Source organism: Schistocerca gregaria, chromosome 1, assembly GCF_023897955.1.
Source record: "Schistocerca gregaria isolate iqSchGreg1 chromosome 1, iqSchGreg1.2, whole genome shotgun sequence".
Lineage (NCBI taxonomy): Eukaryota > Metazoa > Arthropoda > Insecta > Orthoptera > Acrididae > Schistocerca > Schistocerca gregaria.
The window spans coordinates 349,376,537-349,448,625 of record NC_064920.1 but is presented as its reverse complement, the minus strand read 5'-3'; the positions used below and the strand labels follow the sequence as shown (position 1 = coordinate 349,448,625).

Below are 72,089 nucleotides of genomic sequence, written 5' to 3'. Positions count from 1 at the left end.
GGGGCAAGACGATTATAAGAATGGCTTAGCTGTAAGATATGGTGCAAACATGATGTTATTTATTTATTTATTTAATCTGATCTAATCTCTAGCATTGGACCAGGGTTTCACGCTTACAGTACCTTTTTTTTAATCATTGATACCTAAGAAATTACAGTTTGAATAGCACTAAAATACGATGTAAGCTCCGCCAGTTATGCAAAACACCGTTTTTTCCAAGTTCCCCCTGTTTCAACACCTCTGTGCCATCATCAGTGGGGTTCTGTTTCATTTAATCTGTAATGTGAACATTTTTACTAAGTGATTACAAAACTGCGAAAATATTTAGTTCAAGCAACAATTTCTTTCTTTTAGTTAATACCTTTACATTTGGTTTGCATGGTTTTGTAGGACCATTTGCCTAATACTTCTTACAGGTAGCTTGTCATCTGCGACGAAACGATGTGGATGAGAAATTTTGTTGGGAGTTAACCTATCGTTTTATGCTTTAAATGTAACTTAGTTTTTCAAATATTTCGCGCCTATATTCGTTTTCACTTACGTTTTTGTGTGGGAAGCCGTTTTGTCTTAGCGTCCTGATGAGGTGTTGTGGAGCAGACGTAAATATAACACGTATTTTTAAAAATATGGTCATAAAATCAAACTGACTATTGAGGAAAACTTCCACATACAGAAGGCATCAGCAGAAGGGAAACAGGTCAAAAGTGAATACACACACTCTGCAAAGGCTCACCATTTTACACACTAAAGGAACACCCAGTAAAAGGCAACACAAACAGCTCAGAAGCGTACACAACACACGCACAAGCGCGCTCGCAAAGGTAAAATGTAGACAAAATTCAAATTTGGTGCCAAAAGAATCACTGGTGAACAAATGAACATTTACTGTGCTGGGACACAAAACAACCATGACTACAGTGTGTTTTGGTGAAGTGCAAAGTGCTTTTGCGACGATATTTCTAAAAATATGTGTTATATTTACGAGTGCTTCACAACACCTCATCCAGACGCTGAGAGAAAAAGGGCTTTCCACACAAAAACGTAAGTAAAAACGAATATAGGTAAAAATACCGCGACAAACTATATTACGTTTAAAACATAAAATGACAGTTAATTCCCAACAAAATTTCTCATCCACATCGTTTGGTCGCAGATGACAAGCTATCTGTAAGAAAAAATACGGAAATGGTCCTTCAAACCCATGCAAACTAAATGTAAAGGTATTAAGTAAAAGAAATAAATGATTGTTTAAACTAAATATTTCCGTAATTTTGTAATCACTTAGTAAAAATGTTCACATTACAGACTAAATGAAACGGAAACCCACTGATGACGGCACAGAGGAGCTGTAACGTGTTTGGGAACTTGGAAAAAACGGTGTTTGCATAACTGGCGGACATTACATCCCACAATTTTAACTGCAAACACGAGGAACACCACGCGCCGCAAATCCAAATGATGAATAGCACTAAAATAATTTAAGTGTTTTTAATCACAAGGTGAGTAAACAGTACTGACTATGAATTGAGAAAGTTAACAGTGGCAGTACTAGTACTATCGCAACCATTGGCACTGATAGTCAAAACAGTATTAGTAACAATAAAAGTAATTACAATAGTGACTATTGCTGATATAAAATGATACGTGGGACTTATTGGAAGTAAGGAAACGTGGAAGAGAGAACTCACCAATAAAACTTTCTTTTCACACAACCTGTTTATTTAACGATATATAAACTGTGTTTTACAGATAATCGAAGCATTTAACGATAAAAATTTCCTTAACAAAATGAACAAATTTGCAAAATCCTTTTTTGCTTCAACCTAAAGTTGAATAAACATTTAATCTTTTTAATACAAATCTGAAGAGCTGTATTGCAAAACAGAAAACAATATGACAATGATTACAGGACGGCCGAACCTGCAGCCCGCTCATTATCGGGTGAAACAGCGGTCTTTACTACCGCGCTGCACGCAGTCTGTCTCATTAACTACCCTTCTGCAACTCGTGAAAACTATATAAGCACCATTGATGACAAGACTGATTCAATTACTCAAAATAAATTACTTAACTTTTAATTTGAAAGCTGTATGTCCAAAGGTTCGGGGTTAAGATGCGCACTTGTGCTTAAAAGTTAAACAGATTAACAAACAATATGACAATGATAAGGCATACTTCAAACCAATCAACCTCTTAATTTCAATCGGCAGCCAGGATCCGATTGGACCTGAATCCGTCCCTTCTGACAATTGAGTGAAGCCCTGGTAACAGTTATTAATACCGCTCTGAAGGGACGTCTTAAAGCATCACTTGTGAACACTTATTACAAGAGAACTCACTCGACGGAACCACAAGATCCACCTAAAACACACCAATAATGAGTCGCTCTTTTAAACACAGAAACGAACAGCTTAATACAACGGGTTGCTCAGATTATAACTAACGACTGAGAAATGCAATTACAATCAAAGAATTGAAACGGTTAACAGATAAATCTAAACACAAGGTCCCTCTTTTGGTTAACGGCAAGCTGTGCCTTAGTACAGTTGTTAGGGCTATATTTATGACCAAGAGCTGATTAATTAGAACATTAATGACCGGGTACAAAACAGAAAGGAAAGGCAATGTAATAGCGCGACAAATTTTCGAACGACAACTAGTGTCTTAGTAGAATACTACTGTCTATATTTACGACCAAAGAGCGAACCGAATAAAACTCTGAGGGTCGGGTACAAACCAGAAAATAATAAGGAGGGCAGGTAGACAATGTAACAAATCACCACTAGGATTACAGAATGTTACTCCCCTTTATCAGCAAGCAATTCCATGGATCCACGGCGCGTCGCAGCGGTTACTGAGTGGTGCCGATGAAAGCCAGGTAGCAGGCGGCAGCCAGGGGGCGAGCTGTTGTCCGACACGAATGCTGCCAACCAACCGACGGGATATCGGCCCGCTGCTTGTAGTCGGCGCTGACCATGGTGAGTTACTCCGGTATCTCCGCAGTGCGCAGGCCCTCCTTGACCAGCTCGTTGCTTCGGCCGCTCGGAACTCGTGACCACCTCTTGTCGCAAGGCTACCGCCAATCCGCAAACTTCGTGCCTCCCTCACGGGCCATCGAAGTCCGTACATGTATCGACAAGTAAACACCTTCTACGGACACAGCCCACAGATACCAGCTCTTCGTCATAGATACTGGCAATGGGGTCGCAAGAGGGATAGTAGATACTACATCTGAGACAGTGGCGTCAGACAGAACAGTCTACTAATTCAATTGCATCACGGCTCATAAAAAATTTATAGCTGTACAAAACATTTTTTTCTGATTTCGTGACTTCTGGGGAAAGGAAGTTCAAGGAGGTTACACCAGCTAAGAATACTGGGAAACAAGGAAGATCTCCTTGAAAAGAAGGATGTTCAGGGTAACGAGGGCATACTGGGAAACAAAGAAGATCTTGAAAAGAAGGATGTACAGGGTAACGAGTGCATACAGCGTCTATAGTGATCACTAATTTTGCTTTAGTATCTATGTCATTAACTTTCTACTGAAGCTGGTTGTTAGTCATTTCTCTAAGATGACGTGGGAGGTTTTTCCAGAGTCGGGCTCCTGTTACCTAGAAGGATTTCGAGGAAGTGGTTGAACGATGGAGTGTGGCAGAAAGTATTTTGCTCTACTGGGAACAGGTATTTCTGCCACATTTTAGACAAGACCGTTAATGTCGAGGAGAGATATGAGGAACACTGTACGTCTGTAAGATAGTAGAGAAGACAGTGTGTATGGAAATTTCAGTCCTTGCCTGCACGCAGCCGGGACTGCTGAGCATATTGTGGTGGAGAATGATCAAAGAGTCCAATATCACACATATAACAAACACAGACATTCATATCCATTTCGTGGCACCATCAGGTTTCTCGAGAAAACACTTTGCAGGATAACTCACTGTACTCAATAATTGGAAATATAAGTGTTTGCACAAGTTTCTTTTTCAAGTCAAGAGGGAGGATTTATTTTATTTTATTAGGGCATGGAGAAACACAGATGCATTCTTGCACACAGCAGTTATTTGCTCGGTCCAATTTAGATTGCCATCTATTATTACACCTATACTCTTTGCTGAAGGAGAGAAGTTGATATTTGTCCCATTTAGAGTTAAAGATGGTAATGATTCCCGATATTTCGGCTGTTGAGCCAAGAATGAACACTACCGCTTGGGTTTGTGGATGAGCTGAACTTTAACACTGTTCTCTGCGCCCACTTCAATAGTGCACAGAAGTCGGTACTGAGATTCTCAATAGATGTGTTCAGGTTTATTGGTTTTGCACTTAGACACAACTGGAAATCATCAGCTTACATGTTCTATTTTCACTAGGACAAAACTGATGACACATCAATGACACACAGTGAAGAGAGTATAGGACCTAATAACAGAACACTGAGAGCACAACTGATACTACCTGCCCCCACTGCGACTTCATGGTGTCAGGCATGACTCACTGCTGGCGAGACGCCAGTTACGAACGGAGCCACTGTACTGAACTTTGCAAGAAATTTAGGCTGGTAAGTTTGACAAGCAAAACTTCGAAATCGACAGTTTCAAAATCTTTGCTGAAGTTTAAGAAACACACGTCTATCCATGGCAAGCTTCAGGTTACCTGTTACTTTATTAAGGGAGATGTTGTGCTGCGATGTTAACGGAAACCTGAATGATATTCGTGTTTATTGTTAGGTAGTTTGTTAGCTGGTCGTGGACCATATATTCTAAGGCCTTGGAGAGTGTAGGAAGAATACAGGTATGTTGCTAATCAGAGGGTGTTGTGGCAGCGCTATTTTTAGGTAGTGGCTTAACTAGTCTCTGTTTCCAAATCCTAGGGAAATCACTTGTGGTCAAGGAGTGGTTGAAGGTATTTTTGTAGTAAGCAGTAGTGGGTTAATAATAAGCTTCAACATTTGGACTGTGATGCCATTGTGTCCAGGAGACGCTAACTTAATATGCACAATGGCTTTTCTTAAAGTATTGTAAGTAATATGCTTCAGACAGAATTTTTCATGGCTCCAGTATTTTACCCCGACGAAGTAATCAATGAGTCTCTGTTTCGTTTGTGGTTCAAGTGTGGTTGTAGGTAATGTAAAGTACCGGTTAAATTCTTCGGCTGGGACAGTGGGATCAGCTACAGCTTTTACTTTACACCAGACCACACAGGTTTTTTTTCTGTAGGACAACTGTGGTGTTTCTATTGTCAGTTAATGTTTGGACATGTTCGAGTTCAGCATTTCCCACGGCTTGAATGATTCTGTTCCGCTTCTGCTTGTAAGCAATATGACTTTCTGGAAAAGGGCGCAGTTCGTATGCCCAATCTGCAGCCATTCTGAGCTTCATGAGCTGTTTTAGTTCTTCACTTGGCTGAGGTGCTGTTTTCCTTCTTCATTTTTTGTCTTTAGGGGAGCAGATTTGTCATGTAGTTGAGTAAGTTTGTGAGTAGGTCCATGAAGTTCTTCGTTTATGTCGGAGAATGGAGTAAAAGACGTACCCCAACCTATTTCTTGCACCTCGGTTGCAAGTTCGGATAAATAAATGCACTTGAGGTCTCGGTACATAATCAGTTGTGGTTTCTTTAAGAGATATTCTAATGAGTACGCCATGAAAATTATGCCATAGGCAACCATGTCTGATGCAGATATTTGAGAGGTACAAATTACTCTGTTTGGGATTTTCGTTGCAAATTTGTCTATGGAAGTGTGGCCACTGTTCGTATGACGGGTAGGGGCAAGCTGAAGTAGTGACACATTTGAAGAAGAAGCTTGCACTTAAATTTTACGAGGGACTATCGCTAGCAAATGTATTTTAGCGGCACCAGCTTTACTTATTACCTTATGATATCGATTCGAGACTTGAAAGACAAGTTTCTAAGCAGGCAAACACTCCTACTTTAGGTCTGTAGAGGATATATATCCAGCCATTTACTATTAAGTGATGTCATCTCTCTCAGTGTATATTTCACTTACTTATCATCGTTATTGTTGGATGTGTGTAGCTCAGTAGGTGATAGATCAGTGTGCATGTAATGCCCGCACTGCACACCCTGTCGCATCTGTCATATCTTAGAAATATGTAGCCGTCTTGATTTATCCAAATTGTGTAAATACTTGGCTTGAGCCAGGTCTCCGACAGAAGTATTACATAGAATTCTGTGTCTTGAGATGTATGACGGAACTCGTCGAGATGAGCTGGTAGAGACTGGACATATGCATGTGCAGCATGGAGATTACTGTGTGCAGGTGGAGAACATGTAGGATCAGGAACTGTAGGAACTGTGAGTTAAATGGGATTAACTGAGAAGGCGTCTGTAGACTCTAAGGAGGATAAAAATGTAAAAAGGGAATTTACTTTGAAGAGGAACGAACACCCTATTGGTTTTATATGAAAAGTTTGTTCAAGGAATTAAAGTCAGAAATTAAAGCTGATATTCAATTCTTAAGGGTAGAGATGTATTATAATATTAATGAAATTTAAACTGAATTTGTTAAGTTAGAAAAATGAAATCGGATTTTAGTATATTAGGGAATAAGCTGGATATGAATCACAAAGAGCTAAAAGATGAATTAGACTATCAAAACCACATGATTAAGGCAGTAAATAAAATGAGTATAAAATTCATTAAGACGGGATCTTAAAACGGATCTTAGTCAAGTGCAACATGAAGTCAAGGTGATTAAGTAAGTAAGCAAGCCAGAAGAAAGAAATAAGTATCACGAATATCATCTGGAATTTAAGGAAGGAATCCCTGGGGAGATGTACAATCTAAGCCCTGATACCAAAGCACAGATCATTAGATTAGGAGACTATTGGTACTGCAGAGACGGAAGTCTATGAAACAACAAATCCTTTGAAGTAGTATTTAAGCAAACATTTATGGGTCTTTGGGAGTTCACTTAAGTGTAAATGTTACTTTCAAAGGTATTTAATCAGTAACAAGTATGCGAAGAAGATATACGACTTAATAATGGTCTGTATCACAGGAGGCTGAACATGAGTGGACATAGCAAGCCACATTGTGAGAGGTACCTGACAGAAATACGTGTTGGAATGCAGAATTATTCTGTCAAAGTGTTTTAAACAAACTATTATCTGGTGAACTATCTGTGGAAAGAGTAAAGTTTTATTAGAAACGTATGCTATAAGCCATGCTGTTTCATTTAGATGCCCTCTGCCGAGTAGTAAGAAGTGTAGTGCTTAGGGAGAGGGTTAGGAATCATAGATTTAAGATGTGCTATTGCCGAAATGTCGCAGGTGGTTGGGTTAGTTCTAGTCGAGGAGGGCCTCACACAGCATTACAAATGCGATGTCCATAACGTAATCAACTTCGGCGCTGGAATGACTTCAGATTATTTCCAAGTACATCACAGAGTTTATGCCATTACGCCTGTGCTAACTGCATACCTGAGGCGAAGGAGCTTCATTTTAGTTATCAGTGTATTTATTTAGTCATGGTTGTATTAAATTGTTTACGTGCAAAAAATTTTAATTACTAGCGTCAAGCAAGTATTAATGTTAAGCAGTCAACAGTTTTTGGTCAGCTGGTGTTAGAAAGAGTTAAGCGTTAAACAGAACCGTTGATTCAGTAACTGATTATAAGATTAATTTTCAGCATCTTCTGTGCGGACGCTAAGCAGTTACTGCGTACCAAATCTTTTATTTACGTCATTGGAATACGATACTAAATGAGCATCAGATGTTGAAGAAGTATTCTTGTAGTGTGTAAAGCACGTTATGAAACATGAACTTCGGCAGTAACGGTTATGTGCGCTTCAGTTTCAGATTGTTAGTAATGAATGATATTGATGATGAAATTACTCAGTTACATGGGCGAAAGTAGTCGAATTAAGTTGGGTGATGCTGAGGGAATTAGATTAGCAAATAAGTCACTTACAGTAGTAAAGGAGTTTCGCTATTTGGGGAGCAAAATAACTAATGATGGTCGAAGTAGAGAGGATATAAAATGTAGACTGGCAATGACAAGGAAAGCGTTTCTGAAGAAGAGATATTTGTTAACATCGATTATAGATAGAAGTGTCAGGAAGTTGTTTCTGAAAGTATTTGTATGGAGTGTAGCCATGTATGGAAGTGAAACGTGGACGATAAATAGTTTGGACAAGAAGAGAATAGAAGGTTTCGAAATGTGGTGTTACAGAAGAATGCTGAAGATTAGGTGGGTGGATCACATAACTAATGAAGAAGTATTGAATAGGATTGGGGAGCAGAGAAGTTTGTGGCACAACTTCACTAGAAGAAGGGACCGGTTGGTAAGACATCTTCTGAGGCATCAAGGGATCACTAATTTAGTATTCGAGGGCAGCGTGGAGGGTAAAAATCATAGAGGGAGACCAAGAGATGAATACACTAAGCAGATTCAGATGGATGTAGGTTGCAGTAGGAACTGGGAGACGAAGAATCTTGTACAGGATAGAGTAGCATGGAGAGCTGCATCAAACCAGTCTCAGGACTGAAGACCACAACAACAACAACATGGGCGAAAGTAACCTTATTTCTTGTTTGTTGTTAAATGAAATCAATGCTGCTATGGAAATTAAATAGGTAGAATTAAGAGATTTTGTTGATGTTCAGTTGTTCTGTCAGCTGCTAAAGTCTAGCGGTAATAATTTAGTCTGTGGTCTGACATAGGCAAGCGTTAATCAATAATTTCCTAGGCTTCCCAATATAACCCATAGCCGATTCAACAGAGGTAGATGTTAATTGAAGGAATCTTGGTGACGTTCCGGGAAACTAATTTGATAAATAAACGATGGAGATAGTTTTAAAAGATTGGCCAGAAAATAAGTAAATATTGTTTGTAAGAAGGACAAAAAAAGGTTCAAATGGCTCTGAGCACTATGGGACTTATTATCTGAGCTCATCAGTCCCCTAGAACTTAGAATCAATTAAACCTAACTAACCTAAGGACATCACACACATCCATGACCGAGGGAGGATTCGAACCTGCGACTGTAGCGGTCGCGCGATTCAGGACTGAAGCGCCTAGAACCACTCGGCTACAACGGCCGGCTGTAAGAAGGACAAATACCGTAATGAAGGGGAGGGGTATGTTTGCAATGTTCAAGAAAATTAAACCTTAATTGACATAGTACTGTTGCCAGAAACGCGTAGGAAGTGGAAGGCCTAAACCTATTACTGATGTTTAAAATAAAGTTAATTATGGAAATAGAAATAATATTCTATATACATAAAGTAATCGTTGCATGATGAGACATGACGGTCGTATTTTTATCCCAGTAACTGAAGTTTAACACCATAATGTAAAGAGCAATCACTATCTGAGTAAATCAATATGGACACTACTAAATGGAGGTTGATTAAACTGATGATTTAGAATACGGGGATTTTTAATAGAATGAATTGTACTGTAATTTGTATGGAGTGTATTTGTAAGAGCTAAATATGGAGTGGGTTACTGTCAGGGGCACAGGGTATACCTTACGTGGTAAGAGTTAGAAGCCCGCCCGGCTAGCCGCGCGCTCTAACGCTCTGTTTTCCGAGCGGGAAGGCGTGCGGGTCCCCAGTACGAATTCGCCTGGTGGATTAGTGTCGAGGTCCGGTGTGTCTTCCAGACTGTGGATAATTTTTAAGGCGGTTTTACATGAGCCTCGGCGAATGCGGGCTGGTTCCTCTCATTCCGCCTCAATTACATTATCTCGGCAACTGCTGTGCAAATGCTGTCTTCACATATGCATACACCATAATTAGTCTACCACGCAGACATTTGGGTCTACACTCGTTTGGTATGAGACGTTGCCGGGGGTCCACTGGGGGACAAACTGCACAATAACCCTGGGTTCAGTGTGGGGAGGCGATGGGGTGGGTGAACTGCTGTGGCCCGTTGCGGGGTTGTGAACCACTGAGGGCTATCATGGGATGAATCCTTTCCATCCTTTCTTGGTTCCCAGTTTAATACACAATACACAAGAGTTAGAATATTACATTAAGAGTGGTAAGGAAAAGGAGTGATTAATGCTATTAGTATTTATGTTTGTGTAAGAGGGAAGGTTTTATGCCATAAAATTTGTTATAAGTATAAGGGAGGGTGTATGCGGAGTAAAGATGAAGTAAGAATACTGATTTATATGGGACGTGATGATGAGTAAAGCATTTATGTACTGTTATGAGAATTAAAATGGATATGAAAAATGGTGTATCTACTTATTTCTCATAAAAGGAAGGAATGTGAAGCGAGAATTATATTTTACTATTATGGCAAAACACAAAGTAAGAGAACAAAATAGTTACGACATCAAACTGGATCCATTTATTAAGGAACCGTTGTACCCATAAAAGGTCGGAGGGACTGTTGGAGTTTTGTAGTCAACAACAATAAGTGGACAATATCCCGTATTATCACGCGTTGTATCTCAGTACTTCGACATGAATAATCCAATGCTAAAAATGAACTGCGTATTTTATGGCAGTTAAAGACCCAGCCTATAGTGGGGTTAATCAGACTCACCAGCTTGACCACTTGCATTTGCATCGTCATAATGGGGAGGTATATGACTGTTTACCTAGGGTAACCATCTGTGCAAATTTTTTTAATCCTCAGAAAATTGTAACGATCACTGCTGAGCGGAAGAATTTGCTACCGGCGAGGGGAATTTTATATGTACTAGTGGCTGGATGATAATGATGCATAAGCTCTTTATTTGTATGAGTCAGTGTGTGTCCAATGGGAGAGGCCCAAATGCTTTAGGTGAAGAATAAGAATACACTTTTGTAAAATATGTATGTTCACTTTCTTGTTTGTATTATTTACGAACAGAAGTATGCGCCAGGCCACGGCTGAAATGTATTTATTGATTTGAACTGAAGATTTAACTCTAGTTAGGGAACATTGTAGCGCACTGATTGTGTACTGTTTTGGGGGAGTGTGGTTGAATTTTTCTTACAGCAGAGATTCTTGACTTCTGACATGTAGCGTGGTGACGCGTTGCAGTGAAAGAATACATCTGACTTACTGTTTTTGGATTTAACAGGCTGAACTATTATCTCGAAGTGGGAAGATTTACAGAAGTGAAATATAATTATTCTTAGGAAAAACTAGAAATTCTGGTAGTGTTAAAATTTATTCGATAGTGAGCAGGAACGAACTTTAACTGAAAATGCTGGGCAAGTAGAGTGAGGATAATTATTTCAGTGCCATACCAATTACTGACTCTCGTGTATATCACGGGATTGAGATTGGGTCCCTTTTGTTGGCACTGCACCTGGATTGGCTCTTAGAATCTCTGCATATTTTTCCGTTCAGGATGGTGGAAGGTGAACAGACTTAATAACACAGATTACAGCATCCTCGTCCCGGCAGGAAGACTGCAACATACGGTTGACAGGATCCGACCTTATCAAGGAAATTGTCAATTTGATTGTGGTTGGGAAGTGTGGTGTTAACAGTTATAACGGGAGACCAAAACTCGATTACAGTATGCAGATTCAAATAGAGGTAGTTTGTAATATTTATGCAAAGACGTAGAGTCTTGCACGAAATGTAGGGGCTTGGAGTCCCGCATCGAATCAGTCTTTGAACTGAGGGCCATAACAGCAACAAGTGTGGCAACGGAGAAAGTAGAAGAGACACAGTTACAGGAGATGCTAAAAGAATGAATATATAGCATGGATTAAAACGATGGTGATGACATCGGACCTCAGTACATAAACAGATTTGCGCATGTTCGCATCTAGACACAGAGTGGAGGATTCTCCATAGCAATATTAACAACTCCATGTGCTATTGCACACGCGTGTGGAACGAGAAAAATAACTGTCTCCGTTCACGCCCTGGTCTTTCCTAACGTATTCCCATGGCAATTATGCACAATTTGCGACGGAGGCGTCCTATGTTTTGAAGCCTACCTAACATTCTGATTCTCCAAGCTCACCCAAGACGGTTTTGTGAAAACGATGTTGCCTTTTTTGCATTGAATAATTGAATACTGTTTAAATAGCCTAACAGCCCGTTTGATTTTCTTAACGGACACAGCGATCCCTTATGATTTCAGTAGAGAGTGCTTCTCCATTTATGAAAACTCTTCTGCTGGTCTGACTTTGTATATATTCCGAAAGCATTCAAAGCTCTCTGGACTGTACAACATTAGAAACCGGTATACAGTTTCCTTAATAGATGCAATGCACTACCCCAGACTGCTGAGACAATTCTAACTATTTGTGCTGTTGATTGCACGTGTGAGCTAATTTAACATCACTTGCCGTTTCATACGACTCGCGTTTCCTAATAGCTGGTTCTAAGAGGCAACATCTTAGAATAAAGTAAGATATGTAGCCGACTGAGTTGAGAAAGTGATGAGTAATGAAAATTACGAACCTGATTTGATCAGAACCTTACCTAGAAGGATAAACCTTCTAGCAAAAACACACACCCCCAAATAATTGTCTAGCTACTGTGGATGATTGTGAGAAACCAGTAGAGTCTTTCCCGATGTATCATTCAGTATCAAATTCAGTACTGTGAGAGAGCGACTACTGGAGTGTCTGTCCGGATACAGCAGTGTGTGCCGCAATCAGACGGCAGGAAGGATGCACCCGAGAGGCGGATACCGCAGGCTCGGTGCTGGGAAGCTGCGGGCACACGCGCTACTCCGCGTGTCCTGCCCCCGTTCTTGTGTCGTTACATCACCCAGGATGTGTGTTCGCTGACTACAGAATACACCAAGCGCCACTTCGAGGAACGTCCATTTATAAAAATATATGCGTCATTAGGTCATCTCTCAGCCAACTTTGATTTGTTGATGGCCTTCTACTGCATTTCTCTAGAGCATCAAACTTCAACTACGAATTGATGAACTAAATAGAGCAAGTTTGGAAGTAGTCTGAAGATTACTTGTAGTGGGACTGAAATAACGCACAATCGACACAACGAAATAACTAGTACAAGTTACATGCCTAGTGATAGAATCAGTACAGGAGTTTTTCTGCTTAGAGCAGTTGACAACGATGACTGGATGGAGAATAGCAAACATATAGACATCATGAAAAATGGCCTGGAGTGCTTTTGCCAAACTGAACAGATATTTCAGAATGAAGATTCCAGTATGTCTGAAAAGCTAAGTCAACCTTCAATATGTGGGTTTCACACCATTAGGATTAAATAGCTACCATTAACATGTATTCGTTTGCCTTTTTCCCCAGTTTACAGATTTAGACGTGTTCTCTATGGCTGGTGGGTTTTTGTGATGTGGATCTACTTGTGCAGCTCCTCTGTCAATTGTTAGTTTTCCACTATCCTGGTAAAGAGTAATGGAAACTGTGGAATTGACATACGTTTTCTACATACTAATATTGGCTGACTCAGTGCCTCTTTTCCCAGGGGCTGTTGTGCAAGTTCCGTTGAAACTGAGTCAAGACCTCTCTCAAATTGTGTGACTACTAGAAAAAGTGCAAAATGGCTAAGCAGGGATGGCTAGAGGACAAATGTAAGGATGTAGAGGCTTATCTCACTAGGGGTAAGATAGATACTGCCTACAGGAAAATTAAAGAGACCTTTGGAGAAAAGAGGACCACTTGTATGAATATTAAGAGCTCAGATAGAAACCCAGTTCTAACCAAAGAAGGGAAAGCAGAAAGGTGGAAGGAGTGTATAGAGGGTCTATACAAGGGCGATGTACTTGAGGACAATATTATGGAAATGGAAGAGGATGTAGATGAAGACGAAATGGGAGATACGATACTGCGTGAAGGGTTTGACAGAGCACTGAAAGACCTGAGTCGAAACGAGGCCCCCGGAGTAGACAACATTCCATTGGAACTACTGACGGCCTTGGGAGAGCCAGTCCTGACAAAACACTACCATCTGGTGAGCAAGATGTATGAGACAGGCGAAATACCCTCAGACTTCAAGAAGAATATAATAATTCCAATCCCAAAGAAAGCAGGTGTTGACAGACGTGAAAATTACCGAACTATCAGTTAAATAAGTCACGGCTGCAAATTACAAACGCGAGTTCTTTACAGACGAATGGAAAAACTAGTAGAAGCCGACCTCGGGGAAGATCAGTTTGGATTCCGTAGAAATGTTGGAACACGTGAGGCAATACTGACCCTACGATTTATCTTAGAAGCTAGATTAAGGAAGGGCAAACCTATGTTTCTAGCATTTGTAGACTTAGAGAAAGCTTTTGACAATGTTGACTGGAAAACTCTCTTTCAAATTCTGAAGGTGGCAGGGGTAAAATACAGGGAGCGAAAGGCTATTTACAATTTGCACAGAAACCAGATGGCAGTTATAAGCGTCGAGGGACATGAAAGGGAAGAAGTGGTTGGGAAGGGAGTGAGACAGGGCTGTAGTCTATCCCAGATGTTATTGAATCTGTATATTGAGCAAGCAGTGAAGGAAACAAAAGAAAAATTCGGAGTAGGTATTAAAGTCCATCGAGAAGAAATAAAAACTTTGAGGTTCGCCGATGACATCATAATTCTGTCAGAGACAGCAAAGGTCTTGGAAGAGCAGTTGAACGGAATGGATAGTGTCTTGAAAGGAGGATATAAGATGACCATCAACAAAAGCACAACGAGGATAATGGAATGTAGTCGAATTAAGTCGGGTGATGCTGAGGGAATTAGATTAGGAAGTGAGACACTTAAAGTAGTAAAGGAGTTTTGCTATTTGGGGAGCAAAATAACTGATGATGGTCGAAGTAGAGAGGATATAAAATGTAGACTGGCAATGGCAAGGAGAGCGTTTCTGAGGAAGAGAAGTTTGTTAACATCGAGTATAGATTTAAGTGTCAGGAAGTCATTTCTGAAAGTATTTGTAATGAGTGTAGCCATGTATGGAAGTAAATCATGGACGATAAATAGTTTGGACAAGAAGAGAATAGAAGCTTTCGAAATGTGGTGCTACAGAAGAATGCTGAAGATTAGATGGGTAGATCACATAACTAATGAGGAAGTATTGAATCGGATTGGGGAGAAGAGAAGTTTGTGGCACACCTTGACCAGAAGAAGGGATCGGTTGGCAGGACATGTTCTGAGGCATCAAGGGATCACAAATTTAGTATTGGAGGGCAGCGTGGAGGGTAAAAATCGTAGAGGGAGACCAAGAGATGACTACACTAAGCAGATTCAGAAGGATGTAGGTTGCAGTAGGTACTGGGAGATGAAGAAGCTTGCACAGGATAGAGTAGCATGGAGAGCTGCATCAAACCAGTTTCCGGACTGAAGACCACAACAACAACAACAACCAGAAAAATCTATGACTCATATGCATTTGTTATTCTATTGATTTCATTCACAACTTTCAGGTGGTCGATAGCGCTAGGACCAGCTTGTTACTTTGCTTGATTAAAATCCATTGCTGTCTCTATGCGATAAGAAATCATTTTCATAAAACTGTTATTGGGAGAAACTGTTAGATCTATAGTTCTTGTCTGTCTCATTTGGTGGCAGTAGAACAATTTTTACTGCATTGGTTCAGTTTTAGGTATCTGTCTTCCTTCAAAAGCAATCTGTAAGCAAGTTTCCAAGTTCCTCTTATGACTTTCCCTTCAACTCAAATAATTTCCATTGAAACAGTGTCATAGTAACTCATTTTCACTTTTTTGTGCACATCTGCCACTACGTTTGAAAACTCATAATTTTCATTATCAACTATCTGTATGTTTTACCTACCTCCTGATCAACATACACTCTTACAGATTTCATCCAATGTTTGTGTAATGTTATCTGCTTATGGTTACTGAGTCGTATGACATCTGCATAGATGTAATGTGGTGACTGCCAAACGTAAGTTTACGTTTTCTGTTCTTCACACTCTTATTAATTTCGGTCGTTTTCTTGTTAAATGTCCATGTTATATACCGATATCCTCTCAGAAATATTATCAAACAGCTTTGTTTAAGATAGTTTACTCTGTCATGTTGCTATTACAGTTAGTTCAAAAATTTCATCTTCTGTTTAAGAGCTGCTTTCTTCCATTTGAGAGTTTCCTTTAGTATGATATCTTTGTACTGACAACATCTTCTGCAGTATGCATAAGGTAATGTAAATCCCCATGTTAGATAGTACTGGATAACACTATCCCCATGAATAAGTAACCAATAACAGATTTTTTTAATACTTACATTAATCTGATAACAAACGACATTTCATTTTACCACATTGAGATATAATTACATGTTTTCTCTATGACTTATATTTATTTTGTGCTGATATAATTTTTATAATATTTTAAGTTTTGCTTGTAGTTGCTCCTAGGTAAGAGACACGTATCACTTCAACAGCTTTCCAATAAACTCCCAAGAGTAATACAAAAGATATGTAAAAATCATATAGAGCTGTAAATAATGACATAAAATGCTACTGAAAACATTAATATTAATTTGGGAATGAATTTTTATCTAAAATTAACAATTAAAAATTATTTCATAAACTTTTATTTATTTAAATTTTTATTTTGCGATATTTATAATAAGCTATACGTACAGGTATTTTCTAAATTGACAGCTTTAGCTGTTTTTGAACTTGTTAACAATGAAACGTGTCTTTGTATTCGTAAAAATTTTATAAATATTATAATAACTCAAACATATCTAACTGTTGGACAGTGTTTGAATAACGTAATCTTATATGTTCAGTGCTGCATTAATATGGTACAGCTTGCTGTTTGCACAAGTTGACATGTGAATTGGGTTTGCTGACTTCAAATATGTTTGTAACTATGTTTTGAGTCTGGAAAAAATGAAAGACCCATACTATGTACAATTTGTCACATTAGTATAAGTGATAATAAACTTGTACTAGTTTATCGTGCAACAGAATTAAGTTAAACATATTTTTATTGTTGCTCTACTAATATCCATTTCATTGCTGGTTTGTGGTTATATGATTTGGATGATCTTGCCAAGAAAATCGTTTGCCAGATTAGTTCTATGTTGTTGTTGTTGTGGTCTTCAGTCATGAGACTGGTTTGATGCAGCTCTCCATGCTACTCTATCCTGTGCAAGCTTCTTCATCTCCCAATACATACTGCAGCCTACATCCTTCTGAATCGGTTTAGTGTATTCATCTCTTGGTCTCCTTCTACGATTTTTAGCCTCCTCGCTGCCCTCCAATACTAAATTGGTGATCTGTCGATGTCTCAGAACACGTCCTAAAAACCGATCCCTTCGTCTAGTCGAGCTGTGCCACAAGCTCCACTTCTCCCCGATTATATTCAATACCTCCTCATTACTTATGTGATCTACCCATCTTCAGCATTCTTCAGCATTCTTCTGAAGCACCACATTTCGATAGCTTCTATTCTCTTCTTGTTTAAACTATTTATCGTCCACATTTCACTTCCATACATGGCTACACTCCACATAAATACTTTCAGAAACGACTTCCTGACACTTAAATCTATACTCGATGTTAACAAATTATGTTCTTCAGAAACGCTTTCCTTACCATTGCCAGTCTACATTTTATATCCTCTCTACTTCGACCATCGTCAGTTATTTTGCTCCCCAAATAGCAAAACTCCTTTACTACTTTAAGTGTCTCATTTCCTAATCTAATTCCCTCAGCATCACCCGACTTAATTCGACTACAATCCATTATCCTCGATTTGCTTTTGTTGATGTTCATCTTATACCCTCCATTCAAGACACTGTCCATTCCGTTCAAGTGCTCTTCCAAGTCGTTTGCTGTCTCTGACAGAATTACAATGTCATCGGCGAACCTCAAAGTTTTTATTTCTTCTCCATGGATTTTAATACCTACTCCGAACTTTTCTTTTGTTTTGCTTTGTTTTTATGCTACAACCCTGTCTCCCTCCCTTACCAACCACTGCTTCCCTTTCATACCCCTCGACTCTTATAACTGCCATCTGATTTCTGCACAAATTGTAATATTTCTTCTAAGGTAAGTCGTACGGTTAGTATTGCCTCACGTGTTGCAACATTTCTACGGAATCCAAACTGATCTTCCCCGAGGTCGGCTTCTATCAGTTTTTCCATTCGTCTGTAAAGAATTCGCGTTAGTATTTTGCAGCCGTGACTTATTTAACTGATAGTTCGGTAATTTTCACATCTGTCAACACCTGCTTTCTTTGGGATTGGAATTATTATATTCTTCTTGAAGTCTGAGGGAATTTCACCTGTCTCATACATCTTGCTCACCAGATGGTAGAGTTTTGTCAGAACTGGCTCTCCCAAGGCTGTCAGTAGTTCTAATGGAATGTTGTCGACTCTGGGGGCCTTGTTTCGGCTTAGGTCTTTCAGTGCTCTGTCAAACTCGTAACACAGTATCATATCTCCCATTTCATCTTCATCTACGTCCTCTTCCATTTCCATAATATTGTCCTCAAGTACATCGCCCTTGTATAGATCCTCTATATACTCCTTCCACCTTTCTGCTTTCCCTTCTTTGCTTAGAACTGGGTTTCCATCAAAGCTCTTGATATTCATGCAAGTGGTTCTCTTTTCTCCAAAGACCTCTATAATTTCCCTGTAGGCAGTATCTATCTTACCCCTAGTGAGATAAGCCTCTACATTTTTAAATTTGTCCTCTAGCCATCCCTGCTTAGCCACTTTGCACTTCCTGTCGGTATCATTTTTGAGACGTTTGTATTCATTTTTGCCTGCTTCATTTACTGCATTTTTATATTTTCTCCTTTCATCAATTAAATTCAATATTTCGTCTGTTACCCAAGGGTTTCTACTATCCCTCGTCTTTGTACCTATTTGATCCTCTGCTGCCTTCACTATTTCGTCCCTCAAATTTACCCATTCTTTTTCTACTGTATTTCTTTTCCCCATTCCAGTCAATTGTTCCCTTATGCTCTCCCTGAAACTCTGTACAACCTCTGGTTCTTTCAGTTTATCCAGGTCCCATCTCCTTAAATTCCCACCTTTTTGCAGTTTCTTCAGTTTTAATCTACTGGTCATAACCAATAGATTGTGGTCAGAGTCCACATCTGCCCCTGGAAAAGTCTTACAATTTAAAACCTGGTTCCTATATCTCTGTCTTACCATTATATAATCTATCTGGTACCTTTAGTATCTCCAGGGTTCTTCCATGTATACAACCTTCTTTCATGATTCTTGAATCAAGTGTTAGCTATGATTAAGTTATGCTCTGCGCAAAATTCTACCAGGCGCCTTCCTCTTTCACTTCTTAGCCCCAGTCCACATTCACCTACTATGTTTCCTTCTCTCCGTTTTCCTACTCTCGAATTACAGTCACTCATGACTATTACATTTTCGTCTCCCTTCACTACCTGAATAATTTCTTTTATCTCATCATACATTTCATCAATGTCTTCACCATCTGCAGAGCTAGTTCGCATATAAACTTGTACTACTGCAGTAGACGTGGACTGCATGTCTATCTTGTCCACAATAATGCGTTCACTCCTATTTTTTATTTATTATTAAACCTACTCCTGCATTACCCCTATTTGATTTTGTATTTATAACCCTGTAATCACCTGACCAGAAGTCTTGTTCCTCCTGCCACCGAACATCACTAATTCCCACTATATCTAACTTTAACCTATCCATTTCCCTTTCTAAATTTTCTAACCTACCTGCCCGATTAAGGGATCTGACATTCCACTCTCCGATCCGTAGAACGCCAGTTTTCTTTCTTCTGATAACGACGTCCTCTTGAGTAGTCCCCGCGTGGAGATCCGAATGGGGGATTATTTTGCCTCCGGAATATTTTATCCAAGAGGACGCCATCATCATTTAATCATACAGTAAAGCTGCTTGCCCTCGGGAAAATTACGGCTGTAGTTTCCCCTTGCTTTCAGCCGTTCCCAGTACCCGAACAGCAAGGCCATTTTGGTTAGTGTTACAGGGCCAGATCTGTCAATCATCCCTACAATTTCTGAAAAGGCTGCTGCCCCCTTTCAGGAACCACACGTTTGTCTGGCCTCACTACAGATACCCCTCCGTTGAGGTTGCACTTACGGTACGGCTATCTGTATCGTTGAGGCACACAAGCCTTCCCACCAACGGCAAGGTCCATGGATCAGGGGAGGTTAGTTCTATAACACATTTAAATTTTGAAATGCAATGCCGAAACTAGATCATGTTGGAATAGTTACCTTTGTTAAATAACTTTCTCCTTTCATAAGTGTTCATATAACTTTCATTTTCTATAAGGTGTTGTTTAATTTAAAATGGTATAATTCCATGCACGGAAAAGTCTCGTAATCTAAATTTCTGTTAGATGAATCTTTGTATGAACTTTTCATGTGCATTTTATGATTGTATGATTTATTATTCAGGAGTGGTTTACAAGCGTTATGCTCTGTCCAATATTTTTATTGCATCAAAAAGTCCATTTAATTTTTAGTTTAGTCCTTGCCAAGTTCATTTTTTGTTTGTTTTCCCCTGTAAGAAATTATTAAGAATGAAAATGTTATTCTAGCAGACAAATTCCACTAACGTATGACGCTACCATTTATCGTAAAAAACTTAAAATTTAAATTACTTTTTTATAATATGGGCCCACAGCTTTCAGCTCTTAGAATTAAAATTTAACGGCTGCCATTTTGGCATTAAGCCATTGTCAAGCATTTACAAAATATAATATAACGCAATGAGAACAAATTACACGGATGTTAATAATAGACACAATCAATTTTGTACTCCTTACATGATTTTGACTCATCGTTTTACGTTAGGCAGAAATAACAACATAATATGCACATCAAAGAACAGCTTGTCATCTTAATGCCTAAAATGAAAATGTAAAATAAAATTCTAGCAGCTAAAAGCAAGATGACAAGTTAAATAACACTCAAAGTTTCTCACTGAAGAGTGGTTTTTGGTTTTTGTCTTATTTTCACAATAAAATCTGTAATGGAAGTTTCTGACTTTTAACAGCTATGTAACTCATTTTGGAGGTCCTTTGCTCCCACATCCACAGATTTAGTTTTTTGTCTTCACTATAGAGATGCCATCAAAGCCTGCAACATTTTTCTTAAATTTCTTGTTTACCATAAAGGTCGACATGAGTTCTCTGCCTCCTCTCTTCAGATGTAATAAAATGTATGTCCTGATTTTAATTCCATTTGGTCTTCAATTTTTCGTCGCACTTTTGATGACTTCTTATCTTCTGATCTTATTGACCTCCTGTTGCAAGTCGATGAACTTGGTAATGGGATTCACATTTCGTAAAATATATTGCTGCTAAATAAAAATTGATTTGAGTTCCTTTAATGTCCATTTAGTCAAACTGCCTGTAGAAAGAAGCGGGTGAAGAAATCGGTTGTTCTGCCTCATGGCCCAAACACACAAGTTTTCTCAGTCTATCATTTCCAATATTCTTTCATCCAGTTCGTAATACTAACATTCCCGGAACTTCCAAATATCACAAAATATCCGATAAAATTGCCAATCGAACACCAGCCAGCCTGGATCTGGAGATTTTGTCGTGACACGTGATAAATGAAAGTGGATCGTCCTTCTAAAGAATGAGCTGCTTATTCCCGTAGTACAAGCACGTCACACATGTTTATCTTTTTGGTTACAGACGCTCGCCGAATCAGACGAGCAGCCATCTTTGATTGCAACCTCATCGAATATCAAATTAGGACTTAGGTTGCACCCCGGAGTATCGGTTGTACCGCCAAGACCCGTTTGTTGAAAGCTGTGCTAGAAACAAGGGAGTCATTTAGCTTGCGGACTCACATCCCATCGCCGTGCATGCCACTTCTGAGAAGTAAGCCTAAAGGGATGAAGAGAGAATAGTCGTATTTAGTGGTAGAGCTAACGGTACTTGACATTAGCGAAGACCGTTCGTAGTTTCCTCTCTCGCTAGGGTATTTCGATTTCTAAGTTCTTGAAACTGTGTTCGTCGATGTTCTAATTCTTCTGTTTTGTCTTTGCGTTGAATGGAAATATTTTTAAAGCGTCTCTATGGTACAGATCAATTCGTTGACTTTAAAAACTAAAGTTTTCCTGCGTGAAAATTAAGTAACTTTAGCAGATATCACAAGATATACTGTTACAGTTAGTGTTTCAATGTTCTTGCTGCCACTAATAACAATGTCGGAGAAGAGGGTTATCCTATACAGTAAACGTAAACTGAAATAAAACATCAGTCCTGGGATACACTCTGATGAAGGAATGTCGCTGTGCAGCGTAACTGTTTAAAGTTTATGTATCATCTTGCTTAAGCCATTATGTTTGCATGATTGAAGTGAATCATACTTCTTTTGTAACATTCCAACACTATAAAGAGCAATAGTGAACGTTTAAACTATGCTTCCTCTACCTAACCTAAGACTTAAAAGCCAATGAGGATAACTCATTGTGCATGAAACATTAACAGCAAAATTATAAAAGTAACTAGACAACCCAACTATGACATTATTGAAGAGCATCAAAAATTCAAATGGCTCTAAGCACTATGAGACTTAACATGAGTGCTCTAGACTTAGAAATACTTAAACCTAACCTAAGGACATCACACACAGACATGCTCGAGGTAGGATTCGAATCTGCGACCGTAGCAGCAGCGCGGTTCCGGACTGAAGCACCTAGAACTGCTAGGCCACAGTGGCCGGCTGAAGAGCAACAATAATGTATCTTTATCCTCTGGAGGACGGTAGCTTGCTGCAGAACCCGTGGGTCCAAAAATCTTTCTGTCTGAACCTCGAAAAGCACTAGGTTGCTCCACCCGGTTGTGCCTTACATTTATTTAATAATCATACTTCACTTAGTAAAACTAAGCAACCATTTTACAACCTAATTCTCAAGACATGCCATAATCGTACATCTCATCTGTTGTGATCTAATTCCACATATTAACAAAAGCATCATATTGGTTAGTATTTCCAACAGAGAAGCAGACCTTCTGTTGCTTTTGTATTAGAACAATGTTTTGTGGTACGGAGAAAGCTCGACGTCATCCCAACTGGAAGACGCATATTCACGTTATCTAAAGACAGCTAAGAGCAATGACCTTGCCCTGTGCTGCTCAGTGGTCGTTAGAACCAACTTTTATGTGTCTCAGTTGCACTCTCCCCATCCCGTCACATAATTATGTGGGATGTCTCAGCGCGTGACACTTACCAGTACATTATCCTTTTCCACGAGGAAAAAAGCTATCTTTTACGATTGATTTGACATAGCACTTATGTAACATTACCTTAAAAGGTTTAGAACACGCAATGAACACGCAATAGTGTGTGCTCTTACTTGATCGTAATGTTGTCTGTATTTGAAACGCGATGACGCATGCCAAATCCCCGACTCTCTCTACAGAATACGCAGTTAGCTGTTCTGCATAAGAATTTTCGTTATTTTGCCGCCGGCGGTTTCTGCGTGAGAAATATGTGCTTCTAGGTAATTACTTATGTCCCTACAGAGGTGATTAATTACACCCGAGTCGTGTCGTACACGCCACGCCAGAGGTGCGAGTCTCACGAAAGACGATTTTCGTGTTCCGTTTATCCGGATATCCTTGACCGGGCATGTTTTACGCGCAATATAACGATCGCCGCATTTAAAATCCTTACCGCTGCAAAACCACTGCAAAAGCGTTGTAAAATGCAGTTTCAGAACTCATAGATCTCCGATGATAAGCGGTGACCCATGTTAGACGATGGAAGGTAAGAGTCAACAACATCATATACGCGTATATGGACTGCATGTATGACATTAGATTGCCAGTGCCTTCTTCGATCTCCCGTGAACTTCCTCGTGCACTCACTCTCCCATTAAAATATTCAATACCATTCGAAAACACTCGCTGCATGGTTATACTCTTCGTCTCCGCATTCCAGGAGCCAATGAAGGTTATTTATTAAAATTCTTCATGGTGTGCAGCAGCGTCTTTATATATAATACTTAGAACAGTGAACTAATCTGTTTTGAATGTCAACCAGCACACTTTCTTAGGTGGTTGAGGTGTCTTCACATGCGGGATTTTTTTGACGTATTATGTGTAAATATAATGGGTCTTCTGATAACATACTTTAACAACTAGCCAAAATTTGGTTTTCGAATAATTTACCGTGGCAGTTGTTGCTGTATACTATGAATATTCAGCATCACGTAACAGTCGCCGTCCTCCAATATGATCACTGTTAGACAAAATAGCAACAGATGTCTAGTGGACTTAAGTCCGCTGATGGCGTAGACAGTGCTATTGCATCTCTCTGACATATGTACCTTGGGAGCAGATATTGTTTAGACCCTGCAAAACCTAGCACAGAAGTGAGTTCATTTTACCCGTGTCCCATTCCCTCAGTTTCTTACCATTTTAGAATTCTTCAGTTTCCTTCTACAGTTTAAAGCCGACAAATTATGCACTGAATCAACATCTACCGTTGGAAATGTCTTACACTTTGAAAGCTGATTTAGAAATACCAGTCTTACCATTAAAGAATCGCTCTGAAATTCTTCCTTCATTTTATACGGAACATATTCCCTTAATTTCATACCTCTTTACAAATTCTTCAGTTTTAATCTACTGTTCATAACCAATACTTTATGGTCAGAATACACATCTAGCCTTGAAGACATCTTACAGTTTAAAAGCTGGTTCCGAAATACGTGTCTTGCCATTAAGTATCCGGTCTGAAATTTTTCCAGTACCTCCAGGTTTGTTCCACGTACATAACCTTCTTACATGTAACTTAAACCATATGTTAGGAATCATTATATTATGCTCTGTGAAAAAATCCATCAGGTTGGTTCCTCTATCATTGCTTTCTACCAGTCTATATTTGCCATTCTTTTTCCACCGTTCCTTTAGCTGCTATAGAATTCCAGTCCACCATCACAAATAAACTTTCTTCTCCCTTAATTATATCAATAATTTCTTTCATCTCCTTATACATTCGTTTTACTTTGATTTGTAAAGCTAGTTGGAATATCAGATCGTACTATTGTGGTTGATGTTGGCTTCGTGTCTATGGCGGGTATGATATCGCTTTCACCAACCTATTTTCGTAGCTTACCTGAATACAAATTTTCTTATTCATTATTAGATCTACTGCTGCATTAACTCTACTTGATTTTGCATCTATAACCCAGCAACCACCATACCAGAAGTACAATTCTTCACACTACTGCATTTCACTATTGTTATACATAACTTCATCCTGACCATTTCCCATTTTAAATTCTCTGACCTCCCAATCCGATTAAGGGATCTAACATTCCACGCTTCGACCCACAGAACACCATTCTTGTTTTTCCTGGGAACGACATACTCAGTCACAGGTTCGAGGTCTGAATGCAGGACAATTTTACTTCTGGAGTGCTTTATTCAAGAGGATGCCGAAATCGTGTAGCCATAGAGTGGAACTACATGTTATCGGGAAAATTAATAGCTGCCGTTTCGCACTGTTTTCAGCTGGTAGCAGCATTAGCACAGCAAGGCCACGTTGGCTAGTGCTAGCAGACAAGATCAGTCAATCGTGGAACTACTGAAAAGACTGCAACGCATCCCCTCTCAGAACATCAGCACTTAGTCTTGTGTACACGGTTGCCGAATACTCTGCTCCAGTCTGGTTAAACAGCCAGAACTTGAAGAAGACTGACACCACACTAAATGAGGCCACAAGAATTAATTACCAGCTCTATAAAAGCACTCCCGTTTCTTGGCTACCTGTTTTGAGCCATATCGCTCCTCCTCAAATTCGTAGATAGGAATGATTAGTTATGGAATGCAACATAATTGTTGGCAGCCAGTACCTTCAACTGTACAGCTCTGCAAGGCCAGCTTCTAGGTCACACCCGCCACGATAAGTAGAACTACTATTGAGGAGCAGTTTCAGAATTAAGAACGTGGTTCAAATGGCTCTGAGCACTATGGGACTTAACATCTATGGTCATCAGTCCCCTAGAACTTAGAACTACTTAAACCTAACAAACCTAAGGACATCACACAACACCCAGTCATCAAGAGGCAGAGAAAATCCTTGATCCCGCCGGGAATGGAACCCGGGAACCCGGGATTAAGAACGTGTGGAGAAAACATTTGGAAGCCCTGAAACTGACTCAAGCTCGACCCACTAACGACCCTAGTTCACCACAACCAAGAATGGAACTGCCTCGCCACGTACAGAAAACACTCAACAGAATAAGAACGTCACATGACATTTGTAGTGAACCACGTTACAAATCGGGAATAACCGAATCACCGATTTGCAACTGCGTAGAATCTCGTCGGACTGTTGACCACCTGTGCATTGAATGCCACCTTACAGCATATCGAGGAGAAAAATGTGATTTCTTTGAACCTTCTGTAAAGCGTCGTGCAGATTAGATTGACACATCGTGTCGCAGCGGACAAATTAGAAAAAAATCCACCTTTTCAATCCTGGTATACCCAGTCCAACTGACAATGAACAATGGATGGTAGACCGCTCTGCATATGATGGAACTTGTCGGAAGATCAGTTACGATTTGTTAGACGAGCCAATTTTTATAATATCCTGGTCAAAAGTGAACTGTGGTTATTTCGTTTACAAAGAAGATTTCACCAATGACGTAACTAATGGCTGATCACCGAAGGAAGATCGCCGCTGACAAACACAATACCAATCTGAACCTTGACACAACATTACTATCAGGCTAGATAGCAGATGCTAGATCTCATAGTCGAAAAAGTTTTAGGATATTACATCTGACTTTAATTAACAAGAAGAATTCCAGAGTTCCTACGATATCCAACTATGAGACTAGTTTGCAGGCATTAAATAAATAGAACAACGGTCAAACCTGAGCATGCTCTCAACGCTAGCATTCAACTTTTCGTAGTCCAGAAAATGACAATCACATCGACACGTAGACAACACGTATCAGTGTCACTCTCCTATGACTATGATGGAACACACGCTATAAGTGATCGACTGATATGAAATTAACCAACATCTCTATTCACTTCAAAAAACCATTCGTCAACGCTGCCACAACGACGTAGCGTATAATGAATATTAGCAACAGCATTAATTAATATTCTGTTATCTAGCACTGCTGAGATTATGTATGCACAACTACCACTAACAAACTTTTACTTCTGGTGATAACAAAATCTAAACTTCACTCTGGCTGATTCCACCACAACGCTGTCGTTTGCTTAAACTTAGGTGTGGGATATGCTCTCTCACATATACACACATTAAAAAAGATGTTGCATCACTTCGGTTCATAGAGTTACGGAACCTATAGATAAAATTGGAATAGAGATCAACATAAACATCATTTCCGCCCTTTTTATTGCTCATGAAAACCACGCATTGCGTGTTGTACCACCATTCAGCGAGACCTTCAGATGTGGTGGTCCAGATTCTTGTACACACCGATATCTATAATACCCAGTAGCACGTCCTCTTGCATCGATGCATGCCTGTATTCGTCGTGGCGTACTATCCAAAAGTTCATCAAGCCACTGTTGGTCCAGATTCGGCATAAATCTTCAGAGTGGTTGGTCGGTCACGTCGTCCATAAACAGCCCTTTTCAATCTATCTCAGGCATGTTCGATAGGCTTCATGTCTGGAGGACGTGCTGGCCACTCTAGCCGAGCAATGTCGTTAACCTGAAGAAAGTCATTCACAAGATGTGTAAGGTGGGGCCGCGAATTGTCGTCCATGAAGACGATGGCCTCGCCAATATGCTGCCGATATGGTTGCACTATCGGTCGGAGGATGGCATTCACCTATCGTACAGCCGTTATGGCACCTTCCATGACCACCAGCGGCGTACGTCGGCCCACATAACGCCACCCCAAAACAGCAAGGAACCTCCACATTGCTCCACTCGCTGGACAGTGTGTATAAGGCGTTCAGCCCAACTAGGTTGCCTCCAAACACGTCTCCAACGATTGTCTGGTTGAAGGCATATGCCACGCTCATCGGTGAAGAGAACGTGATTCCAATCCTGAGCGGTCCATTCGGCATGTTGTTGGACCCATCTGTGCCGCGCTGCATGATGTCGTGGTTGCAAAGATGGACCTCGCCATGGGCATCATGCATCATGCAGCCTACTGCGCTCGGTTTGAGTCGTAACACGAAGTCCTGCGGCTGCACGAAAATCATTATTCAACATGGTGGTGTTGCTGTCAGGGCTCCTCCGAGCCATAATCGGTAGGTAGTTGTCACACACTGCAGGAGTAGCCCTTGGGCGGCCTGAGCAAGGCATGTCATCGACAGTTCCTGTCTCACTGTATCTCCTCCATGTCCGAACAACATCGCTTTGGTCCATTCCGAGTCGCCTGTACACTTTCCTTATTGAGAGCCCTTCTTGGCACAAAGTAACAGTGCGGGCGCTATCGAACCGCTGTATTGACCGTCCAGGCATGGTTGAACTACAGATAACATGAGCCATGTGCCTTATTCCTGGTGGAATGACTGAAACTGTTGGGCTGTTAGACCCCCTCCGTGTAATAGGCCATGCTCATGCACGGTTGTTTACATCTTCGTGTGGGTTTAGTGACACCTCTCAACAGTCAAAGGGACTGTGTCTGTGATACAATATCCACAGCCAACGTCTATCTTCAGGAGTTCTGGGAACCGGGGTGATACAAACCTTTTTTTAATGTGTGTAAAACAATGACGTCCTTCTAGTACGAAACCAAATTCACGAACACCAATACAGTACTATTCCGTCCAATGTGAGCATACAAAACCTTATTCAGTAATCCTAAAGGCATATTATACTTTCATGAAATATTACGTATTTGTATGCCGTTAGTTTCTGATGACGCAACGACATTATTATTACGTCTTATTTACATTCCGATGCGAACCAGCGACTGTATTATTCTCAACCTGAGAATTCATCATTTTATTCCAATATTCCAATTCTATTGCGAACCTGTTCTTTGTTCAAATGTGTGTGAAATCTTATGGGACTTAACTGCTAAGGTCATCAGTCCCTAAGCTTACACACTACTTAACCTAAATTATCCTAAGGACAAACACACACACCCATGCCCGAGGGAGGACTGAAACCTCCGCATGGATCAGCCTCATAGTCCATGACTGCACCACCTCAGACCGCTCGGATAATCCCGCGCGGCGCCTGTTCTTACTTAATGTTGCTTCTCTTTAAGTATTTGTGCTAGATTTTGCTTTCCAAATATTTCTACTTTAGTCCAACTCCGACTCAATACAGTTATTACTATACATTTCTCAAATAACGTTTTCTGAGTTCACGTAATATTATATTCTTGGCGCTTTCCAAGTACAATAAATGATATTAACCTTATTTTAATTAACTTTCCCTAAAGCACCTCTGAAAAAAATCACTTTTTCTCTCTCCTTCGTCTTTAACTGAGTTTCTTAATCTCCTCCTTTCTCTTTACTAAAAGAATGAAAACATTCTGTAGTGCTCTCTCTGTACTACAGATGACGTACGCAGAACACAGTTTTAAACTTTCACATAATTAAACAACTTTATTTTTATCCATAAAATCTCAATGGTCACATATTATAATAGTTAGTTCAAGTACTGTTTATTAACTATTGCCCTTGGAAGTGGAAAAAAACTCAATAAAAAAATACAAACAAAAGAAACCTAAGTGTCACCGCCACTTTATATTCTATTTTAAGATTTTACCAAAATTCAGACTTCTTCAAGCGTTGACATTCGCTTACCCACTACACCTTGAAGTTACTAAATCAATTACAGCACTTGAATCGTAATATATAATCACCGCTCGTCCCTCCTTTCAATGGTTCGTAATTGGATCGTTTTCTGCCTTGACTCTATCAAAATATTGGAAGATAGTCTGTTTCCAAAGACACTCGCGATATATGGTACAGTGTATTAACTGCAATGACATAAAGTTGCGCCATGCGGACCTCAAAACTACAAGTCTCACCTCAGTAGGTGGTCGTGGGGTTCTCAAGCGTTGTTCAAATACCTTAGAACACGCAACAATAATAATCCTAATTGGCCGATACTAAGTCCATATTCCTTTACACCCACTATTGCATCAGCTGCGTTAGCTTCTACGGTGCGTGCGATCAATACTCCAAACTATCCAAAACATTGGATTATTAACGGATGAGTTCTTCAACATTCGCATAAATCCCTAACCAAAGAAAAGAAACCTCCACATCTAATAGCCGGTACGACCAACTATTCTTCAAAATTCATCAACAGATCTACCATATAATCGCGTATGATATTTCCGTACTTACAATTTACAGTGCGTAGCGTTACACGGACGCCCGCCTAGCTATCTTCCGAATGTAAATTATCATGCGGCCGTATATCAATCACGTTGGGCTGCCACACTTCTCAGTAATAATCCAATCGATTAAACTCCCGACCTCAAAACTGGCTGCCCAATCTTGAACAAATTAATTTCAATTAACTTGTACGAGTATATTATTATTGATGACGAAAGGGAATTCAGAATCAAAGTATGACACATCAGTGTCCTGTTATACACTACTACGACCGACCGTTACCCGTCTGCGTCATAACATCGACTACTCACGCTTCCTTCCTCGATGACCGAACTAAGAACCATTTTAGGAACAATCTTAGAACGGTGATTATCTCTTGTACTTGTTAGGTACATTCTTAGTGGCTTACGTTAGCGTTTCTGATGTCCAACTGCATTAGTTAAGACGTCACTTATTCGTGCTGCTAGCCACCCGCTCGGTGATGGAGAATCTCTGACTCCGACTGCGGCCTGGTTTTCGTCAGCTTCTTCTCTCGGTCTTTAGATACTATAACATGTCCAAGGAATACTCATTAAAACATATCTTTTACGAAGTTTAAACATTCATTTTCTTGTCCAGACTAAGTTGAGTGAGCTCTATTACGTAATACGAAACCAAAAAATCGTAACAAAATTTTTTTAGCTCATTACACTTCAAATCCTATACCGCGCTGGATGGTTTCAACGTCTGAATTTAACTTTATGTATACACTGTTAGTATGTTTTGCTTTATTCTTCTGACTACTTTGTGAAATTTTAACATTTTGTTTTATACATATTACGTTTATGTATTACGCCAAACTCGCGTTAGTCATACACTAAATAAAAAAATAAAATTTCAGGAGCTTGGTTTATTTTGCTGAGAGTGCCAGATCTCGATATCTCCCCAGAAGGAAGTGGGCTCGCAGAACTAGGCAGTCCCGTAAGGTGAGTTGTTGCTCTTTCATGGTGTCTCCTTTGCAGGGAACGATCCCCTTCTGAGTGGCTCCCAGTTTTCGTGGAAATGGTCCTGCTTTCCGAAATGCTTACTGCGGACAGTTGCTGGCGCCAATCCGTTTGCCACAGGCACGCATTGGTTGGACACCACCAGCTTTTAACTTACGGTACCTGACTGCAAAACGGTCTTTCTATCTGCAAGTGAAAGAGAATACCACCTCCACCAGCAGACACGGTGCAGTCAGTGCTGACCAATGGAGAGAGACCGATGAAAGCCAGTAGCAACCTCATGATTTGTAAGACAATTTTGCGAAGCTTGAGCGAGTAGTTTCTCTTGCTTTTCCCTCTTTTTATGTATGAAAGGAAAGATATTCGCCAGATTCAGCAGCAGTGAATGTCCCCTCCAAGTGGAGCTTGGTAATGGAGGAGCTTAAGAGGGTTTGCTTCTCGGCTTTCATGTGGTGCTGACCGGCGTCCTGTGGCGCTGTACTTGAGCGATGTAAGTTTCGCTCAGGCAGTAGCACAATCAATGACCAGAGCATCTCGTGTTTAACTCATGTCTTTATGCAATTTATGTTCAATTACCTAAGCTTAATATTTATATTATTTATATGTTCAATTATCTTAGTTGAATGTTTATTTCATTTATCTTTCTTTGCGAGCTGCCCAGATGTGGAAGTCTTATTCATTTCGCTTTCTGCAGTCTTTCAATTGAACATGGGTCCCACAGAGTATAGAGTCATTTTATTTTAGTTTGAATCAAATTTCAAGACATGGCTCTGCATTATTTATTGTCAGTTCTTCACTTGCTTATATTAAATAAAAGTATTATGTTCTATATGACTTACATTTTGAGATCCCATGTGTCGTAAAACATCCCTATGGTCGTATGATACTTAAAAAATAGGTATAGCCAGCTGCATTTGCTTCATTGTGACCACTTCCATTGTTTGCGGTGGCCAAGTACTATTTATAAGGATATCAGAAATGCAGAGTACAAACGTTCACAGGTATCTATAGCAACAGTAACTGATGCACAAGTTACTAAACCTTATTTAGACGTCTCCCATCTCTGTTAATTGTCAGTATTCGCGTTAATTGTGTCCCTCGTTCCACGTAAGAACATTTTGTACTCTGTGCACATAATTTACGGTGGTATTAAAGATCAGCTAATTATACGTCCATTATGATATTCATAACATGGCATTCAGACGCAGTGTCTGACATGCGTCTGCCGTTATGCGTCTGAGGCACTGTATTGCTACGAATGGTATTGCCTGGGACTGTATCTCATAGTGCGTCAGCTATCTGTGGCTGACACTGGGACAGTGAGAAACGCGACCGAAAGATGGCCGTGGAGGTGGATAATTTTCGGTATCGTTCTGCATATCACCCTATATCAGCAAATAGAAGTGTTTGCAACCCCAGACACTAACTGTTATGTGAGAAGAACAATACATTGCTGAAACAATGTGTGTTTAACGAGACACGCTCTCTCTATTCCACGTAAACCGTACGAGTATTGACTTATGGATCGTGCATAAATGTTTTGGAGGTAAAGCTCTCTGATTATCAGAACTGTTGGTTTGCTTGGAGAAGACTGATCTAAGGAAAGATGTTAACGAACGTTTCGCGTGCATAAGTTGTATCGCTTAAGTACGTCACAAGCGATACAACTTAGTAAGAACGTTCCTCTACACGACATTCTTCTATAACATCTCCCTAATGAGAAACGCCTATCACTCGCTTCAGTTGCAGTGCATCTGTGTCCTCGTTTTCTGTTCTCCCGATACCGCAGCAAGAAGCACATTCCTGGTAGAAAATCCAGTGATTATCCATTTAAGGCGCATTGTAAAAGGTACGTCCTACAAATACACTGACGTAAACAAAAAAAGTTGCACCATGGAGCACCAGTCGATATTTGACAGTGTGTGTGGAGACAACAATCTCGTAACGGCTATTGAATGATTAAACAGCAGTTGCATTCTAAAATGTTGTACATCATGAGTTGTAATCCTCAGGTACATCAACATTTGTTGTGGAGTGGAAGTAAACTGTCCCCTAATATCATCTTGGGGAATTTATTGGTATACATGAACAAAGGCTTTGCCATCATTTCATGAAGGTTGCTGACTGGAAGCTAGTATGAATGTGTACGTCCTCTGATCGCCTCCTAGACACGCTCTGTAGGTGGAAAATTGGGGGTCTCGAGAAGACAGTTAAGAATCCGTATATTCCTAAAGACTATGAAGTGCAGCGTGGGTCTTGGATTACTCCGCTGGAGTATGCCATTTTGTACCCAGGTCAGAAGAGCAATCAGAACAGGTTGTACTTTCTTGCCACATATTGGCGAGCATAGAGCTTTCCGTCAATATGTAAAAGGCTTGTTCTGCTGTAACATACAATAGCTGTCCACTCCATGAAGCCATGAGTTGGAGGTGTGTGGTTCTAGAGAATCGCCACTTCTTGTGACACATCACCAGATCATCTACGGACACCGTGGCGTTCACCCGAGCATGGAAAACAGAAGTGAGATTATCGCTGAACACTCACTGGCCCAGCTGACAATAGCTCTAAAGCACATTAAGTCTATGTTTTCTGCTGTGTGACGTCAGTGGTAAACGATGCATGACGACTCGATATCCAGTTTTAATCAATATGCCTCACAGGCATTGATATACTGCAGTTTCAATGTGGTAGCATTCGCTCAAGGTTTTTCTACTGTACCAGTTTCTTTTTTCATTACCTTACTTACTGTCATAAACTTAACTTTGTGTTCTGCCTTACGGCAGGTCTTGTCATGTGGGAAGCCTTGTCAGAGAGGTCTACCACATGAGCGTCTAGGGAAGTGACTCCAGTGGTGGTTTCCCGTTGCCTTCCACTGATGATGATGAAATGATAATGAGGACAAGACAACACCCAGCCCCTGACCGGAGAAAATCTCCGACCCAGCTAGGAATCGAACCCAGGCCCCTTGGAGTGAAAGACTGCCGTACTGACCACTCAGCTATCGGTGCGGACTACAATCATAAAAGAGTAAGGTTATTGAACATAAAAATTTGTTTTCACTCTGTGGACGAGGTCGTTAACACACGCGCGATCAGCAGATGTACGGATCGAATACTTGTGGCGGAGATTGGAGCTAGAGTTGTAGCTTTCGGTTTCTGATGGGAATTTTAGCAAACCACTCACGAATCTTCATTTTTTTTTTTTTTTTTTTTTTACTGTGGCAGAATGTGAAATTACCGATCTTAATTCGGTTTTCGGATGAGAAAATTGCGCGCTTGATAACAGCGATTTATGCTCCTGAAGGTTTTGGGCTTCACTTTCTCCCTTTATTATAAACGATATTAACACAACAAGCATTCATAACCATAAGCTTTTGCTAATCAGCTTCCTTTATGACATAATGTCTGCATGTCCTTAAGGAAAGCTGCAAATGTGCGCGAAGGAAAAAGCAGCCATTGGGATATCCCAGTCAACAATGCCACTGACATTCCTCTCAGTTTAGTAGAGATACATCAATAGCAGCATGTGCATATTGAGCCTTATTGATAGGTATCATTCAGCACTCTTTATCTCCATAAACGAAACGTTAGAATATTATCTCCTTCTACGAACTTCTGTAGCGATGTAACACCACAGTACTACAGTCGGTAGATGGTGCGTTTGTACCCCGACAACTAACAGCCCAATGCTACGTCATGTCGGAAGTGTACGGTAAACGTGAGAGCGTCCCATATTAGAAAATGTCTAGTTTTTGCATTTCTGTTCCTTTCTGTTGAGTTTTATTTTATTGTTAAGCACTAGATGGTACGTTTTGTTGATTAGTAACGCTGCCTAACTGATTGTTTTCCGTTGGCTACGAAGTTCAATTGCACAGCACTTCTCAATAATCATTCTTTAGTTTTTAAGCGTATAAGACCAGTTACTAACCACTAATCATGCAAGTGTCCATTTAGAAAATAATCATATAACATCTCACTGTTCAAACAATCGTTCTATCTTACTGTAAAACACATTCTTTTCCTTAGAGCGAGTAGCTTCTCACATTCTAATCTCGCCGTGGTTGAGAGTCAGTGCATTATACTTCGCGTCACTTACTTATCGTCTTCACATGTGTGAAGAAAGTAGTAGGTGCTGCGTCTCTTAGAGGCTCCTGGAGATAGATTTATTTCTTGAAGCTTTTTATCAAGTTTCACATCGTCTGATGTGACCCAACACTTTCGTCGCCAGCATAATTTTCAAGCTGGCGTTGCTTGTGTACTCTGCGCTGGCCGATGTGTAGGAGATTATACTGCGAACATCACAAACAAGCGGAGTTGACCTCTAATGACATTACCTTGCACAGTGCGTGGATACTAAGATCAAACACAGTACACGAATTCTAGTTCGTTTGTAGCTCCGTATTTAATACATCTTTTTATGACATAAGAGACGAATTGGCTCCTGCTTCAAGAGTATTTCGCTACATTTAAGAAGTTTTTAGTAGTAGTCACCTCTCCTTGACAAAATTATTAGCTTAAATGGAATGTTCCGAGAGTTTGTCGAACTGCAATGTTCTAGTCATTCTGCTTATTTAGATGTTGTCAGTTCTAGTGGTTACACATGAAGAATTGTAGGCTCTAAACGTTTTTCGCTACAGCAAATACATTCCCGATCCTCTTTTTAGATAGTGATTATAACGATTGTCTCCCTATGAACCTGCCTTTCGCGTCATCAGATGCTGCCTAACACTCATGATACACACCCTTTCACAACTATTCTCTCCAATTTAACTATTTATGCAAACTGACTGTTTTTTGTGTGGTGCATGCTGCGAGGTTTCGTGCCGACGAAGTGCGACTTTTTGCAGTTAGACCTGTAGAAAGTGTCATCACCTCTGTCTCTATGCTGCTCACTTTTGGAACACAACCAACTACCAGCTTAGAGACAGAAGTGATGACATTTTCTGCAGGACTAGACAATCATTTTGCAGGGCAATGCTGAAGCACGTACAGTGCAAGTTGTTACTGATTTGTTTGATTGATGAGGCTGCTAAGTGCTATACCACCTAAGGTACTCCCTCGACTTAAGCTCTCGTGAGTTCAACTTGATTTCTAAACTGAGGGAAACACTTCACGGCATTCGCTTCGGATCTGCTACAAATTAGTCGGGCAATAGACCGCGCCGCTCGAACTGTCAACACAACTGGCACTGCTAAGAGTATCCTACGACTTCCACATCGCTGGCAACGGGTTATGCACAATGCTAGTGACTACTTTGAAGGTCAGTACAACTTTGAAACACGTATCTATTTTGTACGAGCTGTAAATAAATAGTTGTCACTATTAAAGTTCCACCTTTCACAAATAATTCGATAGTGAAAGTTAAAAATTTGTGCTGGACAGGGGCTCGAAACAACATCTCGTGCTTAAGGCGAGCGGTTGCTTTAACCACTTCGACCATCCAGAAATGGTTTCCGTTCGCCCCAAAATCTCAACCTGTAACACGCTAGTAGTGCGAATTGTTTCGATGCCCGATGTCGGCTGGAGTCGCTCTCTCCTTCGAAATGCATGGGTGTTTCCTCTAAAAACGACGAGGCCCATTTCCTCCCTCAGTCAGAGCCTATGCTTCGTCTCTAATGACCTCGTCGTCAATGAGAACTCCCATCTACCTTACTATCTCCTGCACATGATAATAGTCATTCATACACTTGTGGTCAGATTGTCTAGAAAAACTTTAGTAATTTGCACAGCCTTTTCTAGCATCTGAATAGGGAGACAAAGGCAGAAAGCTGAGATGCCATCTAACAGGATACTGTTACAAGTTACTTCCTGATGATCGGGAGATGTTGTTGGTATCAGAAGTCTTTCCAGACTCCACCTCACGATAAATCACAGAGATCATGGCCGACTTGTTTGGTGATCGTACTGGCCTGGAGAGCTAACGAGCATGTTCGGGAGGGCGTTCGTTAGTGTTGGCAAGAGCAACATTCAGCTGGAAGGGCATATCTTCTTGACCTTGTAGTAAAATCTATAAACGCCACAAATAATTCAATACCTTCTCGTGTTGACAGTACGAGTAATGTAACGGATTATGATAAAGAGAAGGCCGAAATTCTAAACCTAGCTTTCAAAAGCTCGTTTACGGTAGAAGACTGCAGCACCATTCGCTCTTTCATTTATCGAACAAATCCCAGGATGGCTGACATAGTGTTTACTGTATCTGGGATTGTAAAAAAGTTAAGATCCTTAGATACCAGGAAGGCATCTGGCTCAGACGGTATCCCCGTAAGAGTAAGATTATATGTTGACTATGCTACAACTATAGCACCATTCTTATCCATCATCTATCAGAGATCATTGGAACAGCGGAAAGTTCTACGGAATTGGAAAAAGGCCCAGGTCGTAGCAATCTATAAAAAGGAGGGAAAATTACCGGCCAATTTCACTGACATCAATTTGTTATAGAATCATGGAACATATTTTGTGTTCAGACGTTATGACCTTTCTAGACTCTGAGGAGCGCATCTGCAGAAACCAGCACGGTTTTAAGAAGCAGCGGTCATGCGAGACGCAGCTGGCCCTCTTACTGCATATAGAACAGGCTCTAGATACCGGCTCCCAGGTTGATACCATATTTCTGGACTTTCGAAAGGCGTTCGACTCAGTCCCGCACTGTCGCTTGGTCCAAAACGTGCGCGCTTACTGTCTATCCGATGAAATATGCGGTTGGATAGACAGTTTTCTAACAGACAGAGAGCAGTATGTCATCCTGAATGGGGTGACTCCAACAGAAACAAGCGTAGCTTCGGGTGTCCCCCAGGGCAACGTAATAGGTCCGCTGCTTTTTACGAGTTACATAAACGATCTGGTTGATGGTATTGACAGCGGCATTAGACTGTTTGCCGATAATGGTGCAATCTACAGGAAAGTAGTATCACACGAAAGCTGTGAATAAATCAATGAGGATTTGCAGAAAATAAATGCGTGGTGTAATGACTGGCAGTTATCTCCCAATATTAGTAAGTGTAACCTACTGCGTATAACAAGGTGAAAATCCCCATTAATGTACGAGTAAAAAATAAATGCCCACTCTTTGGAAGCGGTAACATCCGTCAAGTGTCTGGGTGTGACTATGCGAAATGATTTCAAATGGAATGATCAGATTGCACAAGTAACGGGTAAGGCGAACTCTAGGTTGCGGTTTATTGGTAGAATCCTGAAGCGATGCAGTCCTTCAACAACGGAAATTGCTTACAGTACATTAGTTCGTCCAGTCTTAGAGTACCGTTCGTCTGTATGGAACCCTTACCAATTGGGTCTGATTCAAAAGATTGAGGAGGTCCAAAGAAGACGGGCAAGATTCGTGACTGATACATTCAGCCATCGCGAGAGCGTAACAAATCAGAAAGAAAGTTTGAATTGGAACACACTTGCAGATAGACGACGCGCTAAACGGAAGGTGCTGCTCACTTAATTCCAAGGCTGTAGAGCATATATTATTACCACCAACTTTCAAATCGCACCATAATCACCACACAGAGATAAGGGAAATTAGAGCTCGTACTGAGGCGTTCAGACAGTCGTTTATCACTAGCGCGATCCGTGAATGGAACAAAGGGAGAGGGGGGGGGTGGGGGGGGGGGGGAATACGACTTTGACGCTAATTGGGCCCTCCGCCACACACGCAGTCGCTATTGCATCTCAAGCCATCGTGCTCGGAAATGGCCGATGTTCAATTCTCTCCGGTAGTTGCTTCTATGCGCTAGCAAAAGACAGTTACTGATGCTGTTGATGAATGAGGAAAAAACCGACAACGTCATCTGTCTGATCGATTTGTAGACAACATTCTAGTCGTAGAGTAGGAAACCTGTGCAGTGCATATAGCGTACTGCTATTCTTGGCAACATTAAACGGACAATGTCACCTTACTTTATGTGCAGCACTGTTCTTTATATGAGGACGTTCTAGCTTTTTAAATAATACAGTCGTTATTAACATTACACGTCGTTATTATTCACATCTTCGTATTTATTTCTCAACACAGTCAAGCAGGAGACGATCGCAATTCTCCGAACGACGGACCACTTTGTTGATACCATCTCTGTAGAATATTTCACTTTGTTCACAGACCCACAAACTGATCTCTGCTTGCACCGATTCATCACTATCAAAGTGAATTCCTCGAAGGCGTTGTTTAATTTTTAGAAACAGAGAAAAACGGATGGGGCCATGTCGAGACTGCACGATCCAAAGCGTCGGATTGCTGCAGATCTCACAGTGTTTGTGTGTGGTCTGGCATTGTCATTCTGAAGGAGAGGGTGCTCCAAGGGTAGACGAATGCTTCGAACTCGAAACTCGATTATAGCATGTTATTTTTCACGCACCGACGTTATTAAGTAACGCACCGCCATTTACACTTACAAATCGGAGCCCTCAAGCGGCAGAGGACTGCAAATATGTAGACAAGTGGAATGAAAAGCTTTAAGGGTTTTCACGAGAAAAATTCTGTGGAATTACTTTTCAGCGCGCTCTCGTATTTTCCACCAACACTGACCTTTAATATTAGATGAATTTGAAGGGTGTAAGATTGTTTATTAATAACAGCAACAGTGGATAACTTTTGCTGCTGGGAATATAAATCAATATAAGCCAAAGGAGAAACAGGAAAGTACCACAGACTCCAATGACCCGCGAGGTAATACATATTTCCACCACAATTCCTGTTCTGTGCATATGAATGCTCACTCCATAGATATTCTTACTTTGACTGCAATCTACAGTCAGAGAATTCATTGAAGTGTTAGAGAGAACAGAACATGTGAATAAAAACTCTTTGGTTGTGACTGAATAATATTGCTCCCTAATTTAAAATGTTCACAATTTTATTAAATATTTCTAATAAAGTTTTTTAAACAGTATTAATTACATTAGTTCGCACGAGAAGATACAAGGAAACGAAAGAGAAGATTTTTGATGAATGTCAAGCTCGAAAATTACGAAACCGCCGGACTACGCTCGGCAAAAGTAAGTCGCAGCATTCTCTATTCCGCTTTTGAATCCAGACTAGTTGCTTAGTAGCCTGCTTACAGCTTTGTGAATGCAGCGCTGATTTTGGGAAATACTGGCACTTTTGTGTATTTGCTAGATAACAGACAATCTAAGTTTGGCAACAGTATGAATTAAGCGCTATGGCTCATGCAGTAGCGAACCTTTCCAAGTTAAAAGTATGCGAACCTCTTCGAATGCAACAGCATTTACGAATCAGATTGATACGTTCGATGTCTTCACACGAGATGAAGAATTAGAACATTTTCAGCTGCAGGAAATCTTGCACGAACTAAAAACCTTCAGCAATTCAGTCTAGAGTTTAGTGAACGACGATGAATATGAATTCGATTCGGGGACGAGGGAGGAGTATACAGATAAATGTAAGTATTGTGTTCTAAAAGCCAAAGTATTTTCTGCAGAACTATATCTACAAACAACTTGGAAAAACTTTTATCCCTTATGGACGAGGAACATTGGGACTGTGATGAATAAATAAAAAATTGAAGAACAGAACAAAAGGCGACTGGTTTCAGTAATTTCAAGCATACATAATTTACTACAATAGATATGTAGAGATTACTATAGTTTTAATCCTTGACACAAAATATGGTATCAAGGAGTTAAACCAGTTGTCCAACAGTTTTCATGAAAATACAAGGTTCACTGTAGGGCTCCGAGTTCATAAGTGTATCAGTTCACTAAACCTAACGATTAGAATAATGAATAATAAACACAAATTTAAAGTTTAACAGGAACTTACTGCAAGACTTACCACCTCTTGTCACACTGCAGCCCAGAAAATGACGTGGTTAAAGAGCTGTCCAGCTACCACTCTACAGGCAGATCATTCGACTTCAGATTTAAGGAACACGTGGTGAGTCTAAGAAACAAAAAATACCTTACATTATTAGTAGCCATTCATTTATGAAGCTATGTTATAAATCAACTATCAGCATTCTACATACCCAATCTAAAGTAAAAGAACTAGAGATCTTCTGAACATTCCAAATGCACAGACATCAAAGAAACGGGACTTCACCCTGAGCGACAAAAATTATGACATTTACAACAGTATCATCCCTGTTGACAACAACAGCCTAATTTATTAAATATGAACATAAATGATCTCTTCCCCTCTACACACGCTCTTTCTCTCTCTCTCTCTCTCTCTCTCTCTCACACACACACACACACACACACACACAGTCTCTTCCTCTCCCTTTACAGTCACCTACGCTGTTGATTATTTGTATGATTACATGAGGTTTCTAGAGAAGTTGTTATTTGGTTTAACTAATTCAAGCCACACACCAACAGTTCGTTACCCCCCCCCCCCCCCCCGACACCTTAAGTGCTTATCTACGGGTGTCTGATAAGTCACTCCATATTTTTAAACAGTTATAATTTCTTTATTTATGAACCAATTCTTTTAGAAGTACTTATATTAGAAACAGCACTCCTTGTTGTTTTGTTAACATGATTTTTTCTTTTGTTTCAATTGGAAAATACCGTCTTTGTTGACTGTGGAAGAACGGGGTAAAATAACTACTCGTTATGAGGTCTAGGGGTCTGTGATGCGAGTTCAAAGGCGGTGGAGTGCTGAATGAGGATCCATGCAACAGTGAGTGCAAAAACAGTTAAAAATTGTAATTTCAAATTACTAACAACATGGAGTGTCGTCGATAGAAGAAGCTGAAGAACACAATCAACTTCGAGAACACCAGAGAATGTTGATAGAGTTAGTAAAATGTTCACTAGGAGCCCTAAGAAATAACTACCCCATAGATCTCGTGAAAGTAGTCTTTCGATTCTTAAGAAAGATTACGCTTTTACGCCGTGGAAGCCACGTTACGTGCAGCAATAGTTTGCTCATGACTGTGGCAGAAGAATGGAGCTTGGAGAAATTTATCTGTGTTGGAGTGATGATTGGCCTGAACTTTGTAAGAACATTCTGTGGACTGACTGATGAGGCAGTTTTCCACACTGGGAGATCTGTGAGCAGGCGTAACTGTCATTATCGGGCTGCCGAAAACCACGCGAATGTATAGAAGAAGCACAGGGGCATCGGAACATAGTGAATGGTGAAAGATACCTGGAAATACTGCAAGATCGTCTATGACCAGAAATTTCACAGTGTTAAGTTATTGGTCCTCTCTTTCTGTGGAACACAGTGAATGGCGGAAGGTGCCTGAAAATGCCGCAAGATCGTGTATGACCAGAAATTTCACAATGGAACAACTCACAGCTTCACTTCATGCAGAACGGAGCACCTGCCTATTTTGCAATTGATGTACATAAATAGCTGCATGATTATTACCCAGCTCGTTGGATTGACAGACGCGGTGCACATGAATGGCCTGCCCGCAGGTCTGATTTAACGCCTTGCAATTCTTTTTTCTCCGGGGGTGGGCTAAGGAGGAGACTTACGACAGAAAATCATGGAACTCGGGTGAATTGGAAGCAGTAATATATGATGGGTTAGCCAATGTTCATCCTAACATGCGACAGGCAGCAGTATCGTGTACCAGTTGGTTTGAAAAAAAGTGCGTAGAGAGTGCTGGACCTTATGCCGAGGTTTAAAATGATGCTAAGCATAACCTCAATGAGTAGTTTCCAACAAAAGCAGTTCTAAGAAAATGATTCATAAATAAAGAAACTATAGCAGTTTAAAATTAGGAAGTGACTTATCAAACACACTGTAGCCGCTTAAATTATTAATAGACAGAATCCACGTCTTTCCTCAGCCATATCACATACGTACCAAGTATCAGTTGGAAGTTTTATTAAACCACTAACTGGCGTATAAGCCACTAGGTTTAGGACCACTCAGTACATCCCCACACAGCACCTTCACAGCCAGAACACACTCATCATTATTTAGGTATATTAATTGTATAGCACAGTTAGATATATATGACTTGACTTTACGACTCATATCGTAAACCTCACCCTAAAAAATATGGCAATCATACGGTTCCAACCGACAGCTACGCCATATTCAGTCTGTGCTGTCCTTCCTTTCTTTCTCTCTCAGGCTCCCTCTCACATTTACATTCGCACACTTAAAAAAACACAAGACCAATATCAACATAATATAATAACAATTAAAAATTTATAAATTTATCATTGTTGGCAGTATTACTTTTGTGTGTTCTTTGAACTTGTTAGCTCTTAATAACCCGTCTTTGCTTAGTTCAGTGTACACGAAATACATATCTATGACTTTGTAAGTGCTGTAAGCACAAGAGAAAAGGGATCCTGTGACTACTGAAAGTTATTTACATCTACATTACTATTCATCTATGCAATTAGAAATCACCACGCAACTTTGAACCTCGTACTAAAATAGAGTTTTGCTTTTTGTCTTCTGGTACAAGACACTGCCATAGGTTACCTGAAAGTCTTATAAATAATATATACATGCTTTACAAATGGACAGAAATTCACCTGATGATCGAGGTTAAACCCTACTAAACGTGTAGAGGAAGTGAAACAAAATTGTACCCGGTTGCAGTAAATTGTAATAAATGTTTTCCATGGACCGGTTTCATGGCCATCTAGATAAAACGGTAGCATATACTGCACGTTTCTAGAGACTACGGCTTCTTTTAACAACGATACAACAGAGATGCAGCAGTTTTTATCCGCGAGGAAGGTTTTGATTTTAGCTGCAGCAGATGGTACGTCTGTACATTAAAAGTACTGAAATTTTTCTTTTTTTTATTCCATATAAAAATTAAGTGAACTTACCTGAGTAGCAAAGCTGCAGTTTCACTAACTTTTCTTTTAATTTCATACATACAGTATGAGAACTGACATATGAAGGTACTGTACGTTAATATACATTTGGTGTTCTAGATCCCGTTAGCGTTACCGTTAAATATGTCACGTGTTAGTACTCGATGTCGGTTTCTATATATGAATGTGAACTGTAGTTGTTTCGAGAGGTCGTTTGTTGCACTAAATGAGACAACTCGTCTACAGTAGCACGAGAGACATCGCCAACAGTGGAACGAGTTTAAGAATAAATTATTACAGTCAAGGAATTATTACTGACTGAATTCGTATCTTGCGTTCAATAATGACTGTTAGGATAAGTTATCTATACCAATACCAAACACGTTTCGCTTTTTAAGGCCGAAATGTAACAAATGAATATAGCATTCAGAACATACACCGTAAAGTTGCAATATCTCTGTCTTTCTTGTGCAGGTTTTCCAACTATATTAAGCTAATGTTCATCTACTAATGTGTTTTCTGACACATTAGATGATAGCGATTATCCACGTACGTATCACGAGTTTTCTTTCCTCAGGAATTAAAAGCTAGATTTTACAAAAATTCAGAAATTTTCGAAAAGAAGTTATTAATAAAATAGCGCTTAACCTTTTATTTTTGGTTTATTCTAGTGTACTGGCCTGTGTTTTTGCAGATATCCTCCACAAGACACCATGAGGTAGGCATATGATGGAAGATGTTCCATACGGCATCACACCACTTGAAATAACTATAAAAAATTATTTAACGAAATTGAAAGATATGTTTGAAAATAGTTTCACCGTTATGAATTTGCTTTGATGAGTCCCATAGTCCTGTTTCTTCTTTTTGTGCGCGTAATGTAAGAAGAAAGTTGCATCTTTGGAAATCTGTTGACGACAGTTTAAGTAGAGATATGTGTCTTAAATAACTGAAGGAAGCCACTAAAATCACAAAATAGTTGTATCTGAGACCCGATCCTCTCAAATGTGAGCTCGTATAGTAAGCACTTCGCCATCTCAGTTGCTGACATCATTCGAGACCGAAAACGTGAAGATGAATCAGCATACCAATACGTTATCACTTTTCTTTAAGCAACCGTTATTACCGTTATTTATAGTTTAGTTTAATAATCCAGAGACGCATGTAGGGATGTCATGGCCTGAAAAAAAGTGAGGTGTTCTCGTGCAGCGGACTATGAAACGTGATGTTGCTATTCGGAAAGAGGCACTACATTTGCAAATCAGTGGCATGACCAATGAAGTTGCTTTAAATGGCTATCTGCATCCGTGGGAAGCTGCTACAAGTGTGAGATCAATTGCTCCCACAGATGGTTAGCATCTGATGACTGCAGTCAGTGATTGCTTATACGTTAATTCATTGAAACAGCACACCCTTGAAGCCAATATAAATACAGAGATGTAACAACACAATCGCCTTTACTGACTGGGACGCCGTCTCACAGATCGCGTTGTCTGACATCCTATTGGTTGGCCAGGCGGTGTGGCGCGTCATTCATTGTGTACCGTAAATATCCCAGATGCCGGAAATGTGGATAATCTCAACTACAGCTACGTAAGCAAAGTTATACTTAGTCGTGGCTGTACTTAGATAGGAGAGTACTCATGGTTGAATTACGAAGACCGACAAAGACGACGGCAGTGTACTGCAAATACCGCATCGTCTCTGCTTCACCTATTCATATGATACAATGCCTGTTGGGCACAATCGTTTTTACGTCTGCCAGCAACTCTTTCTTCGTACTTGGAGTCAGAACAGCTTACGGTTGATTGAGTATCGTTTGACGTGGGGAAGGGGGGTGGGGTGGGGGGGGGGAGGGGGTTCAGGAAGATCGCGAGGGGTAGGTTCAGCTGTTTAATTGGAAAGGTTTTGCTTTCCTTCGCGCACAGTAGTACTTTTCGTTCATGAATGGGAGAGTTTTGTGTTGGGTGTTCCTGTTGAGTGTAAGTGACTATAATGGGTGTGATTGGTATGATGTTATGTTTATGCTGTTCGATGATGGGAGAAGAGAGACTGTGAAACCCGGTGCCGTGAGACAGCTTACTCCTGTCGAGTGTACTGAAGCAAGTCGCCAGCTTTGACGTCCCCATTCGACAGATGGATGACCATCAACAGTGTCACATGCGCAGTGAATAAAAAATCTTGAAAATTATTGATTAGTTGCGATATGTTTTGTTTCTATATTTACTGCCAGTCATGATAACTGCCCATAAAACTGGTGTATGCGTAAAATAACTATGGTTTTGAAGTAGCTAATTTGTTATGTAAACAAATATATGAGAACCTGTGAGCGTCCCGGAGTGACTCTCAGTGGAGCTGTTTATAATGTTCATTTCCTTATCTTAATCGAAAATAAAATCATCTTAACGCATATGTTTCACGTAAATAAAATCTTATTGTCACGTTATTAAAGGAATGTAAATACTCGATCATCCACCTCTAGACAGATTATATCGGAGAACACTTCTAGTATCTCGTTTAACTATCTTTAGCTACCATTTAGTAGTGAAACCGTTCATGGAGACAGTTCTGAATGTCGTCTTGAGCGACTTCTCTATGTCCTCCTGTAGTCTCAATAGTAGAAGGGATTTTGGTCCCGCCAGACGCCATCTTGTCATATAGGGAGCTCGCGGGGGAACAGATTGCTTCCAAGGGATTAAATACATATGTGAGTACTGCGTGGACCAAGTACGTACATGGACATTGTCCTTCTGGTACAGTACGGCTTCCTGACGGTGACAGAGTATGCTCCTCTGTGTCGAGGATGTATCCTAATGTCTTCAGGCTTTCCTAACTCCTTCCAGAGTATGACTCTTTGAACTTCTGCTAAGCTATATTAGTCAGTGTCCCAATCCCTAAGAAATGTAGTAGCTCTACGTAATTTTTATACAGATGTTCACCTTTTATTTATCTGATTATTCAGAGGAGGCGAGACCTTATGGATCACATGCAGAGGTAGCTCTTTCTGTTCCAAGGATCTTTTTCTGGTATTAGTATAAACACGCCACGCGTATAAAAAATTTTTTTAACAGACAATTAATATAAATATTGTTTTCGTCTTAACCGCATGATGTAAGTTAGATGAGGTCCTTTTCTCGAGATATTTTTGTTGTTTGACTGCTACTTTAAAAAATTCCAGTATTTCTGATTGATAATTTGAGAACGACATTCAGATGACAACAGCTGTCTTGCGACTTCCATTAGATAATCAGATGTGTACAGCATTCAGTTAATGACTGTCGCGTGTGTTAGGGTCTGATGCATAATAGCTTCCAGTGTAAGGCATCAAATGGTTTCGCTTGGTGACGACCTACAGCAGCGTCGCTATTGGAGGAGTGAACATCGAAAATCGGTGACATAGTTAATTACGTTAGCAGATACTGGATACCTTTTGTTAAGACATAAGATGACGAATGATAGTATCGGTATGATCAACGTGATTAGGTGTGACTGTGGACACTGTAGTTAGTAAGGTGCAATTTGCAAATTGCCTGCGTGACTGAGAGAAAAAAAATTACGTCTTGTAGTTTTACCTGTAAATACTGTTTTTACCTGTATGTGTTCATGCCACATAGATAGCTCAGAGTAATTAAAGTGATGTGATCTCACTGCAGTTAGGTTTCAGTACCACATAGGACTCCACGCACTGTGATAAACTGACGTGTAACTTACATTTCAGCAATTCCTGGCAACAGCTGAGCTTATAATGTAATATGATTATTCATTACGTTCAAATTGGCTTAGAAACATTGAGTATGAATTAAATTCGGGCCACTGAAATTTAAATAGAACAATAAAAATAACTGAGTGATTATGCAATAAAAGTTTATTTACGTCATGCAAAATCTTATATACATAAAAATAAATAAGTGATGATGGAAGAGTGTCAACATTAATTATACAATGAATGATGCTGCTTGGTATTTCTAACAAATTGCCTTAGGGTTTTAGTTCCCTCTTCCTAAAAAATTCTACAGTAATTAAATCACCCGTGAACTGCCATTATTGTATAATAAGAAATATGGGAAACATTGCTGATTTCAAAGTAAAGCTGAGCGTTACGTCTTTGGTAGTTGAGGCAATACTAGGTAAGAGACAGGTATGGCAGATTTATAAACTAATGAATAAACATTCTGTAATCTGAAGGCATGCTGTTGATTTTTAATTCATCACAGATTCCTTAGTCGTCTCTTCAGAATTCTGAAGTTTTTATCTTATTCACATAGTCGATTTGGTTGTCTAACGAATGACAAAGACGTTGTTTTACTGTATTTCTTTAGAAGAGTTACACGATACATTAGTCGAGCCATTGGAAAGACGCGTTTCCCAACAACGACAAGCGGCAGCACGGCTCTCCTGTGGCCTTCTGAAGATGCAGGTGACTGGCCGGGCTGCTCGGGGCGCCGCCAACTACCACGGCTCTCTGCACTGGCCGGTGACGTCCCTGCGCTGGTTGTTGGGACAGGGCCTGTCGGGCGCGTTGATAAAGCTCAGGATGCCCTTCTTCGTCGTGTTGGAGGTGGTCGTTGCCGCTGTCGTAGTCTGCGCAAACATACGGGCACAGTCAGCACTCCAGCATGTGAGAAGCAATTCGCTAGACATACATAACACCAAAGGCCGAATAATGTTATACGAAGGTGAGACAAATGAAAACCTTAAATATTTTTTTAAATATTATTTACTGTGCAGAAGTGGTACAAAGCTGTATCAATTTTCAACATAATCTCCCCCCACGCTCAATGCAAGTCCTCCAGCGTTTGCAAAGTGCATAAATTACATTAGAAAAAAATTCTTTTGGTAGTCCGCGCAACCACTCATGACCGCGTGGCGTACCTCTTCATCAGGACGGAACTTCTTTCCTCTCATTGGGTCTTTTTGAGTGGTCCAGACATATGGAAATCACTTGGGGCAAGGTCTGGTGAGTATGGTGGATGAGGAAGACACTCAAAATGCAGGTCTGTGGCTGTTGCAACTGTTGCACGGGCAGTGTGGGGCTTTGAATTGTCATGTTGCAAAAGGACACCTGCTGACAGCAATCCACGTCGCTTTGATTTCATTGCAGGCTGCAGATGATTTTTTAGGAGATCTGTGTATGATGCACTGGTGACAGTGGTCCCTCTAGGCATGTAATGCTCCAAAATGACGCCTGTTTCGTCCACAAAGAGTGTCAGCATAACCTTCCCTACTGATGGTTCTGTTCGAAACTTCTTTGGTTTTGGTGATGTGGAATGGCTCCAGTCCTTGCTCGCTCTCTTCGTTTCCGGTAGGTGGAAGTGAACCCACGTTTCGTCCCCAGTAGCGATTCTTTCAATGAAGCCCTCACCTTCTCGTTCAAAGTGCCGGAGACGTTCTTCACAAGCATCAACACGTCGTTCTCTCATTTCAGGAGTCAGCTGCCATTGCACCCATCTTGCAGACACTTTGTGAAAATGGAGCACATCATGCACAATGTGGTGTTCTCACCCACGACTAATCTGTAAAATGCTGCAATGTCATTCAGTGTCACTCGGCGGTTTTCCTCCACTATGGCTTCAACTGCTGCAATGTTTTGTGGAGTCAGAACTCGTTGTGCCTGACCTGGACGAGGAGCATCTGCCACTGAAGTCACATCATTTGCGAACTTCCTACTCCATTCGTAGACTTGCTGCTGTGACAAACATGCATCACCGTACTGAACCTACATTCGTCGATCAATTTCAATAGGTTTCACACCTTCACTACGCAGAAACCGAATAACAGAACGCTGTTCTTCCCTGGTGCAAATCGCTAGTGGGGCGGCCATATTTATACTGATACTGCGATGGTATGAGTGCATCTGCACTATGCTGCCACCTACAGGCCATTTTGCACGTTGTTTGTAGCACACTTACCAACTTACAGGATCACGGCGCGAAATTTCTGTTTGTTATTACAAATTTAAGGTTTTCATTTGACTCGCTCTCGTATCACACATTACACAACGGCTTGCAGATTATTTACTAAAATGTGAGTAAGACTTTAGGCAAAACCGATTTTTTCGAAACTAAGTCAAGCAGTTTACAAATCTAAGGAATACTCCTGATGGTAATCGGATTCTAATGTTAAACCTCATCGCACATAAGACACTGAGGGGACAAGTCATGGTGTAGCGATATGCACATATACAGAAGCGTTAGTATCGGGTACGCGGGTACGCAAGGTATAACAGGGCAGTACACTGTCGGAGCTGTCATCTATCCTCAGATGATTCATGTGAAAGGGTTTCCAGCGTGGAATTAACAGACTTTGAAAGCAGTTGGAGCTAGACGCGTGGGACATGTTATTTCGGAAATCGTTAGACAGTTAAGTATTCAGAAATTCATAGTCTCAAGAGTGTGCCGAGAATATCGAATTTCAGGCGTTACCTCTCAACACGGAAAACACAGTGGCAGACGGCCATTACTCGACCGAGAGATGTTGCGTTTGTGTAGTGCCGTCAGTGCAGGCAGACAAGCAACACTGTGCTAAATAACCGAAGAAATCACCGAGGGGCGTACTACGAACATATCCGTTAGGGCAGTGTAGCGAAATTTGGCGTTAATGGGCTATGGCAGCAGTCGGCCGATGCGAGCGCCTTTGGTAGCAGCACGACATCGCGTGGAGCGTCTTTCCTGGACTCGTGACCATATCGATTGGAGCCTAGACGACTGGAAAACCGTGACCTGGTCAGATGAGTCCCGATTTTAGTTGGTAAGAGCTGATGGCAGGGTTCTAGTGTGGTACAGACGCCACGAAGCCATGGATACAATTGCAACTAGGCACTGTGCAAGTTCGTGATGGCTCCATAACGGTGTGGGCATGTTGTAATATGGAATGGACTGGGTCCTAGGCTCCACTGAATCGATCATTGACTGGAAATGGTTATGTTCGGCTACTTCGAGACCATTTGAGCAATTCATAGATTTCATGCTCCCAAACAAAAATGTCATTTCACCTTGCCACTATAGTTCGCAATTGGTTTGAAGAACATTCTGGACAATCAGACAGAATGATTTGCCCACCAGGTCACCCGATATGAATCCCATCGAGTATTTATGGGACATAATCGAGAAGTTATTTCGTATAACAAATTCTGCACTGAGAACACTTTCGCATTTATAGACGGCTATAGAGGCAACATTGCTCAATATTTCCGCAGGGGACTTCTAACGATTTGTGGAGCCCATGCCACATCGAGTTGATGCAATACGCCGGGCAAATGGAAGTCCGACACGATATTAAGAGCTATCCCATGACTTTTCTCATCTCTGTGTAAATGAACGGGATGGGGTACAGCAAGTACTACTTTTAAGTGTCCTCTTATTCTAACAGCTTAATCAAGTCGTGTTAGTAAGAACGATAAGGAACAATGAGTTCCTAACATATTTATCTTTCGGAATCGCATACATAGAATTTTGCAGTGATATTGTACACCATCACATGACAACAGCATTGGCAAGGTGTCACTTTTTTCTGTAACAGCTTATTAGGTGGAAGTGACTTGCCTAGAGAAGGGAATAAAAACGAATAGCAAAGGGACATTTATTAACAGACTATTACTAACGGTATGACTGGCGAAAGGAACGTTCTTTCCTGCACTGGAAAACTGAGTTGTCTCTATGAGTTTGCGAGGATGGCGTGCAGTGTCTATAGCAAACACTACAGATTCCCGTTAGGGTGACCTCCAGGATACTGCTTGAGACGAAACGCCTACGCCTTCAGTGCGCTCGAGCAGTGAAAATATTGACACTCCTTTAAAGCAAACGCGTGTCTGCATACTCGACAGACGAAGGCCACTGCACTTCTGTTTTTGTACCTTTTTGCACTGGCCTCCTCAGTAATTAAGCGACGCTACCCACGGAAGCAAGAAAACAACGTAAATGAATTGGCCATTTCAAAAAGGCCATGAGTCACTAAATTAAGATATTACAGGAGAAGGCAAAAACATCCTAAAGCATAAACCATGTTATTGTTATTGTTATTTCAATGCCAATGGTCTTGGAGTCTCCAAGGACTGTGCAGCAATGTGTAATTTTGTTTTGTAATTTGTAAATTTAAAACCCGCTGACTCCTGACCGTTTTTGCAATGGACAACAATTCATTACAATAAAATGAAGCTACTCTTGGAAAAACATGATGATTTTATTACAAAATCAGTAAATATGGTAAATTTCAAACTCATATGAGACACTTACTGTTTTATTCACATTTTGAGCAGTAGCTGCACTTCTTATAACGATGCTGAAGGAAAACACAATAAAATATGTTAATATTTTTGATAATCGTTCTCATTGTTTGTTACCTCTGCTATTTGCCATTTATGCAGTTGATTGTAAAATCCCATATGCGCAGGTGAACATAGCTTTTCACTTCCAATATATATCGTATTTTTTTTGACATTGATGAGCATCCATTTCTCAAGATATGCTAACTCACTGGGAGGTACACGATCCTTAGTGAAGATGTATAGGAGCTGAAATATCGCTGTAGCAGCACCATCAGTCAACTGCTCTGTTTTCATTTTTCCTGTATAACGTGTATCATACTCAGAACTCATCCATTTAGAAGGAGAAAAAGAAGAGTTATGGTACTTTTACCATGCTTGATTGAGAGAGGAGAGACTCTGTTAAATAGACAAGCTACCAATTTTTAAATTCTAATATAGCAAATTTGTTCACAGTTTCCACTGGGTATTTACGTGATTCCTTTTTCATCCATATGACATACTCTTCCAGCATATAGGTCCTGTCATGACGGCTCACCAACTTCTTTATAGTCCCATCTGTATATTTTGGGAGAAAACTCTGCTCGTGTATAGGGAAGTAATGTTTCATCTTCTTAAATCTCCCAGTTGGTTTGCATCTTAGATAAAAGTGAATCATTGTATTATTCTTATTCTGACAGGCACATCCGATGGAGAACAGATGAAGCTCATTCAGATCTTCTGGAATATGTGTCTGGATGTAATGGTACACAAATGAACAAACTTAGTTTCCAACTTTCTTGGCTTCGCCTTCATGCTACCCGTAAAAGTGTGAGTGCTTACTTATCGTATTAAGTGTGTCAAAAACATTGACCTATAGCTTTTTCAAATAACACATATCCCGAATAGTAATATTTGGTAAAGGAAAATTTTGTTTGTAGTCAAACTTCAAATTACAGGCTTGATTTTTCTTTTCGCTCCTTTCAGAAACTTCATTAATTTTACCGTAAAACTTTTTTGGACCTCCTGCGGTGAATCACTAACCGGATTATTACAGTTTGTCAAACTTAATAAGAAAATATACACGTGAAGGCAGCATCAGGCCACCAATGACTTTTGGCTTCAACTAAACACATTTCCATATAGTTATTGCAAATACGGCAGGAGTCAATGACTCATGACCTTTCTAGGTGGCGTGAAGATTCGGGCTCTGATAGTGACTTCATTTGATGGTTGACTACTGCCCTTCTTGTACGTATTAATCTGGCTACCCTTTATCACATAGTTCAAATATATAACTCATTTTAGTTAAAAAAAAATGACTCATGACCTTTCGCCAATGACCACCTAAACTAGAGTTCAGCATCCCGTCAGCCACGAGGTCTTTAGAGACGGACCATGCGACTGAATGGTCAAAAACAGGAAAATATCACAGCTACCCTCAACATTACCCAATAAATTGCCTTATAGTAATGTTGTTGGCGATATAAAGTGGCACAGTCTGTCTGAGAAAAACAGCAGCCTACATATAAAGCGTTCTTTATTCACGTACACATCGTATGAGCGCTAAGGGTAGCGAATAATTAAAGCGTTATATTAAGGCACAATGTACCGTACTATTATTGCCAGGGGCGAATACCTACACGCTGTAAATCAGACGTAAGTGGGAATTTTATTTTAAGCAACGTAATCTGCCATTTTTCATCGAAAATAATGCTGCGCGCGTGTGAATGCATTAGCATCTGAATAAGGCCCAGCATTTATTTTGCAAAGTTCCCCGACCGCTTAAGCGTATCTGATGCCAGATGCACATGCAAAAGCGGAATACCAAATTTGAAACTACGTGCGGAAGAAGATTGGCGTTTCTTGTATTGAAAACTGAGATATGTTGCCTCGGTTAACATCATTCAGATTTTTCAACTTTCATCTCCCGCGGCCGAAGGTTTTTGTTTACCAACTGTTCGTGAGATGTGCATTGCTCACTAACTTCTCATGTGAGTTAATTACTTGATTTCTGTGACATGAAGTTCCACGAATTGTAGACTGAAGAAAGAAACAATCGCCCTCAGTCTCTTCATTGTATGAAAACGTAAGTTAAGTTTGCGATACCGCTAAGGAAGACGGGAAAAACGGAGACTGTTATTACCTTAGGGCCATTGAACAATGTAAATAGTTTACGAATGTAATTTTTGTAATTTAACATGACACTGATACGAGTTGAATCAATACAAATTTTATAGGGTTATAGGGAGGTTAAACGTAACGGAAAGAAGAGAGAATCGATGTTCAACAGTTATTTCCAAATCATTTCGCACAAAACGCAAAACGACACAGTGTTTGCGACTATGGTGCGCAGATACTGTTAAACTCGCCATGCACCATGTAGTAGTTTATCATGGTAATGTAAAGAGAAGAATGTGTTAATTTGCTTCGAACACTAGTCTCTTAACTTACATGTACAATTTTTTGTGATATATTTGTGGAGAAGGAGTAATTTAATGGGCCACTTTGAGACGTAAGTTTCTGTGAATTTCACAAGTTAAGTGAGGCACAAAACTTCTGATCAGCTTTCCTCGACTGGGGCTCATTTACCATCTTCCTCATGCGAGTACATATCACCTAAAATCTGACCATCCAGATATTCCAGTGATTTAGGGAAATTACCTAAAATCTGGCCATCCAGATTTTACGCAATTTCCCTAAATCACTTAAGGTGAATTATGGAACAGTGGCTTATTTCCCTGTCCAGCCCCGTTCAATCCAAAGCTGTAATGATCTCATTACAAACTGAACGTAAAGTTCAAATCTCCTTTCCATCCTCCGCTTGCAAGCTGGACTACCTACAGAGAGGGTTGTCCTACTGTGCATCGAGTTGTCTGTGAGATACGCTACAAGTATACACAAATCTGGCCATCCAGATTTTAGGCAATTTCCCTAAATCACTTAAGGTGAATTATGGAACAGTGGCTTATTTCCCTGTCCAGCCCTGTTCAATCCATACCTGTAATGATCTCATTACAAACTGAACGTAAAGTTCAAATCTCCCTTCCATCCTCCGCTTGCAAGCTGGACTACCTACAGAGCGGGTTGTCCTACTGTGCATCAAGTTGTCTGTGAGATACGCTACAAGTACAGACAAATGTAGTCCATTGCAGTTGTCTACCCCACTATAAGATTAGTGGTGACCTTCAAATTAATATTGGTAACGTCCTTGCCGCAGTGGATACATCGGTTCCCGTGAGATTACCGAAGTTAAGCGCTGTCGGGCGTGATCGGCACTTGGATGGGCCACCCAGGCCGCCATACGCTGTTGCCATTTTGCGTGTGCACTCAGCCTTGTGATGCTAACTGAGGAACTACTTGACCGGATAGTAGCGGCTTCGGTCAAGAATACCATCATGACAACCAGGAGAGCGGTGTGCTGACCGCACTCCCCTCCTATCCGCATCCTCCACTGAGGATGACGCGACGGTCCGATGGTCCAGGTAGGCCACTCGTGGCCTGAAGACGGAGTGCGTAAGATTAATATTGCCCTGTCACATGATTCGCATTGACAACACTGTCACATTCGAAGTTTTTTACAACGTTGCCACCAGAGGAAACTACATTTGTTGTGTACAGCAACAAGGGAGATGCAGCTGCGACATCGTATTACATAGTTACATATATCGATTTTGTTGATACATTTCTTGCTCTACATTTAATTCAGTAAGATCTACTAACGTCTACCTAATTCGTATTATTTTCTTTGGTAGAATTTTCTCTACAGCCCAAGAACTTAATGTACAATAATTTCTTTTCTTGTGGATCACAGTGATACTCAACACTTAAAATATTTCCTTTTCACGTAAACTAAATCTTTTATTGGAATTTTACTACGTCAAAAAAAGTAAATCCAGAAAGAAACTGAACGGAATGCGTCAGGACTGGTGTGGCGTCTTTTTGCCAAGTGAAAGTGATTAATATTTGAGGAATGCACCATGAGACAATGTACACACATAACTGAAAGAAGACTACAAAAACGAATACGAAGTTAGTAGTCGCCTTCCGTATCTGCCACAAGCTTCCTATACAAAGATATAAAATTATAAAGTGGTATTAACCCGTGAAATCGTATAGAGTAAGGCGAATATAAGAATTTGGTTCATTGGGAAGGTATGTCAGAAGCTTCCTATACAAAGGTATAAAATTATAATGTGGTATTAACCCGTGAAATCGTAGAGAGTAAGGCGAATACAAGAATTTGGTTCATTGGAAAGGTACAGGGAAAGAGGAGTGAATCTGTGAAGGGAACCGCACACAAAGGAAAATTAGGGTTTAACGTCCCGTCGACAACGAAGTCATTAGAGACAGAAGACATGTTCACATTGATGATGTATGGCGTAAGAAACAGGTTCTGTTCTTTTCGAAAGGTGCATCACAGCATTTGCCTTGAGCTTTTTACGGAAAGCACGAGTAGAATAAACAGGATGCTGGATAGAGATATGAAGCGTTGTCTTAACGAATGCGAGTATACGTACTGACCTAGTAATGCCCCACCCCAAAGTGTGCGCCCGAGTAAAACCTCAGTATTTGTGTCCATTGTCGAATGGCCTGCCGGCAGACACCGAAAGAACTTAGATACTTACAGCGAAGACACGAACAGGTTGGTATAGTCTAACAAAAGTGTAATGGAGAATTTTAGAGGATTAAATAGCAATCATTGTAAGAAACTGTGTGAATTCAGAGCTGGTATTGGCACAAAACACCTTTACTAATGCACTTTAAAATAGCTTATGTGTGCAAATGCGCGATAAACCACAATTTCAACGAGAAATTTTGAGGGGTTCTTTGAAGAAGAAATTGAGAATGAGAGCCCATATCCTCTCAATATTAAACAGTGGGGATCCCTATGTATTGGACACTCGGTAACGTCGTTTGGTAAGTAAAAAACACGATGTCAACAGTCACTAAACTTTATTATTTAAGACGAGTGTCGCAGGATTTATTCCACAATCAGATGGCACTGCTCACGGGAAACGAACGCTGTCGAAAAAACGTTTTAGCTTCGTCAGTTTGATTGCTAAATCCTTTTGATGGTTTAATAAGAAGAAATAATTTGGAATTTACGTTCCACGCCAGCCTCCCAAAGCATCCTAAATAAAAAAAAAATTATATTTAGTAGCTGTAGTTGCGGCACGACGGATCCAGCAAATACATTCTACTGTCAAAGCGGCAAATTGAAAAATTTCCGGTAATTTCGTGGTAGTTAACTTTTCCAGGACAAGTCAACCTGAGATGAACTGAAACTGCCACCTGATGATGAAGAAAAGCATCGCCAACGAGAATAAATAAAAAAATCTAAGTTTAGTGACTGATTACGTTGTGTTTTTTACCTTTATTTTAAACACAGCACTGCACTGTAGCCAACCTCTCTCATTTAACTGATTTATCAGATAGCCAAAACATAGAGCCGACAACTGAAAAAAAATGGAAAAATTCTGTGAATCGTTTTGCGAAAAAATTTGTCAGGAAGTAATAAATGAAGTAGATAAGAGAAACGTTTGACGCACCTCATTTGCTGTACATAGTTTAAAGCATTATTCATAGGCCTGGGAATTGTCCCCGTAATCTGCTGTATTTTTTACTTTTAGACAAACCCTCTCAAAGAACATTAGAGCTACTTTTTCAAATTTTGTTCAGAAAACAGACCTTGCTGACACCTCATTTCTCCTGAATTTTGCACTTAATTCGACAGAGCGAGGTAGCGCAGTGGTTAGCACACAGGACTCGCATTCGGAAGGACGACGGTTCAAAACCGCGTCCGGCCGTCCCGGATTATGTTTCCCGTGATTTCCCTCAATCACTTCAGGAAAATGCCGGGATGGTTCCTTTAAGAGAATACGGCCGACTTCCTTCGCCATCCTTCCCTAATCCGATGGGACTGATGACCTCGCTGTTTGGTCTCCTCCACAGAATCAACCAACCACCCACTTAATTCGAAGGAACCCATTTTTAGAGCTAGGCTTTGAAATGATAATTTTTTTTTCTCAAGTCACTAATCAAGTTTCTCTTAATTACCCGGATTGCTTTCAAGAAACGAAACATTTTCTTTGCAAAACTAGATCTCCTACTGGTCAGTCTGATACCGCATTTGTCCAGCTCCCGCTCTCCGTTTCACTATTAAAATTAGAGCAATTAATGTAGGTTAATTATTACAAAGAAGAAAACAGCAACCAACCACTATTAATACTGCTATTTATTTAGGTAAATAGCGCCGTTAGCGGTTTAGAACTGGCAAGTTCAACATCAGACGGCTGTTCACATGATTTTCAAGATACACTTTACATTAATGTCCGTTTTCGATTTTTATTATTCCGAAGTATTCGCCGCAGTGGAATAATAAAAATCGAAAACGAACGATAATGTAAAGCGTATCTTAAAAAGCATGTGAACAGCCGTCTGATGATGAACTTGCCAGTTCGAAAGCGGTAATGGCGCTATTTACCTAAACAAATAACAGTATTAATAGTGGCTGGTTGCTGTTTTCTTCTTTGTAAGAATTAACCTACATTAATTGTACACAGCCACGGTCTCACCATGTCAGTTTTAGACAAAATAAAATTAAAACAAAAGGGCATCGCGTTGTTTATACGGTGTCTTGTTTTGGCTCCCGCTCCAACATTTGACCGAGCAGCTCGACTCACCGTGAAGCGATCCGTCAGCGGTCCCTCGGGGCCCTCCACGACCGGAGGCCGGTGCTGGCCCGCCCAGATGGGCAGGTAGCGGAGCATCGAGCTGAGCACGTCGCGCAGCGGATGCGGGGGCGGCGGGGGCGGCGGCGGCTGGTCGCCCACGACGAGCACGCTCTCCTGCTGCAGCAGGCGGATGGTGTAGGGCCCTCCAGAGGGCGGCAGCGCCAGGGCGGCGGCGCACAGGGCGGCGGCTGCCAAGAGGCTGCAGGCTCGCGCTGCTGGCATCTCGGCGCATGGACTGTCCCTTCCTCCGCTGCCGGCACGCTTAAGTACAGCGCCACGCTGGTTGCGTCACCCGCCCGGGTCCGGCCAAGACAAACACTGCCGTCAACTCTCGCTCGTTTTTTCCCCTATAAGCGAGCGTCCCAGTTTCCGGTGCAATCTCTTCCGGCCCAAGGACCGGTGCAGAAGCAGAATTCTGCAGAACAGACACTGTGTTGAGATCCGCGTAAAATCTTGTCACAACTGGCCAACTTATTGCTACCATCGACACAGAAAAACCTGGGCTCCTACATAGCACTGAATGTTGATTGTGAACTGTCACAATGTAGTTATAGTTTATTTTATTGTAAAAACACCGTTACCAGATTCTCTTTTATACGTTCACTATCGGATGGTTGGCCGAGCGGTTTTAAGTGCTTCAGTGTCGAACCGCGCGAACGCTACTGCCGCAGGTTCGAATTCTGCCTCGGGCATGTATGTGTGATGTCCTTAGGTTAGTTAGGTTTAAGTAGTTCTAAGTTCTAGGGGACTGATGACCTCAGAAGTTAAGTCCCATAGTGCTCAGAGCCATTTGAAGCATTTGAATTATCGGATGCCTGGCAGGAACATTTAAAGAATGGAGATGAAAAACGTTCCAAGTGCCAAGTCTCACGTATGACTGGAGAATAAAAAAACAATGTATATCTTCTTACACATAACTTATTTGTATCCAACAAGTTGAGAAGGTTCTCTGATACTACAGATTTTTGCTTGAACACCATAAACCTGTAGTGTGAGAGTACCTTCTAAATAAATGAGACGAATCAGACAACAAATAATTTATTAAGGACGTTATAGGTTCAATAACAGGAAACTGACTGGTTCCAAGCACCAGTAAGAACGTTTGTGTTCCTGGTGCCATTAATGAAGAGTGACAATACAAGTACAGAAATACAGCAGTTGTATTTTAATTATTATAACTGCATTTTATTTTGCATATTTTCACGAAAGAATATCAAAATTAAATTCATGGAAGAAAATTTATCGGTGTTGACTTCAATTTCTTATACTACTTCATTCTTGGCATCGGCTATTGCGCAGTTTACTGTAGAATTTATTGTGCTGTTGGGGAATAAATGGTAACATGGTCAACATGTCTTACTGTTTTGCAACTAATAAACGTGGTTGATCTTTGAGATGAAATACTTCATGGTGTACATCTGTCGTGATCTACATCTGCATTTTTTGTATTCCCACAGTCCATGTTTCACTACCATACAATGCTGTACTCCAGACGTACATCCTCAGAAATTTCTTCCTCAAATTAAGGCCGGTATTTGATATTAGTAGACTTCTCTTGGCCAGAAATGCCTTTATTGCCATAGCGAGTCTGCTTTTGATGTCCTCCTTGCTCCGTCCGTCATTGGTTATTTTACTGCCTAGGTAGCAGAATTCCTTAACTTCTTTGACTTCGTGACCATCAAACCTGATGTTAAGTTTCTCGCTGTTCTCATTTCTATTACTTCTCATTACCTTCGTCTTTCTCCGATTTACTCTCAAACCATAATGTGTACTCATTAGACAGTTCATTCCGTTCAGCAGATCATTTAATTCTTCTTCACTTTCACTCAGGATAGCAATGTCATTAGCGAATCGTATCATTGATATCCTTTCACCTTTTATTTTAATTCCACTCCTGAACCTTTCTTTTATTTCCATCATTGCTTCCTCGATGTACAGATTGAAGAGTAGGGGCGAAAGGCTACAGCGTTGTCTTACTCCCTTCTTAATACGAGTACTTCGTTCTTGATCGTCCACTCTTATTATTCCCACTTGGTTGTTGTACATATTGTATATGACCCGTCTCTCCCTATAGCTTACCCCTTCTTTTTTCAGAATCTTGAACAGCACCATTTTATATTGTCGAACGCTTTTTCCAGGTCGACAAATCCTATGAACGTGTCTTGATTTTTCTTTAGCCTTGCTTCCATTATTAGCCATAACGTCAGAATTGCCTCTCTTGTGCCTTTACTTTTCCTATAGCCAAACTGATCGTCACCTAGCGCATTCTCAATTTTCTTTTCCATTCTTCTGTATATCATTCTTGTAAGCAGCTTCGATGCATGAGTTGTTAAGCTGATTGTGCGATAATTCTCGCACTTGTCAGCTCTTGCCGCCTTCGGAATTGTGTGGATGATGCTTTTCCGAAAGTCAGATGGTATGTCGCCAGACTCATATATTCTACACCCCAACGTGAATAGTCGTTTTGTTGCCACTTCCCCTAATGATTTTAGAAATTCTGATGGAATGTTATCTATCCCTTATGCCTTATTTGAACGTAAGTCCTCCAAAGCTCTTTTAAATTCCGATTCTAATACTGGATCCCCTATCTCTTCTAAATCGACTCCTGTTTCTTCTTCTATCACATCAGACAAATCTTCACCCTCATTGAGGCTTTCAATGTATTCTTTCCACCTATCTGCTCTCTCCTTTGCATTTAACAGTGGAATTCCCTTTGCACTCTTAATGTTACCACCGTTGCTTTTAATGTCACCCAAGGTTGTTTTGACTTTCCTGTATGCTGAGTCTGTCCTTCCGACAATCCTATCTTTTTCGATGTCTTCACATTTTTCCTGCAGCCATTTCGTCTCAGCTTCCTTGCACTTCCTATTTGTTTCATTCCTCAGAGACTTGTATTTCTGTATTCCTGATTTTCCCGGAACATGTTTGTACTTCCTCCTTTCATCAATCATCTGAAGTATTTCTTCTGTTACCCATGGTTTCTCCGCAGCTACCTTCTTTGTACCTATGTTTTCCTTCCCAAATTCTGTGATGGCCCTTTTTAGAGATGTCCATTCCTCTTGAACTGTGCTGCCTACTGCGCTATTCCTTATTGCTGTATCTATAGCGTTAGAGAACTTCAAACGTATCTCGTCATCCTTAGAACTTCCGTATCCCACTTCTTTGCGTATTGATTCTTCCTGACTAATGTCTTGAACTTCAGCCTACTCTTCATCACTACTATATTGTGATCTGAGTCTATATCTGCTCCTGGGTATGCCTTACAATCCAGTATCTGATTTCGGAATCTCTGTCTGACCATGATGTAATCTAATTGAAATCTTCCCGTATCTCCCGGCCTTTTCCAAGTATACCTCCTCCTCTTGTGATTCTTGAACAGGGTATTCGCTATTACTAGTTGAAACTTGTTACAGAACTCAATTAGTCTTTCTCCTCTTTCATTTCTTGTCCCAAGCCCATATTCTCCTGTAACCTTTTCTTCTACTCCTTCCCCTACAACTGCATTCCAGTCGCCCATGACTATTAGACTTTCGTCCCCCTTTACATACTGCATTACCCTTTCAATATCCTCATACACTTTCTCTATCTGTTCATCTTCAGCTTGCGACGTCGGCATGTATACCTGAACTATCGTTATCGGTGTTGGTCTGCTGTCGATTCTGATTAGAACAACCCGGTCACTGAACTGTTCACAGTAACACACCCTCTGCCCTACCTACCTATTCATAACGAATCCTACACCTGTTATACCATTTTCTGCTGCTGTTGATATTACCCGATACTCATCTGACCAGAAATCCTTGTCTTCCTTCCACTTCACTTCACTGACCCCCATTATAACTAGATTGAGCCTTTGCATTTCCCTTTTGAGATTTTCTAGTTTCCCTACCACGTTCAAGCTTCTGACATTCCACGCCGCGACTCGTAGAACATTATCCTTTCGTTGATTATTCAATCTTTTTCTCATGGTAACCTCCTGCTTGGCAGTCCCGTATGGGGGAATATTCCGGAATCTTTTGCCAATGGAGAGATCATCATGACATTTCTTCAACTACAGGCCACAGGTCCTTTGGATACATGTTACGTGTCTTTAATGCAGTGGTTTCCATTGCCTTCTGCATCCTCATGTCGTTGATCATTGCTGATTCTTCCGCCTTTAGGGGCAATTTCCCACCCCTAAGACAAGAGAAATTAAGGAGATGGGACCTGGATAAACTGAAAGAACCAGAGGTTGTACAGAGTTTCAGAGAGAGCATAAGGGAACAATTGACAGGAATAGGGGAAAGAAATACAGTAGAAGAAGAATGGGTAGCTCTGAGGGATGTAGTAGTGAAGGCAGCAGAGGATAAAGTAGGTACAAAGACGAGGGCTGCTAGAAATCCTTGGGTAACAGAAGAAATATTGAATTTAATTGATGAAAGGAGAAAATATAAAAATGCAGTAAATGAAGCAGGCAAAAAGGAATACAAACGTTTCAAAAATGAGATCGACAGGAAGTGCAAAATGGCTAAACAGGGATGGCTAGAGGACAAATGTAAGGATGTAGAAGCTTATCTCACTAGGGGTAAGATAGATACTGCCTACAGGAAAATTAAAGAGACCTTTGGAGAGAAGAGAACCACGTGTATGAATATCAAGAGCTCAGATGGCAGCCCAGTTCTAAGCAAAGAAGGGAAGGCAGAAAGGTGGAAGGAGTATATAGAAGGTTTATACAAGGGCGATGTACTTGAGGACAATATTATGGAAATAGAAGAGGATGTAGATGAAGACGAAATGGGAGATACGATACTGCGTGAAGAGTTTGACAGAGCACTGAAAGACCTGAGTCGAAACAAGGCCCCCGGAGTAGACAACATTCCATTAGAACTACTGACGGCCTTGGGAGAGCCAGTAATGACAAAACTCTACCAGCTGGTGAGCAAGATGTATGAGACAGGCGAAATACCCTCAGACTTCAAGAAGAATATAATAATTCCAATCCCAAAGAAAGCAGGTGCTGACAGATGTGAAAATTACCGAACTATCAGTTTAATAAGCCACGGCTGCAAAATACTAACGCGAATTCTTTACAGACGAATGGAAAAACTGGTAGATGCAGACCTCGGGGAAGATCAGTTTGGATTCCGTAGAAATGTTGGAACACGTGAGGCAATACTGACCTTACGACTTATCTTAGAAGAAAGATTAAGAAAAGGCAAACCTACGTTTCTAGCATTTGTAGACTTAGAGAAAGCTTTTGACAATGTTGACTGGAATACGCTTTTTCAAATTCTAAAGGTGGCAGGGGTAAAATACAGGGAGCGAAAGGCTATTTATAATTTGTACAGAAACCAGAAGGCAGTAATAAGAGTCGAGGGGCATGAAAGGGAAGCAGTGGTTGGGAAAGGAGTGAGACAGGGTTGTAGCCTCTCCCCGATGTTATTCAATCTGTATATTGAGCAAGCAGTAAAGGAAACAAAAGAAAAATTTGGAGTAGGTATTAAAATTCATGGAGACGAAGTAAAAACTTTGAGGTTCGCCGATGACATTGTAATTCTGTCAGAGACGGCAAAGGACTTGGAAGAGCAGTTGAACGGAATGGACAGTGTCTTGAAAGGAGGATATAAGATGAACATTAACAAAAGCAAAACGAGGATAATGGAATGTAGTCAAATTAAATCGGGTGATGCTGAGGGAATTAGATTAGGAAATGAGACACTTAAAGTAGTAAAGGAGTTTTGCTATTTAGGAAGTAAAATAACTGATGATGGTCGAAGTAGAGAGGATATAAAATGTAGACTGGCAATGGCAAGGAAAGCGTTTCTGAAGAAGAGAAATTTGTTAACATCGAATATAGATTTATGTATCAGGAAGTCGTTTCTGAAAGTATTTGTTTGGAGTGTAGCCATGTATGGAAGTGAAACATGGACGATAACTAGTTTGGACAAGAAGAGAATAGAAGCTTTCGAAATGTGGTGCTACAGAAGAATACTGAAGATAAGGTGGATAGATCACGTAAATAATGAGGAGGTATTGAATAGGATTGGGGAGAAGAGAAGTTTGTGGCACAACTTGAGTAGAAGAAGGGATCGGTTGGTAGGACATGTTTTGAGGCATCAAGGGATCACAAATTTAGCATTGGAGGGCAGCGTGGAGGGTAAAAATCGTAGAGGGAGACCGAGAGATGAGTACACTAAGCAGATTCAGAAGGATGTAGGTTGCAGTAGGTACTGGGAGATGAAGCAGCTTGCACAGGATAGAGTAGCATGGAGAGCTGCATCAAACCAGTCTCAGGACTGAAGACAACAACAACAACAAACAACAAGACAAGAGAGTGCCCTGAACCTCTATCCGCTCCTCCGCCCTCTCTGACAAGGCCGTTGGCAGAATGAGGCTGACTTCTTATGCCGGAAGTCTTCGGCCGCCAATGCTGACTACTTAGCAAAACTTAGGCCGTGGCGGGGATCGAACCCGGGACTGAATACGTTTTGATTATGAAATAAAGACGCTTCCCCTAGACCACGGGTATTCGTATGATTTAAGTCACCAATTTGCTTCGCGTGAACGATGCTGCCATCAGTAAGTCACTTTGTGCAAGAGACTAATCGAACAGGAAAACCAATTTCCCTTTAATATAGCTTCTGTACCCGCATCAGAAATTAGAACTTATAGAGTCATTATGGACATATTGCAACTTTCATCATTACCTTGCGTCTTCCCATCGAGATCTTTCGTATCGCCTCATGAACTGTTTGTTAGGCGATTGTTTTATATTTACACACTGTTTCGGCTTTACCTAATGGATTCCAATGTAAACTAGTAGATTAAGTAGCAATTTGATAGTAAGCTAGGTTTTTACTAGTCTTCTCAAAAATATAACGTAATTGTATTTTTTGTTAGTTGCACAGGTAGAAACATTAGGTTCAGCAGTCCCTTTAGTGACATTCAAGAGTAGTACGTTACGTCGTGGTGCCGTTTCACCTTCTCCCTTCATCTTTAATAGAAACAGAAAACGCATTACAGTCCGGTGACAAAAGTTGAGGGATAGCGAAATACACATATACATCGCGTACATAAGCTATAAAAAGACAGTGCGTTGACGGAGCTGTTATTTGTACTCAGGTGATTCACTTCAAAAAGTTTCCGACGTGATTATGGGCCGGCGAAGGAAATTAACAGACTTTCAATGCGAAATTTCAGTTGGAACTAGACATGGGTGACATTCTATTTCGGAAATTGTTAGGGAATTCAGTATTCCGAAATTCACAGTGTCAATAGTGTGCCGAGAATACCAAATTTCTGGCATTACCCATCATTTCGCACAACTCAGTGGGCGTCAGCCGTCACTTAACGAACGAGAGCAGCGGCGTTTACGTAGAGATGTCAGCGTTAACAAATAAGCAACACTGTGTGAAATAACGGCAGATACCAATGTGGGACGTACGATGAAAGTGTCCGTTAGGACAGAGAGCCGAAATCCGGCATTAATGAGCTATGACAACAGACAACCGACGGGAGTGCCTTTGATAGCAGCATGACATCGCTGGCGGCGCCTTTTCTGGGCTCGTAACCACATCGGTTAGATCCCAAACGACTGGAAAATCGTGGCAGATGAGTGCCCTTTTCAGTTTATAAGGGATAATGGTTGAGTTCGAGTGCGACACAGACTCCACGAAGCCACGGACCCAAATTGTCAACAAGGCACTGTGCAAACCGGTGGTGTCTCCATAATGGTGTAAGTTGTGTTTACGTGGAATGGGCTGGGAGCTCTCGTCCAACTGAACCGATCATTGACTGGAAATTATGTTCGGCTACCTGCAGGCTATATGCCCAATTCATGGACTTTATGTTCGCAAATAACGATGGAGTTTTTTATGGGCGGCAATGAGGTTTGCTTTGTGTGGATTAGGTTTATTCACAACCAGTGGAAGATTTGACGCAACAGCTGAAATACATTTTCAACTAGTTTTTCTTGTAATATTAAGTGACGAGAATAACGGTAGATACTGTTGAAAAGAAGTGGCTACCGGCCGACAGTTACGTTGATGCACGACGAAACTGCAAGTGCAATAATGTCAGATTGACGGACATAGTCCATCTTTATATCCGATTGTTAATGTGTTGAGAACTCGAAGGGCTAAGACCAGTGAATGCGGTGGCAACTTTGCGATAATTGATGTGATCAGTTACTTACGTCGCGGGTTACAGCGTTATACTTGTGTTGCAACATTAGCGGGAATAGTTCGTGTGTCTGTCTGTATCTAAAAATGGCGGTGGTGCCACTGTGACTAGACCATATATCGCTTTGTTGGGGAACACACACACACGCACGCACACAAAAATCAATCACCTACATTTTAAAAATTAGGAGGAGGAGCAAACCATCAGGGTATGAAGCCAGGAACATCGTATGAGTATGATGTTAACTCGTTGTACGCTTACTATAATCGACGGATGACTCATCCGTAAAGTGTTCAAAAGTCCTGAAGGGAATGGGAATGAAGTACGGACATTAAAACGAACGCAGGTAGCATTTTTGGCTGGCAGAAACATAGTAGCACGTTTAGGTTCCTTGTTGGAGATGTTTCCTTTCTTGATTAATAGATACACCAAAGCTTCTGGTTAGTAGGTACCACGGTCAGTTCATTTTTCAGACGTATGGAAAAATTTATAAACGATAGAAGTTTTCGAATATCACTACACGATTTTATCTAGGGTAATGTGACATCGCAGGATGCGGTTGGATAGTTGCTGTCCATGAATAGAAATATTGAACTAAATCGTTATAGGTGCCCTAATTTCAGCGGTACAGTCTCATAATGGAACGAAGGGTCCGAAATTCATTATGTACATTGTACGTATAATCAGCATCAGTGAAGTGCACCCTGAGGAACTTGCCAATATAAATCTGAAGACGATCTGCTAGTCAGATCGAAACCGAATGAAATTTTCACTCTACAGCGGAGTGTGCGTTGATATGAAACTTCCTGGCAGATTAAAACTGAGTGCCGGACCCAGACTGGAGCTCGGGACCTTGCCTTTCGAGGGCAAGTGCTAAACCATCTGAGCTACCCAAGCACCTTCCAAACTTCACAGAAGCTCTCCTGCGAACCTTGCAGAACTAGCACTCCTCGACAGGTGGTTGCTCGCGAAAGGCAAGGTCCCGAGTTCGAGTCACAGTTTTAATCTGCCAGGAAGTTTCATATCTAAACCAGTCTTCATAAATAATAAAAATAGTGATCCAGAACATATGGAAGAACCTGTCTCTCAAGTTCTAACATTTGTTGTTCTCAAACGGATTTATAAGATCTCTAGTTATTTCAGTACACTTTGCCCTCGGCAGAAGCCTTGATGAACGTGATAAGATTGCGAGATTTCTGGTGCAGTACGTACCGCTCACCGTAGATCACAGAGCACATTTCGGGGACGCCTATCTTCAACGGCAAACGAATCAGTGCGCAGAGTCACGCTTCAGTCTACCGATTTGACATCGCACAGAAAACTTACGGAATGCTCTGGAGAGTGGTTCTGAGGCAGTACGCGCCCAGCTCACTGCACGATGACGTTTGTTTCGCAAAATGAACGGAACGCTCTTACTGTGGAGCCACAGATGACATCATTAGCAGCGTCACGCTATGTTCTGTATAGCTGCTCGGAATAGCCGCAATGTTTAATATGAAACGTCCCCTTAGTACAATTATACATGACTGTGCTTAAACTGACACACAATATTTTTAGCGCAACGCAATCTCACTTTCAAAAATCCCTACGAAAGAATGGCCCTGACTAACATTAACCTATACGCTTCACAAATCACTTACCTCACAAAAATCTTCGTTACTCAAGCTTCTGCAATACAGCGAGCGCCACTACTGCCAGCTAAATAAAAGAGTCAAACTACTGAAGGCACTAGCTACTGATAGGCATAGTTAGCAAATGAAAGATTTTAATACAGAACAAACAATGTATTTACCTTTATAGTCATAATATATATATCAGTTCATGACATCCATTCTTACAAATTTCAAAACTCCGCCATCTCTTTCCCCACGTCCACCACTGCTGGCGGCTCACCTCCAACTGCGCAACGCTACGCGCTGTTAACATCAAGCCGCCCAACACTACAATGGCGAGTATTACAACAATGCCAACCAGCCACAGACTGCACACAGCACAGCCAGTGATTTTTCATACAGAGTGCTATGTGGCGTTACCAATAAAAAAATCTTAACAGCCTACTTACAACTGGCGTTACCTGTGCTGTATCAAACTAAACTTTTGAAACTTTATGGTAAGTACCTATGGGACTACACTGCGCAGGTCATCGGTCCCTAGGCTTGTACACTACTTAATCTAACTTACGCTAAGGATAACAGACACACCCAAGCCCGAGGGAGGACTCGAACCTCCGACTGGGGAAAGCGCGCGAACCGTGACAAGGCGCCCTGTACCACGCGACTATCAAACTAAGACTTCCATTCTGTACACCACAAATGCCGACAACTTCGCAGCATAGATGCTTTGTCTGGAATGGTTTTTTCATTATTTCTTTACGTGATGTCGCGTATTTTAGGCACTGACTACGATTCATCACATTTGACATATTTTTTTTGAGCCAGCAATTCTTACGTGATTCTTTCTCGATTTGTTTAGACCACTACAGTAATTGTAGAAAAAAAAAACTTGTATTTGTATTTTACTACAGTCTCGTTTTGTGCACGGCTACGCTCGAAGAATCGTTCTTTTAATCATACAATGTAGGCTTTCAGGGCCGGTGTTGTCTTCAGTATAAACTTCCGGGCTGAGAGGCCGTGGTCGATGCCGGACGACCTCTGAAGACATCTCCCGCAGATGGAGACGAAACGTTAGGTGGAAATTTCATACATCCACCACGGCCTCTCAACCCGGAAGTTTCAACTGAAAATTCTTTTCATTCTTCTCTGAGCGTGACAATAAATTAATGTCTCGCGCAGTCCCGTAAATTAGTGTAAATAGATTTTATTCGTTATATAAATCAAATTATACCAAAGAAGAAAATATTCCAGGCTGAGTCAAAGATTTTCGAGTAAATGTATTTATAGGGAGATGTTTTGCATTGATTTTACTGCTTATAATCTGTTTACTTTCCGATGATCATTGTGGAAAACACTTTTTATTACATTTACTTGAAAAATTCGGCTTCTTCCTCGAAGGTGGACGTGTCACTGAATTAAAGCAATTCTCAGCTTCTATTTTATAAAATTACTCCTCATTTTGTTACCTATCCGTTTAGCTATAACACACTGTAAGTAAAAGTAAATTGATGTAATGCAAAAATTACTGCCGTAACAGGGCTATGATTAATGTTACGTTGGACTACGAGTAACTCGTCGTACCAAGACAATCAATTGCATGTACCCATTGTTCGTTTATAGAATAAAATTGTGCTGTTTGTACTCGTTGTCACCAATGAATGAAGAACTCTGCACCGGATTCTGTACTCTAAAGCAGACCACTGATGTCTATAATGTTCGCATTTCAGATAACCGGACAGATGGCTACTTACATAATTCACCGTCAACCAGTCTTTTTCAACGATAATTGTCCATACACAAAATCGGAACCCCAAACAACAAGATTATCTAAGAGCTGCGCACAATTATTTGGCAACATACTGAACATAACGGTCATACCAAGAGTACTAGGGGGAAAGAATATACGAGAAGAGTCACCTTTCCTAGTCTCTGCCCATTATTAGTAATTGGCGATAAATATATCACGTACCACACTGTCAGTATCGTGTAGGTCATTCATTATAAATTTACACTAAATGCAATGCTTTTCAGCAGAAAATAAAGTAGCCGCAATAACGATCAGTTAACATTGAAATGTTCCCAAGCGCCCATCTTTCATTTGTATGATGGAAGGAAAGTACAACAAAAGGCAGAATTTCTGTTTTATACTTCTAAATGTTAATTTTGTTAGTAATATTTCTGTGTACAATAAACTGTAAAGTTATTAAATAAATATTTGAACTACAAGTATGTAAAAAATATGTTCAAGTAGGAGACTGAGCGGACTTGGTCATCGATCGATACTTTGTGGCACTAGGAATATGAAGGCTATTCCCGTTTTGGGAAAGAACCCTACAGCATTGGCATTTTATATCTCCACAAAAACTTTCTCCTCCATCCTTGGAAAGGAACATTGTCATGCTCAGTTCTGTTTCATTCTTGGGACTGCTACCCACTACCACGATGCCCTCTGCGTATTGACTGTGACCATTGATGAGCAAGTATTATCAGTCGTTCATTCATTCTGTCAATAACATCGGCATTAAATGAGTTATATATAAAAACAAAGAGTTCCAAGCAGCGATATAGCCGCTTATATGGCTGAGTTCGAGAAGAGATGGGAGTAGAGTACAGTTCCATCCACAACGTAACAGCTGGTCGACTTCCTGAACTCTTGAAAATGGCCGAATAAACGGAGTCGGCCGTGGTGTGATCGGTATGTTTTTCAACATCCGTCTGTTATGTCTGATTTCTATTGCTTCTAGTTCTTACATTGGTTTTCCCTCCGCTTGCTTTAAAATTCATTATTATGGCAAACTTTAGACGCATAGTTTCCAAAGATTTATCCCTAGAGCTCCTTTTTTTGATCAAAAAGTTTGTACTTCGTGAAACTCTCCTCCTGATGTTCATTGCTTTTGACGTGTTGTGTAACCTTGATAACAACAGAATCTGTCATGGCTCCTGTTCTGCCTTTCTCAAATTTATAATTATAGTCGTAAACTAAGTTACCGTATACTTTTAATCATGTTCTCCTTATCTTTCTTTTGATCACTTGAGATAACGCTACAATTATTTTCTGTGTATGAAGGATCCTTTATTTGCAGTACTTCATGCGTTGCTTGTCCCCTTTCTTCGTTCTTCAAGGACGTGTACGTTCATTCAGTTCTCTCACCTGCCTAAAATACATGCAAAAACTGTACTGCACTACTATGTACACTCTTTGTTAACATTTGGCACGCTGAGAACAGACTTTTCCAGCTAAATCTGTAGGATTCTCCTTGTTCTAGATCTAGTCGGTTAGTTTATTTACATTCATTCTGTACGTATCTCACAGAAATGTCAACGTTTCTCACGTCACTGTCTCTGAACTTTTCCACATTCTGACAAACATCTCTATTGCCTCGAGCGCTCCATCCGAACTGACTTGGTATTTTTTTTACTCTTAGTAATTGGAATG

General features: G+C 40.6%; 1 protein-coding gene across 1 annotated transcript; it reads right to left on the bottom strand.

Moving 5' to 3' along the window:
* Positions 1 to 47,751: 47,751 nt before the first annotated feature.
* On the bottom strand, positions 47,752 to 59,114 carry LOC126315622 (uncharacterized). Its single transcript, XM_049992711.1, has 2 exons — positions 58,830 to 59,114; positions 47,752 to 48,485 (listed from the first exon to the last, which is right to left on the bottom strand). Exons 1-2 carry the CDS (start codon positions 59,100 to 59,102, stop codon positions 48,354 to 48,356), a joined length of 405 nt encoding a protein of 134 aa, XP_049848668.1. The 5' UTR covers positions 59,103 to 59,114; the 3' UTR covers positions 47,752 to 48,353.
* Between the last annotated feature and the right edge of the window lie 12,975 nt (positions 59,115 to 72,089).

What these genes read in the sequence shown, in the direction of transcription:
- LOC126315622 (XM_049992711.1), bottom strand. Translation starts at nt 59,102, where the DNA reads ATGCCAGCAGCGCGAGCCTGCAGCCTCTTGGCAGCCGCCGCCCTGTGC. An exon ending in CGCTGACGGATCGCTTCACG is followed by an intron (nt 48,486 to 58,829) that starts GTGAGTCGAGCT and finishes ATGTTTGCGCAG; the next exon opens with ACTACGACAGCGGCAACGAC.